The sequence below is a fragment of the Musa acuminata genome, chromosome BXJ1-7, assembly GCF_036884655.1.
Source record: "Musa acuminata AAA Group cultivar baxijiao chromosome BXJ1-7, Cavendish_Baxijiao_AAA, whole genome shotgun sequence".
Taxonomy (NCBI): Eukaryota; Viridiplantae; Streptophyta; class Magnoliopsida; order Zingiberales; family Musaceae; genus Musa; species Musa acuminata.
The window spans coordinates 36,346,846-36,404,152 of record NC_088333.1 but is presented as its reverse complement, the minus strand read 5'-3'; the positions used below and the strand labels follow the sequence as shown (position 1 = coordinate 36,404,152).

General features: G+C 36.1%; 4 protein-coding genes and 1 non-coding gene across 16 annotated transcripts; 3 read left to right on the top strand and 2 right to left on the bottom strand.

The window, feature by feature from the left end:
* Nucleotides 1-12,357: 12,357 nt before the first annotated feature.
* LOC103974970 (alpha-humulene synthase-like) lies at nucleotides 12,358-16,315 on the bottom strand. Of its 3 annotated transcripts, none has more exons than XM_065192661.1 (7): nucleotides 16,146-16,315; nucleotides 15,724-15,982; nucleotides 14,467-14,839; nucleotides 14,065-14,247; nucleotides 13,754-13,889; nucleotides 13,305-13,553; nucleotides 12,358-12,840 (listed from the first exon to the last, which is right to left on the bottom strand). In XM_065192661.1, exons 1-7 carry the CDS (start codon nucleotides 16,272-16,274, stop codon nucleotides 12,550-12,552), a joined length of 1,620 nt encoding a protein of 539 aa, XP_065048733.1. In that variant the 5' UTR covers nucleotides 16,275-16,315; the 3' UTR covers nucleotides 12,358-12,549. The 3 variants fall into 3 exon arrangements, with proteins under 3 accessions (XP_065048733.1, XP_065048732.1, XP_065048734.1); XM_065192660.1 differs by having other exon boundaries at nucleotides 14,065-14,283; nucleotides 16,146-16,313; XM_065192662.1 differs by having other exon boundaries at nucleotides 13,461-13,553; nucleotides 14,065-14,283; nucleotides 16,146-16,313.
* A 7,802-nt stretch (nucleotides 16,316-24,117) lies between these two features.
* Nucleotides 24,118-30,429, top strand: LOC135679181 (casein kinase 1-like). 2 transcript variants are annotated; one of them, XM_065192659.1, is made up of 14 exons: nucleotides 24,118-24,755; nucleotides 24,857-24,897; nucleotides 25,553-25,622; nucleotides 25,706-25,854; nucleotides 25,979-26,074; nucleotides 27,476-27,546; nucleotides 28,408-28,469; nucleotides 28,547-28,610; nucleotides 28,704-28,788; nucleotides 28,915-29,041; nucleotides 29,179-29,246; nucleotides 29,336-29,399; nucleotides 29,485-29,612; nucleotides 29,748-30,429. In XM_065192659.1, the coding sequence occupies exons 1-14, from the start codon at nucleotides 24,680-24,682 to the stop codon at nucleotides 30,033-30,035; spliced, it is 1,389 nt and encodes a 462-aa protein (XP_065048731.1). In that variant the 5' UTR covers nucleotides 24,118-24,679; the 3' UTR covers nucleotides 30,036-30,429. The 2 variants fall into 2 exon arrangements, with proteins under 2 accessions (XP_065048731.1, XP_065048730.1); XM_065192658.1 differs by having other exon boundaries at nucleotides 24,119-24,755; nucleotides 29,179-29,252.
* Nucleotides 30,430-31,514: 1,085 nt separating this feature from the next.
* TRNAW-CCA (transfer RNA tryptophan (anticodon CCA)) lies at nucleotides 31,515-31,586 on the top strand. Its single transcript has one exon. It is a non-coding gene; the product is annotated as a tRNA-Trp (tRNA).
* Nucleotides 31,587-32,022: 436 nt separating this feature from the next.
* Nucleotides 32,023-38,235, top strand: LOC103973933 (phosphopantothenate--cysteine ligase 2). Of its 7 annotated transcripts, none has more exons than XM_009388610.3 (10): nucleotides 32,025-32,489; nucleotides 34,343-34,485; nucleotides 34,638-34,761; nucleotides 34,848-34,892; nucleotides 34,975-35,060; nucleotides 35,607-35,659; nucleotides 35,782-35,841; nucleotides 36,843-36,944; nucleotides 37,204-37,323; nucleotides 37,851-38,235. In XM_009388610.3, exons 2-10 carry the CDS (start codon nucleotides 34,347-34,349, stop codon nucleotides 38,103-38,105), a joined length of 984 nt encoding a protein of 327 aa, XP_009386885.2. In that variant the 5' UTR covers nucleotides 32,025-32,489; nucleotides 34,343-34,346; the 3' UTR covers nucleotides 38,106-38,235. The 7 variants fall into 7 exon arrangements, with proteins under 7 accessions (XP_065048729.1, XP_009386885.2, XP_009386884.2 ...); XM_009388609.3 differs by having other exon boundaries at nucleotides 34,327-34,485; XM_009388605.3 differs by having other exon boundaries at nucleotides 32,025-32,538.
* A 381-nt stretch (nucleotides 38,236-38,616) lies between these two features.
* On the bottom strand, nucleotides 38,617-47,995 carry LOC103973934 (transcription factor TGA4). 3 transcript variants are annotated; one of them, XM_009388611.3, is made up of 10 exons: nucleotides 47,848-47,995; nucleotides 47,138-47,301; nucleotides 43,655-43,817; nucleotides 43,483-43,557; nucleotides 42,060-42,119; nucleotides 41,903-41,980; nucleotides 41,760-41,823; nucleotides 40,782-41,053; nucleotides 40,175-40,411; nucleotides 38,617-39,245 (listed from the first exon to the last, which is right to left on the bottom strand). In XM_009388611.3, the coding sequence occupies exons 2-10, from the start codon at nucleotides 47,224-47,226 to the stop codon at nucleotides 39,093-39,095; spliced, it is 1,191 nt and encodes a 396-aa protein (XP_009386886.2). In that variant the 5' UTR covers nucleotides 47,227-47,301; nucleotides 47,848-47,995; the 3' UTR covers nucleotides 38,617-39,092. The 3 variants fall into 3 exon arrangements, with proteins under 3 accessions (XP_009386886.2, XP_009386888.2, XP_065048727.1); XM_009388613.3 differs by lacking the exons at nucleotides 47,138-47,301; nucleotides 47,848-47,995 and adding an exon at nucleotides 45,554-45,748; XM_065192655.1 differs by lacking the exons at nucleotides 47,138-47,301; nucleotides 47,848-47,995 and adding an exon at nucleotides 45,381-45,531.
* Nucleotides 47,996-57,307: the final 9,312 nt, after the last annotated feature.

Genomic DNA, 57,307 nt, shown 5'->3' with positions numbered 1-57,307 from the left:
GGCCCCTAACCAGGATATAGGATTATCTCTTAATCCTAATCCTAATTACAAGTGGACTACATAACCAAAACACATCCTAAGCAAATTTTCAACCGCGAACGTCGAGTCTTGTTCTGGCGAGCTTTCCGACGAACTTTCTGCTGACGGGCTTCTAGCAAGCTCCCGAACTTGTGATGACTTTAATGAGTAGCCGAGCCTTCTCGGTGATCTCCGTGAACCTCCGACGATCTCTTCGGCGAACTTCCGAAAATTCCGACAAGTTCCCGATTTCTTCTCGGTTGGTTCTGGCAGCATCTCCGACGATTCTTCGGACTCTTAAACGTCCATCGAACTTGACTCCGGTATTCTCGCTTTGTGTTTTCTGGTTATCGTAGTTAATCCTGCACACACAAGCAAACACTCTACTCCGATCTAGACAATTATTATAACGCAAATTGACATTCTGTTGCCCGGCACGTCATTGGTTGGCGCTTCATCCGATTCTTCGGTGCATCGTCCTCTCTTGCGGCTTGTTGCCCAATCAGCGGTTGACCTCCGCAACCCCGATATCCTTGGCGCAATTTCGCTCTCCTTGGCCCGATGCCCGACGCCCGACGCCCGAAGCCTTCTGCCATCCAATATCCTGACGTGATCTCCTCCGACGCAACGTCAATTCCTCCTGCGTTAATTGTCTAATCCTGATCGAGTAGACCTGTATCACTCAAAATGTAGTCAAACATTTAAATACAATCAATTAGTTTCATCATCAAAATCCGAGATTCAACAATCTCCCCCTTTTTGATGATGACAACTAATTGATGACTAACGGAGTTAACCTTAACTCCCCGGAGTTTAACTAAACTCCCCCTATCAATATGCCATTGATAGAACACTTGGATTATCCCAAATCCAAGTAACATTCATCACATGTTATGAAAAACATTTAAACTATCATGCAAATATAAAATATTTAATTCAATGCATGAAGTCATCAATATACTTCTCCCCCTATGTCATCAACAAAAAGGAGAAGTAGCTCTAGCTATTTTAAAAGATATGCAAGTTTTTGCAACATAAAGCGAGATTTTCATCACAACATATAAGCACAAAAGTATAGCAAGATTCTTAAGTTCAATCATGGCAATTCAACACTTGCTTCTTGTGCACGATTGCACTTTGCTTTTCTTTGCAATGTGCATGATAGTATTTCTTTGTAATATTCAAAATAGCGAATTGTACATCATGCTAGCTAGCATATTAAAGATGTTCAAGACAGTAAGTTTTTCTTCTCTTTTGAGAAGTGTTATTTTTGCTTCCTTTACAAAGTGCAAGCTAGCAAAGTATTTGAAAAAGTGAGCAAGTTTTGTAACATACAAGCTAGTAAAAATGTCAAAAGCAAATACAAGATAGCTTTCTTGTTGAAGTGTGTAAGCTATCGATTCTTACTTCCTATTGCAATGTGCAGGTTGCAAGTCTTGCTTCTTGAGATGGGCAAGATAATGATGTTCAAGAAGACAACTTTTGCTTCTTGAAATAAGCAAGTTAGCAATCTTTGCTACTTAAGATAGGCAAGCAAGCAATCAAGTTTTTGCATCTTCTTGACTTGTGCAAGCAAGCTATCTCCCCCTTTGTCATTGTCAAAAAGAAGGGAAGACCCATTACATCAATTATGACAAAGGTAAGTATCAATCTTAATTGTGCATCATCATATTTTCAAATTAGAATATGCACATTTTCAAAAACCTTATATTCATTCATGCATGATATTGAATAAATCGATCAACATTATAAGGATATCATACATGATACTAAAATTTTTAACTATTTGTCAACATTTTGATCATGATACCAAATATTCATCATTTAGAGTATTCATGATACAAAACATTAAATCAATATTTATAATACATCATTTTAGCGACAACTCATAGTATTTTAAATCATGATTTACATCATATGTAATACATCACATCATAATTAGAAAGCACAAGTATTGCATATATCATTGCAAATCATAAATGTTTCATATCATGATGGTATCAATTTGTCAAATTATATCCTACCAAAAACTTATCCCCATTTGTATTTCATGCATAATTTCACTTCATCACATTAGGAGTATCAAGAGGAATTAATTGGGTGATGAGATTAATATTTCACGAATACATGGAATTGTATAAAAAATCATATCATAAGTGTTTCATATATTCATATCATCACATGAAGGAATATAAACAAAAATTAGTGATGAGATCTTACTTCATGAATACAATAAAATTCATATAGCATATCATGGTTTATTAGAATTAGTCTTCCTTTTGGTGAATAGCAAAAAGAGTGGTAGGAGAGCAAGATCTCAATTCATGCATATCAAATATTCAATCATCAAAATCATGAACCATCTAGAAAATTCTCCTCTTTAAATATTCAAAGAGAGAATCATGATGAACATTCTTGGTTTACATAAAGTTTCAAAACATAATTGTCAAGATTATGAATACTAAAAGACTATGAAACATTTCGACAAATCTCCTTTTAAATAGAAAAGAAAATGTTGATTCATAAAGGATTTCATGTTATGATTTTCAAGAGATCAAGATCATGATTTCAATAAAAAATTATTTAAATTTAAATCATCAAAATCATTATCAAAATCCAAGAGATTCACAAAGATGATACAAATGGATTCATCAAAATCAATAAGATTGAGCAAAATAATTTTCAAGAATGTTATCCTCTTTTCGATTATTTCAAAACATATGATTTTGTTTCATTTATACCAAATAAAAACATTTATCATGTTTAAAACCGAAAGAGTAAGATTTATTACAACAAAAATCAATAAGGTACTTTCATTATGGTAAAAATCAATGATCCATAAATCGTAAAAGATTCATCATCCATAATTTCGAAATTTATTAAGCATGATCATTAAGCATAACACTAAAACATGGTTTCAAAATGTTTAATATTTTCATGCATATCAAATATTTTCAAATTCGAACATGCAAAATTTCAAAACTATATCTTCCATTTTTCATAAATAACTCAATCATCATTATGAGCATATTGTACATGATATTCAAGTCATAAATTATCAAGATGTCAAATAGAGTAGGTTAATTTGAATGTATCATTTTTAGTGAATACCAAGAAGAATCACATCATGAAAGAATTTTGATTCATGGAAAAATTTCATGTATCGAATATCGAGAAATCAAGATGAAAATATAAATGTAAAAATATTACAAGTTGTATTCAAGAGAAAAATCATCATTTGTTTACAACTCATTCAATTTTGTCAAATCAATATCATGATTTTGATATAACTCATTTCTAATTCAAATCATCAAACCAAAATCATTTTCAAGGGATTCATATAAATCAACAAGATAGAGAAAAATAATTTTCAAGAACAATGCTTTTCTCTTTTTAGTTATTTAAATTCATGTCATTTATGCTAGATAAAAAAGTGCATCAACATTTAGGATCGAAAAATGAATTTTATCATAAAAACCATCAAGACCAATAAATCATAAAAATCATCATGTATAACTTTACAATCTCATGCATAAAATCATCAAATCATAGCATCAAAACTTTCAATGGTTTCATTACAACGTCAAGTAAGGTTTTATTGAACATAATTTTGAATGATTCTTATAAATATTTAAAATTTCTTTAGTTTTACTTTATATGATTGACTTTATATTAGCATGCTTCAAATTTTTGTTCTTATGTCAAAACTATACATCATGTTTGAAAACCAAAGATAAGGTTCATAAAAAATCATCAAGCCTTCCATTCAAAAGTCATGCATCGTCATTGAAAATCAATATGGAAATCGTCAAAATACAAATTCTTGCTTCTCAAGCACATATATAAGATTAATCTTACTAGGTGTATAAGCATTAGATTTATATTTAACATTTTACTGCATTAACATAACACATGCAATTTTCAAGAAAATTAATCCTAAACTAAATTAAAAATAACTCAAGAAAGTATTATGTAATTTCGAAATAAATTAGTGGGATTTTGATTACCTCATTGTTGTAAGAGGGTGAGGCATAGTTTGCCACCTCGCCTTTCTTGATTTTCTCCTCGTCTTCGGAAGAGCTCAATTCATCCCAACTTTTGTTCTTCTTGCGTTCAAAGCAAGTAGTTCCATTCTTTTTGCTTTTTAATTTTTGTTTCATTTGTAGTTTAAGTTCACCATCACTTGAGCTTATGCTCGAGTGGTCTTCATGTGTTCTATGTCCCAAATCCTTCCTATCATTTGGAAGGTTGTTCTCGAGTTTCTTTTTTGTCACATTGTTCATTTCGTAGGTCATTAGAGACCCAATAAGTTCTTCGAGAGGGAATGTTTTAAGGTCCTTGGCCTCTTGAATGGCCGTAACTTTTGGATCCCAACTTTTTGGAAGGGATCTTAAGATTTTAGTGACTAGTTCAAAATTAGAAAAACTTTTACCAAGAGCTTTGAGTCCATTGATGACATCCGTGAACCTGGTGTACATGTCTCCGATGGACTCACTTGGTTTCATCCGGAAAAGTTCGTAAGAATGCACAAGAATATTGATTTTGGACTCTTTCACTCGGCTAGTGCCTTCATGAGTGACCTCTAGAGTTCTCCAAATATCAAAAGCCGAGTCACACATCGAAACGCGATTAAATTCACTTTTGTCAAGTGCAAAATATAAGGCATTCATAGCCTTTGCATTTAAAGAAAACATCTTCTTCTCCAAATCATTCCAATGGTTCATTGGGAGAGAAGACATTTCAAATCCATTTTCGACTATGTCCCATAAATTCAAATCCAAAGAAAGTAAGAAAACTCTCATTCGAGTTTTCCAACAAGTGTAGTCCCATTGAAAAAGGGAGGACGAATGAGAGAGTGACCCTCTTGAAAGCCATAAAGAGCCATTTCTATTTGGGTGTTAAACCAAAGTAGAAAACCGTGGCTCTGATACCAATTGTTAGGATCGGAGTGGCACTAAGAGGGGGGGTGAATTAGTGCAACGGATTAAAACGTTGATTTCGACAAATTTTTCGTACGATAAGAACGGAACTTGAAAAGCTTAACTTGAAAGCGTATTCTTAAAGTTGCGCAGCAAAGGTAATGATGAAACAAAGCAAGTAAGAAGATTTGCAGTAATGTAAATGACAATAAGAAATGCAAACCAGAGATTACGCCGTTTTTAAAGTGGTTCGGTCAAGTGACCTACATCCACTTGCGAGGCCCCTCTTCGATGAGGCTTCCACCTTCCACTAGCAAATCTCTTGAAAGTGAAGGGTGAATACCCCTCTTACAACTTTTACAAGCGGTTCACTCTCTTACAGATTTTCAACAAGAAAGAAGGAGGTGAACTCTAGCAAATTGAAAACAAGACAAGCTAACACTTTTCTAAGGCTTTTCTCTCAAACACTTGTTGCTCAAAAAGTTGTTCTCTCAGCTGAGATTTTAGGGGTATTTATAGGCCTCAAGAGGATTCAAATTTGGGCTTCAAAATTTGAATTCTCTTTGGGTTCCCGCTGTTGGAGGTGCCACCGCCCAGCTAAGCGGTGCCACCGCCCAGGGCTCGGGTGCTGGGCGGTGCCACCGCCTACAGTGTTTTCAGCCCGACTACAGTGTTTTCAGCCACTAGTTGGGCTTCAATCTTGGCTCTCTAGTTCGCTGGTTTAGCTTAATTTTTAGCCTAAACCAACTCTGACTTTGGGCCCAGTTGGCCCATAACCAGGATATAGGATTATCTCTTAATCCTAATCCTAATTACAAGTGGACTACATAACCAAAACACATCCTAAGCAAATTTTCAACCGCGAACGTCGAGTCTTGTTCTGGCGAGCTTTCCGACGAACTTTCTGCTGACGGGCTTCTAGCAAGCTCCCGAACTTGTGATGACTTTAATGAGTAGCCGAGCCTTCTCGGTGATCTCCGTGAACCTCCGACGATCTCTTCGGCGAACTTCCGAAAATTCCGACAAGTTCCCGATTTCTTCTCGGTTGGTTCTGGCAGCATCTCCGACGATTCTTCGGACTCTTAAACGTCCATCGAACTTGACTCCGGTATTCTCGCTTTGTGTTTTCTGGTTATCGTAGTTAATCCTGCACACACAAGCAAACACTCTACTCCGATCTAGACAATTATTATAACGCAAATTGACATTCTGTTGCCCGGCACGTCATTGGTTGGCGCTTCATCCGATTCTTCGGTGCATCGTCCTCTCTTGCGGCTTGTTGCCCAATCGGCGGTTGACCTCCGCAACCCCGATATCCTTGGCGCAATTTCGCTCTCCTTGGCCCGATGCCCGACGCCCGACGCCCGAAGCCTTCTGCCATCCAATATCCTGACGTGATCTCCTCCGACGCAACGTCAATTCCTCCTGCGTTAATTGTCTAATCCTGATCGAGTAGACCTGTATCACTCAAAATGTAGTCAAACATTTAAATACAATCAATTAGTTTCATCATCAAAATCCGAGATTCAACATTTTCAACCGCTTCCTCAAAAGTTGTTGGATCTGAAATAAACAAAGCAAATTTTGAATTATAAATTTCTGTTAGTGATCTGAAATTTCTTAGAGGGATTTCATATGAGGAATTCGAATTTAAATTGCTATTGGGTGAGGTTGACAATTAACTTGTTGGAGTAGGATCTGTCATTTGATTGTACAGAGTGTTTAATTCTGTTGGAATCTGCATTTGTGTTCCACCTTTATTGACCTCCCAATTCCAACTTGCCCTTTTATCAAACATAATATTTTTGTTAATGATAACTTTACCACTAATAGGGTTATATAATTGATATGCTTTCGATTGTACAAAATAACCAATTAAGATACATTTTTCAGATTTTTCATGAAGCTTGTGATGATTTTGTGAATTCACCAAAGCATAAGCAATACAATAAAAAATTCTTAGATGTCTAACACTTGGTTTCATACCATACCATGTCTCAAAAGGAGTTTGATTCATAACAATTTTTATTGGTGAAATATTCAACAAATAAACTGCTGTTGCAACTGCTTCTGCCGAAAACTAATTTGGAAGATGTTTTCCTTTAAGCAAACTTCTTGACGTTTCAACGATAGTCTGATTCTTATGTTCAGCTACACCATTTTGCTCTGGTGTATATGGTGCTGTCAATTCTCTATTAATACCATTTTCTTCACAAAAATAACTAAAATCATTAGATAAAAATTCACCACCTTTATCTGTCCGAAGTGTCTTTATATATCTACCACTTTGTCTTTCTACAAGTGCCTTAAACTTTTGAAAATTATCAAATATTTTAGATTTCAGTTTCAGAAAATATACCCAACTCATGCGGCTATAATCATCAGTAAACAATAGAAAATATTGACTTCTACCAAATGATTTTATATTCATAGGTCCATATAAGTCAAACAATTAGATGCTCTCCATGCTTTTCCAATAGAAAATGGTTTTTTACTTTGTTTGCCATAAATGCATCCTTCACATACATCAAGTGTATTAATTTTAGGCAATCCAAAAATCATTACTTTTTGACTTAACAACCTTAAACCCTTAATGTTAAGATGTCCATATCTTAAATATCATAAACTAGACTCATTCTTTTAAGTTGCGACAAGCGCATGCCTCTCAATATTTGACACATCAAGTGAAAACATCTTGTTTTGCGTCATGCAAAAATTTACTATAATCAAACCAGATTTTTTATCTTTAATAGTGCATGAACCATCATCAAATATTACTAAATATTCATCATCTATCAATTGTCCAACACTCAACAAGTTATGTGATAAAGTAGGAACAAAGAAAACATTATCAAGGCATTTTATCTTCACTTGATTTGTCTTTACCTTAATTGTTCCTTTCCCTTCCACTTGGATTTGCTTGCTATCTCCAAGCAACTTACTATTTTCTTCTTTTTCCTCCACATAGCTTACTTGCTTTTCTCTTTTCCAACAATCTGCCTTCATATAACCAAACTTTTTATAATAGTGACATTAAATTCCACTCTTGTAATTTTTTTTATCATAATTTGATTGCATTTGTTCATCATGCCCATCAAAGTGTCATCTTCCTCTTATATTTCCTCTACCACGAAATCCTCCTCTGCCACGTCCTCTTCCTGCTGATTTTTTGTCTTCTTTTGAAGTAGAAGACTCTCTCTTAACCTAAATGCTTTTTCTTTACTTTTTTTAAGTGACTTGTTCAACCTTGCTTCATGTGCTTGTAAGGAACCTATTAGTTCATCAAATGAATATGTAGATAAATTTTTTGACTCCACAATTGCAGCAACAACATGATCAAATTTCTGAGTTAAACTTCTCAAAACTTTTACAACAATTATATAATCAGAAAGATGTTCATGAAAAGATTTTATTTGACTAACAATTTTAGTCATTCGAGAAAGAAAATCTTGCACTGATTCATTGATTTTCATAAATAAAATTTTAAAATCATGACGAAGGGTTTGAAGTTTTACCATAATCACCCTTGATGAGCCTTTAAATTACATAATCAAAACTTGGAGAACCGCCCAAAGCAATTCCCACAATTGCATAAAAGATCGACGGAGGGTTTGAAGTTTTAAACTTGCAGATTCTACAAGGGTATTAGAACCCTTGCAGATTCTAAACTTGGGGTTGATCTCTTTAGGGGATCGGCCTCCTTGGAACTCTATAGGGTTCCTCCTTTCAAGTTGCTGCTCAAAGGCTGCAGAAAAGATTCATCTATTGCTTATCAAAAGAGGAGGAATACATAGCTATTTATAGGGTTTCTAAACCCTAACTCCTAATAGGACTCCTACTTCTAACCAACTCCTAATAGGACTTCTACTCAAGACTCTTATTCCTTTACAACTCCTAATTCTTCTATAAGAAACAACCTCCTAACCGTAGCCAGCATCTTCACATCTTTAATAGGGGTCGGCTTAGGTAGGTTTTACATGAATATCCCTCTCAATTAGGACTCTCCTAGCTAGAGTCCTAACAGACCAGCCCTCTTCAAATCAGCCTTGTCCTCGAGGCTAACGATTCATGAATTTTGAGAATTTGATCTTCAAGTCGTCATAGTTCTCCCAAGTGGCATCTTCTGTTGGTAGGTTCACCCACTATATTAGCACTTTAGTAGTGGGTCATCGTCATCGAGTCACGATCCGTCGATTAATAATGGCACTTGGCTGGGTCTGGAGTTCTCCTTGGATAGTCATATTTGGTAGGTGGCTTTGGGCTGTCTCCAAGCACCTATTTACAACTTTTGTATGGCCGTCGATTTGTGGGTGATATGTCGTACTCCTTTTCAATTCAGTATCCTGCATATAGAATAACTTTGTCTAAAATTTGCTCGTGAAGATGCAAGTAGAATTTATTATAAGCATAATACGTCCCTTATAGTGTAATTCTTTTGAGTCCCAATTGTAATGAGCCATGGAGCTTGGTGCTTCCTCCAATTTTTTTATAATCTTACTAGTCTCTAAATCTTCTTGTCATTCCATCTTAATATTCTCAAGGAAGTCGTTGATCAAAAGTAAAACGGCCGAAACTTCAGCTTGCTCGGGGAGCTGCGTAAGCACATCTGCAAGAACATTCTCTTTCCCCTTTTTGTAAGTTATTTCATAATCAAATCCAAGAAGTTTTGTTACCCATTTTTAATGCTCAGGGGATGATATCTTTCGCTCCAAAAAGTACTTGAGGCTTTTATGGTCGGTTTTAATTTGAAATCGTCGATCAATCAAGTAGGGTCTCTACCTCGTTGCTGCACGCACAATAACGAGCATCTCCTTATCATATTTCTTTGGGTCTCTAGAAATAAAAGATTCTTTTTGACAAAAGTTGAAAAAGAAAAACTTCTTTCAAAATCTATCCAATTATGCTTAAATGAATAGGCAAAAACAACATGTTGGCGGATTTTCTTAATGTATATTAGAAGAAAATTATTGGAATTCATATCTATGATGGGATCTCCAAATATTAAAGACTGCTTATGGAATGTTCCGAACCCCACGGACATGATGGGACGTCTCGTGCCACAATCTATTTCATGGAGAGCTTTTCCATCAGTCGGCCGATGAGTCTGTCCTCGTGTTTCAAGCCTTCCGGCGAACATGTGGCTGTGCTTATTCCCTACTCTGTGGTGGACGATCAGCTCCACGACTTCAATACGGGAAGTCATCTGGAACTGCAGAAAGTGAGTTACAGCTGCTAGGCAGGGCTGTCACAAGTCTGAGTATATATTGGAACAAATATTACCCCTATCACATAGCATGACCACAAGATGCAGCTTAAGCAACTCTTGGATGGATAATGATATTTTGAATAATTTTATTAGCAATCCTAGATACTTTCTGGGTTGATTGTGGTTCTTCCATGGGTATGCACATTCTTTCAAGGGATTAGTATAGGGATATTCTTTCTAGATATGCTACGTCTTGGGACTGATAACCTTTCTTATGAAATATACACTTCAAGCTCAACAGAGACCAATATCTTTCCATCATTGATAGTATATGAGATAAAATGGTTAGAACTAAATATGCCGTGATTTTTCCTTGGAATATTCAAAATTATTATGGCAAAGCTAGAATCGGGTTTGTTTCTTCTCGCTCTTGAAAGTTTAAGAGGAGAGTTCACTAAATTTTTTGGTGATATTTCTATTGTTGATGTTTTCAAAGATAACTATATTTTAGATTCTCGTAGTCCATTCAAGCATGCTTTCAGCAATATACATGCTAGTGATAGATCTTTGGTGGTTCTAATCTCATTGTTAATCCATATATCACATGATCATTTTTAGTTTTAGAAGCTAGATAATAAGAGGGTTTGTTCTGCTAAGTCTGCCTATCATTTTCTTGCTTCTCAGTTGGAATGATTGATCCTAACATGGACTAGTTTTATTGTTTGTGGAAGCTTCCCGTGCTGCCTCAGGTTAAATTTTTTTGTTGGAAACTTTTGCACCGCCACCTCTCTTTGTCGATTGATCGTCTCAACTAAGAGTGTGCAGTAATGCTACTACTTGTCCCTTTTGTCAATCTAAAGCAGAAACCATTAATCACTTCTTTCTGTGCGTCTTTCCTATTAAATTATGGCAACTCTTTAAGTCTTAACTAGATATTCAATTTTTAATGAGGGGGTGCAGTGTCCCAATCCTGATGGCCAACCCTTGTGGGTTATAAATGATATTGGTCTTTGGTGAATATGGAGGGCTACGAATGATCTTGTTTTCAAACCCATTGCTTGTTCTGTTTACAAGATTTTTCATAAGATAGTAGAATTTGTTCTCTCTAATGACAAGGCCAAATCTTCTGATAGCATGGTGCATGAAATATGTCCATATCCTATTTGTTGGGTTAAATCTTTTGAAGGATGAGTGAAGATGAATCGTGATAGCTTTTCCAACAAGCTACATTGAGGGGATTAGAGTGATACTCGTGACCCATACTAGAAGTGATACTCAAGACCCAATTTTGGTTGGATGTAGGTACATTGCGGATCGTGATATCATATGTTGTGAAGCTGAGGCAATTCGGGTGGTTTTGATGGCTGCATCAGTGGATGTTCAAAAGATTTATAGTTAATTTGATTATATGTGTATTGTTTCTATGATACACTACAAACATAATATTTTCTGGATGAGGATTCTTGTGAATTGCATCATCAAAAGGGATGTGGATTTATGTAAATCTAATAGTGTGTATAAAGAATATCCTAATGAGCCACAAAAAAGCAATTAAAAATATTCTAGTACCCTTAATTTCATCTTATTCAATTTTGAACTTAACTAACAAATCGATCATCCCTCTTTGGGAGTATTCTATCTAAAGTTGTTTTGGCTTTGGAATCTTGATGATTAAGGTTTCATTTTGTGTAATTCTGCTTATTAATATTTGTATTGTCAGAAGGATGATTCTATGATGAATCCCCGGGGACAGTTGGCATAGGTTGTGAAAATTATCAATATTACCGAAGGTTAGTATACTTTTTTAGAGAGAAGTGTGGCCCTCTCAATTGGTCAATTTTTTGTGCTCTGATATGCACAACTCCTTTTGTAATTTTATGGTTTAGCTAATATAATTTTTTTTTTGGAGAAAAACAATCAGTCGTCCTAACTTATCCAAAATGTAGCTTGAATATATATGTTTCCGAATTGCAATTATCCCAAACTTAACTAATAAGTATCTTGATATCTGATGTAGGCATCTACAAACACACGTTGGCAAGACTGAAAAGAGTGAAAATTGCAAATAGCTAATATAATTTTGTAACACATACCAGCAACTTGCAAATTGCTTTGAACTACTGTTAAGCAAGGATTTCTGTTTTTGCATAGATAATACTGGCTTGAGCTTCCCAGGACTATTACAATACACGTTCATTTACAAAGGCTTACATATATTTCAGAATAAAGGATTCATAGAAGAAGCAAGCATAGTACAATACACGTTCATTTACAAAGGCTTACATATATTTCAAAATAAAGGATTCTTAGAAGAAGCAAGCATAGTACAACACACGTTCATTTACAAAGGCTTACATATATTTCAGAATAAAGGATTCATAGAAGAAGCAAGCAATCGTCATACAATCAAAGTGGAATAGGATGTACGAGTAACAAAGAGATATATTCCTTCGTCTTCGTAGAGGAGTTGGTGTATCCATCAATGTACTTATAAGTATTTTCTGATATTCGTGAATAATTAATAATCCTTTCAAGTAAAGCAATGGAGAATGTCGAATTGAGGCACTCTTCATTTATCTCCTTCCATGCATCGTCAACTAGACCTCGGAGTTTCTTACATGCCACATGCACATCTGTTCCGTACTCTTTCATGTAGCATTGGACTGTGGAGGCAACATGTTCCCTAGTTTGTTCCAACTGCAAATTTCATGAAAAAAGAGGACTAATGATCTACAAACTGAATTCTAAGGGATCCTTTCAGGATTTACATGTTCATATATTAAAACAAATTGATAGACTATTATCAATAATAAGGTGTAGATGAAGGGAATTTGGGAATCTACAGATGTGGAAGCTTACGAATGGGAATTTTTTTGTTTGTACTAGATTTCTTAATGTAAAATCTTATAAGTTCAGCGAAACTTTGATAATGCAATTGAGTGACACAAGAAATGCTTTATAGGTGATAAATACAAGGAATATTGAAGACAACCTTTGGAGATTACCTATTAAACCTCAATTATGGTCCATCTCATCTAATTGGAGAATGTATGTTTTTTTTTTATGTTATCATATTTCTACTATGAGAGATATCAGTGCAAAATTTACTATGAAAAATGTTTATATGATATCAAACACAGCAGATTATATTATGACTATACCTCATGTGAAGTAATGTCATTCATGATACGAACAATTATTGCAGAAGCTCGGACAATCTTTGGGAAACTAGTAATCCACTCAAATGCCTCCTTAGTTGCTATTTCTCCCATTCCAACAAAAGAAGCACATTCGAGCATAGGATATGCTGAACTTACGAGGGAAACATGTAGATGTTCTTCCAATGTTGGCACGTAATGTTGATCTCTCCATTTGGATTCCTCAAAATAAGCTTCAGATAAATCTTTCATCTGTACCCAAGTAAAACAAAACCATTCCTTAATATTTGTAATGCATGAGTAGCGTCTACAAATGGGACAATCTAAGTTCAATACTGTCGCATCTGAAATGCTTATTCTTTGTATTGGCCAATAGTGGATTCGTTTATTGCTTATGTAATGCTAATTAATAAAAGTGAAAATAAGAAGAACCTTATAATCTCATCACTCACCGCTTCCTTCAGATAGGTTATGCGATATTTTTCACCGGAAGCCAATAAATCTTCAAACTCTTCAAAGGTGTGGATTAGCTTTAGATAATAATCCTTCATATACTCTGGTAATTGATGAACAACCTTCGCATCCCACCTGCATATGTATTAGTTTCACCATCTTTAGAAAAATAAAACATAAACATACATGTTATTTTGCTATACACAATGACTAAAACTATTATGTGATATTATCAGTGGCACCATTTGTTATCATCTATTAAGCCATGATAGTAAAAGGTAATCTATCCATCGATATAAGATTTACGGACCTTTGAATTGCCTCAGTTAGTCGTTGACTCTCCTCCAATGTGCTATAGACATCATATATGTCGTCCAAAATTGAAATATGGGCAATCACCTTGGTCGTTATCACTCGTGCACGAGAATAATAGGGTTCAAAGTATATTGCCAGGATCCAGAAATAGCATTCCACCAATCGATCTCGAGCAAAACTGAGATTTTTTGAGGAGACTAAATCATTCCACCACCTTCAAGTCGTTCACAAATCAAAATGGCATTACATATCAATTAAAAGTTTGATGGGAGAAGGAACCAAGCTCAGCAATTAGCCTTCACTTGTTTACATTAGCAACATGATTGTATTTTTCTTTCTTTATAAAAATCCATAAGAAATATAGCTCCAGGGAATTCAAAAGTGAGGAAGAGCTTACATGGTGATGTTCTTAAGTTCCTCGCGATGAAGAGATTGCAGCAAATTGAAGTCCAACTTTGCAAGCTCCAGGATGGCATCATCTCGTGTGGCGTCCTCTTGGTATATAGATATGTAATCTCTTGCCAAGAGCCTTCTAATTCTCCTACAGAGAGGTGTCTCGAGGTCAAGAGACACTTGCGTTGTTAATGGTGGTTTAAGATCAGCTAATGCAGACACTAGGCTATTCCTCGTAAAAGAGATGGCTTCATCAAGAATGATCTCCCCATGAGTCCCAAGATAGGCTGCGTTGTACAAGCTTAACAGTCCTTTCACGTCACTCCCCAAGGTAGACATGAAACTCCCTCCCTCATCTTTGAACTTGTTAAAAACATCTACAGAAATACATAAGATTTTTTTGTTCTGAGGGGAAAACACATAAAGCCATATTATCAAAATTAATTTACCGTTTTAAGTGATTACGTGATAATCAATACAATGACTTTTGTGTGTGATTTTTATGTATATATATGTATGTATATATATATATATATACATATATATGTATGTATGTATATATATATATATACATATATATATATATATGTATATATATATATATATATGTATGTATGTATATATATATATATATATATATATATATGTATATATGTATGTATATATATATGTATGTATATATATATATGTATATATGTATATATATACATGTATATATGTACATACATATATACATGTATATACATATATATATACATATATATATATATATGTATATATGTATGTATATATATATATGTATATATGTATATATATACATATATATATACATATATATATGTATATATATACATATATGTATATATATATGTACATATATATATACATATATATACATATGTATATATACATATATATATATATACATATATGTATATATATATGTATATATATGTATATATATATATAGAACAAAGTACATCTTTTAATATAGTTGTTATAGGAGATCAAAACGTTTTGGGAAGTGTGAGGTCACCCATGTACAGAGAAGAAATTTCGTAGCAAAATGACCAGCTAATATTGTTAGAAGTCATCGGATTGATTGTTCAGTGACTTCTTTTTTGATGGGCTGATTAAGTTGTCTTCTTAAAACAAAAATCGTCCATCATTTCTAAATTACAAATTAAATTACTTTTGCAAACATAATTATAGATAAAACATACAAATACATCTACTCCAAGGAAACGTAAGAGCATATTACCAGGGGTCACATGATACCCTTCTTGTCTCAGCAGGCGAAACCGGAGAGCAGTATCGTAGAGACCATGATCGTTAAAATCGGCATCATGGACTCGTTTTAATGCTTCACTTATTTCTTTCTTGAAGTGATAACTCAAACCAAGAAGCTGAATTGAATCGACCAAGTCCATAGTTTGCAAGATGTCGGTAGTGTCTTTGAACATGCTTCTTACCTGCTCCATCAGTTCTTCGGCTCTCTCTTGCATCCTTGCATCGCACTCCTGCATCCACCATAGCATAGCAATTAATTGTTCAACCAACAAAACCGAAAGAAAGTAGCAAGCGCACATTTTTCATGTTAATGAAACATTAACACCATTCGTTCTCGGAGAGTTTCTTGCCTAAAACTTAGAACATAAGTGAGATATATGTGTATATACATGCCTGTGTACTGGGGGAGGACTCGGCCTGTAAGATAAAGTAATCACCCCAAACGGTGGGATGGTAGCTTGCAGACTTGCGAATCACCACTTCATCACCTGGAACGTGTGGCTGCGAAATCACGTTCTCCATTCTGATCTAGATGCAAGTGATGAGAGGATGGCGAGAGCCTGCAGCCTCGTGTAGCAATTTATAGAGTCTTGAATCTGGTTTGGTTTCGTAAGTGTCACGTTTCATGAGAAAGAAGATAACGAATGGGCCATCAGGGATTGTACGCTCCTTTTTGATTGGCTTATGTTTTAGCTTATCCATCATCTTTAATTGACGTCCGACAGACTATCTTGCAAGTGGTATGATTAGTTTTGAATCCAATAATATAGGAAAAAGACGAGATACAATTAGTTTTGCATCCATCATCCTTGCTCTCACTCTCATAAATCATGTATATAATCGTATATTAACTTAAGTTTTGTTACAAACTCTAAGTAGTGTCAAACTCATCATATCAGTCTACTCACTCTCAAACTATAAATAATATTATCTAAACTTTAGTTTAACTTTCAACATTTTTTCCATGTGTGTATTAATCGAACTCTTTTTTACTTTAAAGGGTTAAATTTCTTTCAAAACCTATCTACATATTCTTGTAGGAGCGATCCACTCATATGAGTTGGTTCATTTTGGGATGTTTCATCTTTATTCAATCATCAAACCTCCAGTTTGATTAATCGATGAAATAATTCTCGTTTTATAAAATAATTAATTAAAAAATAGCATGACATAACATAACGAAAAATTAAAACACAAAAGGGTTCATGCTAGAGAAGGTGTTTGGGACCAATTTTGAGCGTAAGACTGAGTGAGGAATTCAAAATCCTATCAAAGTAGATATTAAGTTCAATAGTTTCATTTTGATTTGTTGTTAAGATTAAGATATAACCGAGGAATCTATAGATTTTGTTGTTCGGAGTAATCAAGTTTCAGTAATAGAATTCTCAAATATTTTTCCCACATGTGGATGTGTGTGGTTGGTTGCACGGCATAGTACTAAAGCAGCAATTACTAATTTCAAAGAAGGCGCACGAGGGATCGTCTCTTTGATATAAATATGTCAACATACAAAAAAAAAGTTCACATGAGATTTTTAGATGAAAGGATTTGGAAGTTGATTGCCCACATGTCGATGCTCTCACGTGCTTGGCGAGGCCGACATGGGATAAACTTAAATCTATGAATTATTGGAATCTATAATGATATATTTATGCCATCATTACGAAACCCAAGGATGTATGACCTAAGCAATGCAGATTCAATAGGGTTTTTTTTCTTTCACCATTAGCAAACGGGATTTGATTTCATGGCCTTACTATTAATCGTCAGGTTTGTTATCAGCTAATCTGCTATGTACATATCATTCATTGCACGTTTTGGAGATTATCTAAATCTGGGTGTACGTACTATTAGATCATCTAAATCTGCTGCGTATATACTATTCATCGAATGTTTTGTTATCAGCTAATCTGATATCGTCAAGTGGTATAACATGATAAAGTAGTCTCCACACACGCTCGGATGAAAGGCTGCAGACTTGCGAACCACAACCTCCACACCTGGAGCAAGTGACTGCAATCCCATAGTCTCCATTTTTTACGTGGAAACTAAACCCGGGACGTGGCGAGAGCCTATTGCCATCTATAGGGTCAAGTTCTTTCATCGCAGAGTCTGAGGTCGTATTCCTCGTGGTGGTCCATGACTAACATATAAGGTTCTCTCTTGATGATGGTGGTCCATATGGTGGTCCATGACTAACTGTGATGGTTACGTGGAAGGGGACCGGTCTTGTGTTCCTCCTACTGGTCCATTAATAATGATGAAATAAATCTATCTCACTATATAACTCAATTGTGATTTAGCAATGAGATGGTAAGGAAAAAAGTGTTAGGGATGAAACTGAGCTTAACAACCTTCAGCCTTATGCGAAGGATAGCAATGCTAAAGACAATGCCATCTAGGAATCAGGGAGCGTATTTATAGCCGTTTACACAATTGACCATGTTAGCTGAAGCATTACAGTATTACAGTATCATGTGCTTTAATTGTAGTACAATAAATTTCTCAGCCACCCGTTTTCTTTAAAAACAATTACTATTCAGTATTAGAAATAAGAGTAAACATTTTACAAGAGTCTCAAGACATGTCGTATTTAAAAGAAGAAGATTGGGAATCAGTTCCCCCATATTAGAGTTGAGAAATTGGAAGTAATATTAGCATAAGATATAAAGCTAAACAAAACTGCAAGCAAAACATCACTGACAAATATAAGAAGTGAGATAATAATGCCTTTGATTTTGTATGTTTGCTCCGGGAAATAAAAGATCCAATAAAACTAGAGAACATTTGTTGTATAATGATGAAGAGATAGAAAGAAAGAGGCTCTCATTGTCTCACACCCCTCCTCCCTTTAAACCAAGGAGGGAAAATTTACCATTAATGAAGTAAGAGAAAGAAGGAGATAGGATACAAGCCTAGATCCAATCGCTGAATTTGGATGGAAATTTTCTTTTCCAAGGGGTAAGAATGATGCTTCCCAGGAGAATGTGTCAAAATCTTTTTTCCAAGTTAATCTTTAGGAGAACGAGAGGAGCCTTTCCTTAAGTCTATTGGCTAGAACTTAGATATTATTTTTGAATTATGATACAAAGGGTGAAGGGTCTATAATCTATGATCATGGTGGCATTGATACTTTTGGGAATGAGCAACATGTGGGTTTTCGGTAAAATGAAACAATCATTGTGAAAGCTACATAATACCTAATGAATCAGGACTTTTAATTCATTCTAGAACCCATGGTAAAATTAGACAATGAACCCGTTCGGTCCATTTGGTTGAGAGCAATAATAATCTCATCCAATGAGAATGGTTTAGCAAGGCTGATATTTGCTCCGTGATTATTTTGATGTAATAATGATGTCAACTATAATTGCTCCCTGATTATTTTGAGACATGATAAAGATATTTAATCGGACAACACATCATGTTCTTGATCAAAATATTATGGTTTGGTGACTAAAAAATAGCGTCATAACATTTTTGTGATGTCGCCGCTAAAAAATTTCCATTCTTTGATCATAAATTTCAAAATTTTTAAATCATTTTAGTATATATTAGACTATACAATCAATAATATTCTTTGTCTCAGAAGCTCGTGACAAGACTTAATTGGACCACTTTCAATGGATTGAACAGAGAATATTAAAAAAAAATAATCGAGAAATAACAAAGGAGAAAATTTAATTCATATTGAGGAATTAAATAAGGATTCGATTTTACTGATAAACTACCCCAAAGAGCCAATTCGAATGGATCCACCTCTTTTTAGTTCTTCAACAATGATCATCATAAAATTGCTAAAAGATTATGTTTTAAGAAAATTGTTTTAAAAAGCTTTGTCAAGAAACACACACATACATACAACTTTCAAGCCCTATAATAGTTTCTGTAATACCTCGGAAAATGCAAACGGCATGGCAGTATCTAACAACGTCAAAACTACCTTTAACCGGAGAGCAAGTAGATCTATCAGGTAAGCATTGTAACACTATCAAATCGGATAATGCATGTAGGCTTTTATTCATAAAGGCTTGATATCTAATCATATATAGGATTGACAGGAGTAATAAGTGTGGTAACACAATCAAATCGGAACAGGATGGACCAGCAACAATGAGATGTTTTCTTTCGTGCGTGTGTCGGAGTTGGTTTATGCATCAATGTTCTTGTATATACTTTTCATCATTCATGAAAAGTTGAGTATCCTTTCAAGTAAAGAAATGGGGAATGTGTTGGTTTTCTGTATAACTTTAAGAAAAAAAGGGAAAAAGATAGTAGAAGAAATGAAAATTGCTTTTGATTTATTCAAAAATATCTATTTATATTAATCAGTACAAAGGGTAGCATCAGTCAAGACAGCAGAATCAGTACAAAGGGTAGCATCAGTCAAGACAGCAGAATCAGAACATATCCAAATCTTGCTTAAGCCCTCCTGCTCTGTAAAATGTAGGGCTTCAAGAATTGCTAATCCTTACAATATTACAGTATTGTGTGCTTTACTTACAGCATAGTCAACTGCTCTAACCCATCTGTTGGTAGGTTGCTATCCAGTTAAAGAGTATTCCGGATATTAAAAAATATATTATTAACAAATTCTAGAAATTAAAAAAAAAATTTGAAAAAAGTTTTAAAAAGCAACTTCCTTGGAAAATTTGTCCAATTATACTTAAATAGTTAGGGAAAAAAAAATTGGATTTTACTTAATATATATTAGAAGAAAATTATTTGAATTCACATCTATCTCTCTCATAGTCACATATGAGATTGTGAGGAGGAGGTTTCATTTGATAGATCACATATCTATGATGGGACCTCCAAATATTAAAGAATGCTTGATGAAATGTCCCGACCACATGTATCTGATGGGACGTCTCGTACCACATCTATTTCATGGATAGCTTTCCATCAATCGGCCGACGAGTCTGTCCTCGTGTTTCCGGCGAACATGTGGCTGTGCTTATTCCCTTCTCTGTGGTGGATGATCAGCTCCACGACTTCAATACGGGAAGTCATCTGGAACTGCAGCCTCACATGAGACGCATTAGCACCTAAGAAAGTGAGTTCCAGCTGCTAGGCAGGGCTGTTGCAACAGCGTTCCAAAAGGAAGAGTACCTCGTGAGTTCTCCCCCGAAAAAAAAATGCAAGATGGTAAGGGAAAAAGTGTTAAAAGTTGTTAGGGATGAAGCTGAACTCGACAACCTTCAACCTCATACGAAGGATAGAAATGTTAAAAGATAATCCCATCTAGGAAACTGACCATGTTAGCATAATCATATTTAGGGCTTTTTTAATATCCTTCTACTATTACAGCATCGTATGCTTTAATTGTAGTACAATCAACTTCTCTCCTCTATTGACATTTTTTTTTCCAAAAAGAAATATCAGTAGACTTCAACCTTTTTTGTATAGAAAATATACCAATATTATCCTTGTGTAATCATATGTAAATAATAAAAAATATTTAAACTAATTTCATATTGCATGCTCAAGATACCTATCTTCTCCTAAAGTATGATGATATTGATCTACCTTTCTATCGGCCCCTAAGGTTAAGGTAAATGTTCTTGATGCCTTAAGCTGAACCTCTCAAGATGTCCCAATAAGTAAGTTTTTTAATTTACTCTTTCAAATTATAATAGTTCATCGTATCATAGTGATAATCATGGTGGAAGCAATAGTACTTGGATTTATTCGTCCTCTCCAACGATGTCTTCAACGGTTAAGAGGCTTTGGAGATCTTTTTTTTTTATTTGTAAAAGATTTTGGTTCTAGTCATATTCAAATGAGTTAACTCAAAACTCAAGTGAGACAACTTATCACAGCATATCAGGGTGTCTAAAATGTTGTACAGTGACATCTAGGCGCGGAAGGTGATAGTATGCTCTATCGAGTCAATATTATTGTCAAAGGCCTCTAGTGATAAGAGATAAAAGTTCCTCATGGATGTTATGAGTGAATGAGGATCGACTAGAGATGAGATCGATCAAACTTTCCCATCTCAATTGATGAAACTCTCATGGCATCTTTTATAAGTATTGATCCATTTGCTATAGTTCAATCCTCATATAGTCATATCCATCAAGCCTATTAGTATAGTCATATCCATCAAGCCTATTAGAAGTCATGGTGTAGTAAATTTCACAATTAGGGAGCACAGTACTGCCTTGGTCGACTATTCTAATTATATATATATATATATATATATATATAAACTTAACTGCATTTGCTATAGGATTGATATGAAAAAATAAACCCACATTATAAACAAAAAATAAGAGGAACGTTTTATTTGCCAAATTTTATTATATATCTATATTAATTGCAATTAATTTATATCGATCGTAATTACTTAAAAAATACAAATCATGGATATAATATCTAACTAAGTCAACTATCTTCATGTCGAGTTAGCGTGGTAACATGATCATTGATAAAGACTTAGACAAGTATATGCATCAATATTTTTTTAGAAAAGTAAATAATAAAAGCAGAATTTGAACATTAAATGTTATAATAATTTATTAAGATCTTTACCAATTAAACTATATAATATCAAAAAAATTGACTATATAGTTTCCAAAAATGGATTATCCTTTCAAGCGAAGAAATACTGCACGGAGTTGGATTGAACCACTCCTAATATATATCCTTCCATGCTTCTGCTACCAATCCTTGCAACCTCTAACATTCAACATGTCCATCTATTCCGTACTCTTTCATCGTAGCATTGGATTATAGAGGCAACATGCTACCCATTTTACTAATACGGTACACTAACTATTTTTCATTCATCAGAAGTTGATGATAGGAGAACTCTAAAAGTCCATCAAGCCTTTCTTTTGTTTTCTGTTAATTTTAACATAATATTTTTATTATCGTTTTGATATGACTAATTATTCAAGCAGCTTCGAAGATCTTTGGGAAACCAGTAATCCACACTAATGAGAAGGGAGAGAAAACAAAAAATCAAAAGAGAAATTAAAAATTAACAAGTAAAGAATATACCACAATGTCACTGCCAATTTAACATGGTTCCACAACTCCAGCTACTTCTACAAAAGAAATTAAATTTTCACTATGTATAAAAAATCAATACAAAGAATCACTCTCTCGCTAGTTCACCTAAACTCAAATTTAAAATTCTTTATACATATTCTTATATAAATCTAAAGAGCTCTTCTTCGGATCTAGTTAGATGCATTGAAGAGAAACCTTAGGAGAACTCAGAGTATCTTTCATATTACAAAATATATTTCTGAAAAAAAAATTTAATTCAACTATTCTAAATATTTTGATTTATAATATAAATCCAAATCCTACTTCGATAAGGAGTTTAAACTTAATTAAGATTACTCATAAGTAGTCTAAACTTAGGATTTCCTAAATCTTAAGAGTGATAGTGAAATATATGTGTATTTGATTAAGAAAAACAACGAATAGAAAATAAAATTTAAAGTTTAAAAAATAAATATGAAGCCACGTAATTATTATATTTGATCATTATAAACAGTAAATAGAAGGAACGTTTTATTTGCAAATTTTTCTTATTTATTCTTGTCTTGGTTTTGACATAACTAACGCCTCTCTTCCTAGAGATTTTGCATTTTACCTAAATATTGATGGCCCATAAGCCCGACATTGGTTGATGTTGCATTGGCCTTTTCTATGTGAACCATAGGTTCTGTACATATGGATCAATTAATTTAGGCCCATAACCATCGTACACGTTGAAATTAATGGATCTAATTATTCTAATGTGCTAACGAATCCCATTGATGTAGTTATGATTTGAATGAACTGCGAATTTATATGTCTTAGGCCCGATATTAACTACCGTTTATTACAATTAGAACGTAATTACCGCCCTGCAAACAGCATGTTAGCCTTCGATTCTGCGATCCGATTCCCACCACCGACATCTCTCCACCTCTCATCTCGCTGCGTCTTTGCATCAGAGGTAACAACGGTCTCTGTTGAAACCCACGTTCAAAAGCTACCCCCAATCTGCGAACTAATCGCCACCACCAGGCGTTCGCACCCTTCCATTTCGCTACGCTTCTGCATCAGAGATGACACTGGGCTTACAGTTGGACCCCACCTAAAAGCTACCTCCAATCATACAGCAGGTGGATTTCAGGATAAGGCCGGATGTGTTGGAGAAATTTGTGGCTCTTCCATTTCCATCATCAATCACCCGTACGCGGAGATCGTACAACACCGGCCCATCACAGCTGGCAACGACGATTAACGAGTTCCTGCTCCCTTTTAAACCATGCTTAGGTCACCTAATTAGCAAGTAATTAAATCCCGAAATAATAGCAACAAACTCTTTTTTTATCATAAATAAATAGATACTGTTGTGTCGCCGGCTTTATCGAGATCGGTACCGCTCGCTTCCCGTTCGCTCTCCGTCGGGACGGATTTGCTTGGAGATTTGGGCGATTTTTTTTTTACCTCCAGATCTTCGATCCGCCCATTCGTTTGCTGGAATCGCCGGCCGCCGATCGTGAGAACCGGTGCTTGGATCTCTCGTGTCGGTGAGATCTTCTAGGATTCCTATTTGGTGGTCGAAGGCTGGTGATTTGATTGTTTTCAATCGGAGTTGTGGGCGATTGGATATTTGCATCGATTTGGTGGGCTGTAGGGAATAGTGCTTTTTTGGTTGGATCCTTTGGTTAGAGGATTTGGTACCCGATGACTCGGATTCCTTGTAATGTAGGTTTTTGGGACCTGGAATAACGAATTCTGGGGTGTTTAGATTGGCGGATTAGATAGTTCTGGTTGTATTTCGTCGCGGAGGTGAGTTGTAGGGGGATTACTGGCGATTTCCGGAAAGAGAAGGAGGATTTTCTTTTATAACTTCAGTGATTAGGAGAATTCTTTTCTGAGTTTATTATTCTGGGTCAATTTGGCTTGGATCTTCAACTATGGAGCACTTGGTGGCCGGAAAATTTAAGCTTGGCAAAAAGATTGGTAGTGGTTCTTTTGGAGAGCTTTATCTCGGTATGTTATTTTCTTGGATATGTGTGCATCATTTATAAATTCCTTTCATGCCTTGCCTTCTACTTATGCTCACCCCATATTTCTTGGTTTATTTGATTCAGGTGTCAACATACAAAGCGGAGAGGAAGTGGCGGTAAAGCTTGTATGTATCATTGCTTAGCTTGAATTCAAAACATTCAAAATTTTAAATCTAGACATATGTGGCTATTTTTTTTTTTTAACTTGAATTTGAATCGATGATAACACTAATTTTTTTATGTGAGAAGTTACAAAGGTTTCCACGTATGACTTCTACCCTAGGTTTACATTGGCAAGTTTACCAGTTGAAACCATGTTACAGTCTATTAAATTAAGGTGTGAAGGTGGCACAATGCCTGCAACAAACGTATACATTGTTGCATAATATTTGAAACTTTTACATCCTCCATGATATTAAGCCCATTGATCTTGGATGTTACGTATTAGGTCCCATCTCCAAAAATCTAATGAGTGAAATGGTTGCTTGTTCAGTAATCAATGGAGATCAGTTTAATGTGAATTTTGTTCCTTGGTGTGTAATATGTGTTTGCAGGTTTAGCTTTTAGGAAGTTTTTAAACTTGCACCGACCACTCTGTTTTGTTTCTGAAAGTACATTAAAATTTTCTAGTTTGCTTCAGTACTGTATTCATTTGTGATTCTGATGATCTTGATCATAGTCTTGTACTTTAGTTTTGTCTTTATAGCAATCTACTTTTGCTATTCTATTTAATAGCACATGAGATCTGAAAATTTACCATTTATGCTTTAATATTGGCAGGAGTCTGTGAAGGCAAAGCATCCTCAACTTCATTATGAGTCAAAGTTGTATATTCATCTCCAAGGAGGAAGTAAGTTGTTAATCTATAATTATGATTCATCTTGTTTGATTGGACAATGCCATTGATGATTTTATTTTTGTGTTTTAATCAAGCTGGAATTCCCCATCTAAAGTGGTTTGGTGTGGAAGGAGAATACAATGTCATGGTCATTGATCTTCTTGGGCCTAGCCTTGAAGACTTGTTCAACTACTGTAACCGGAGGTTTTCACTGAAATCAGTGCTAATGCTTGCTGATCAATTAGTATGTGCACCACGTTGTTACCTGTCTGCTGTAGCTCTAACCTTTCTAACGTCTAATTTTTTATACTTTTCTTATGGGACTTTCTAGCAATGCCATAATACCTGTGTTTTTTATCTTGTTAAAGATTAACCGAGTTGAGTATATGCACTCAAAGGGGTTTCTGCACCGTGATATAAAGCCAGATAACTTTCTTATGGGCCTTGGTCGTAAAGCAAATCAGGTGTGTTATTGAATTACTGGAAACTTCAGTTACTAATTGCCCTTCAGACTGATAGATTGATGGCTTAGTTCTAGGAATATGTGATGATAGTTCTTTTGGACTTCAAATCATACTATGATGTTTTATTTTCTTGTTAGGTGTTGAATTTGTTCATGCAATATGGCAATGCAACTTGTGCTTACCTAAAAGTTATATTACACGCTTCTGAAGGTTAGGATAGAACATTTTTACCAAAGATATTGGCAATTGATTGACCAGTGGTTTCCTCACTATGCTCAATATGGTGCATACAAAAATATGGAATGTCAGTTATACCATACAATCCAACTTGATATTAGGCAAGTTATGAAGATCGAGGAAAACAATCTCCAATTACTGTACAGATTGTAGTTGTACCATCATCTTATATGGCATTTAACCATTCACTTGATTATTTATATCTAGTACTTCCCTAACCAGGTATACAGTCAGAACACACAGGTAAAGATTTTCTTAACAACTCACTTGGAGTGAATAGTTCTTTAGTTTTAGGTATCTGAATGACGAAGCACTTATTTAGCATATATAATTTGTTTTATTTAAAAAATCTTTAGCATATTCCATTGATCTGTGTCCTAATTTGCTGCAACCTGGATGTTCCTGATGAGCACATTTATTACTAATCTTTGGTTGGTTGTTTTTTCATCGGAGTCCAGGGGTTGGGTCTGTGATGGTTGGCAAAATGATGATGATGGATTTGATGATGAACACAGATGCTCAGTAGCATCATCCTCCATAGGATTGTATCCCTTAGTGTATTGCTCAACAGCAATTCCTTTCTTCTCACCTTGTTCTAGTGATCCACTGTGAATCGGAGAGGTCCTATATCATTTCCAACCAACAGGCTTGATTCCCAGACATTTATTCTCTTGCATCTACTAATGGATAGAGAAAAAGGAACTGCGATATAGTGGAGATCATTATTCCAATAAGCATCCATAGTCGATGCTGTAGTTGGTTATGTTTGTTAGGTGCTATGCTTATATATAGCTTCGCTATAAGGCAGATTATGTTTATAGTATCTGATATTTCAGGCTATTGGTTGTTCCTAAAACTGATCACAGTCTGGCAAGGCTTTGGTCAACAACAACACAAAAGGTCTGAGTAGTGGGTATTTGGACTTTGGCATGGGGGCATTATCAGGGATCTTTTAATGCCAGTGTGGCAATAGTATAGAGGTGCAGGGATCTGTTTTAGTTTGTCTCAAGTTGAAATTACAGCAACCACATCAATCATTTATGTAGAGATTGAGAAACCAGATTATGAAATAATGGCTTTAGTCATGTACTCCCAGCGTTTTATGCTGTGTTCTTTGTCTTCTTCATTCTGTTTTCTTGTTTGACATTTGTTATTTACTCTCAGGTTTATATCATTGACTATGGCCTTGCAAAGAAATATAGGGATCTTCAAACTCATAAGCACATACCGTACAGGTAATTATATCTTAGTCCTGACATGTTAATATAAAAGCTTTACCAGCCTGCAAAGAACTCATGCCTACTTATGGTAGTTTTTTAATTAACTGTTGCTGTAGTGAAAATAAGGCTAATTTCAGGATAGCATTTTAAATAAGAGAACCTTGAAAACTATTTTTTTTCCCTTTCGTAATTGATCTTTTTGTTACCACTTACTCATGAAATGAAAAGGATTTTATATGATCTAAAATATGCATCTCTCTTATCATTCAGTTTTTAACCTCAAGATGCAAACCCATAAAGGAAAGATAAAAGGGAAAATTGGAAAGAGAGTAATTAAGATTAGTTTAAATTCTTCTAAGTTTGTTACTGATCTTAAGTAAATACTGTGAACAAGAATGAAGTGCTGATGAGTCATGAATATGGGACTGCTGAATTATTTAAGTCAAGAGTCAGTGATGAATTTGGATCTGCATTTTGTATGGAATTTAATTTTGGAAGGAAACAATATGCTGTAGGAGACAATAGAAGTTGGAAAGCATAACACAGAGAAAATTTTGGCTATTAATAATTAAATTGACAGAATATTTTAAAGGCAGAGTAGTTCTTCAAAGTTCAGACCTTTGACGTTTCTATCTTTCTATAACCAATTTGCTAAGGTGGTTAATTTGGTTCTCTCTATCTTGCCCTTGTTTTATTTCTTGTTTTCTTCTGCCAAATGTGTTCGATATCATTTACAACTTCTAAAATGGGATTCTTATGCATATTCAGGAGTTGAGTTTTTGAGTCCTTGCGTTCCATATCTTTATGGACACATGTAATGTTCTTTAGCAATTGGTTATTGCTTATTAATTATGTAAGATGTTATGATCTTTACAGGGAGAATAAGAACCTAACGGGAACAGCACGTTATGCAAGTGTTAATACACATCTTGGGGTTGGTGAGTTTCTTCCACCTAATTTCACATATCATACATCTTGTGCTAACTCATATTGACATTTTCATTTCTACATGCAGAGCAAAGCCGACGAGATGATTTAGAATCTCTTGGCTATGTTCTTATGTATTTTTTAAGAGGAAGGTTAGCATCAATTTGTTGTGCTGTCAGTTACTTTCATTTATAGAATTTGATGACACTTAACATAATATGTCTGATGGTCATTCTTTGCCTCAGCCTTCCTTGGCAAGGGCTTAAAGCTGGCAATAAAAAGCAGAAGTATGATAGAATTAGTGAAAAGAAAATGCTTACTCCTGTAGAGGTAACTCGGAATCTTCTTTTTATCTGTTTGATGAAGAACTTGATTATCCAGCATCTTCTATATTTTATTCGCACAATAAGGAATACGAATGAGAAAACTTTTGGACCATCTTTTTTTGTGAATCAGGCACTTTGCAAGTCATATCCATCAGAATTTGTATCATACTTCCATTACTGTCGATCATTGCGATTTGAGGACAAGCCAGATTATTCATACTTGAAGAGACTTTTCCGTGACCTATTTATTCGAGAAGGTAGATCCAATATTATATTTTCTGGCCATTTTTACACATGTATATTTTTAGTTAAATTTTTACTAAGCATCTGGTTTAAGCTTTCAGCCACTTCAAGTCTTATCCACCTAATCCACCTCTCAATGTGTTATTCACAGGGTATCAGTTTGACTATGTTTTTGACTGGACCATATTGAAGTATCCTCAAATTGTTGCTAATCCTCGAGTACGAGTATGCATTCAAGAACCCATAATGCTGTAATTCTCTTTCATCATTTTCACTGTCTCCATATTCCAATTTGTGTTCTCCTGCAGCAATCGAGTGATAGAATAAGTGGAGCTATTGGTCCGTCTTTTGGTAGGTCAGAAAGAACTTCAGGTCTGTTTCTGTTCTGAAGGTCAAATGTAAGCATAAACATAGTCTGCCCTGCTCAATTATTTATGGTCTTAATTGGTTGGGCCAGAGATTCGCGATAGATTCTCAGGTGCAGTTGAAGCATTTGCCAGGAGAAATGCATCAGGTTCTGGCCATCATGGTGACCATTCCAAGCACAAAAGTCCTGACAATGCACTTATATCATCCAACAAAACTGTAATTCTCTCTCCCTGTTTATTTCTGAGGGGAACCTTCAATGTTGCAAGAAAGTTGTAATAGCCATCTCCCTTGTAGTTCTACTGTAAGCTGACATGTCGGCTGCCATAACAGTGTTTTTTCTTGTAATTTTAGGTTGATTCAGATAACAGCCGTCCGACATCTCACCATGGGAGTACATCAAAGAGAGCTGTCTTGTCAAGCAGCAGGCAAGGCTCTACCGAACATAGTGAGCCTCGGCCTAGCAGAACAAGCAGAATTTTATCCAGCAGCAGCCAGCCAGCCAGTGGTCAAAGAGTTAAGCAGCCTGTGGTAGATTCTAGGTCATCATCCATCTCCAGAGCTGCAGTTAGAGGAACCCATAGTGAATCCCTTCTTCGGAGTCTCGATCTCCTCTCTCTTGGTGCTGAGAAAAGGAAGTAAAGGAAAAAGCTAGAGATGCTGCTGGTCTTGGAGGGATAAAGTGTTGCTTAAACCCTCCTCAACTATCATTTCCTACGTTCATGATGCAGTGTCCATATTATCTTTTGTTTGATGGCCATAAGATGTAATATAAAGCCAAACCTTCCAATTGAGACATTCAATAATCATATCAAATCTCTGTGATACCTGCTTTGGGCAATAGACAGCCCCAGAGCAAGTCAGTTGTTTGTTGGTTCCCCGAGAAGATCACACATTCATTCATCTGAGACATTAGAAATCAACTTCAGTCTCTCTTCATGTTGTGATCACACAATATTCCTGTCTCCTCTCTGTTACATTCTGTACTAGAAGGTTAAAGCAACGAGGGGCAACTGTTATATCACCCCTTTCTTTATCATTGAAGTTTTGTCTCCAAACAATCTGCATGTTGTCCTGCACTATACCAATGTGTCTGCAATAGATGTACGGCTTTTGTGTGTTGATCTACATGCATCAAGAGAACATGGCACCGGATTTATGTGAAGCTCATATCTTGTGGCTTCATCCTTGTCCTCGGTTTGGCTCAAGGGTAACCTTCACTCACCTTATGTACCCAGAGAAGTTGAAACTATAAGAGACTAGTGAAAATTATATGTTATATCCGGAAAAACAATACACATCAAAATATATCCATAATTTAATGTGTCCACTAATGTACCAGCTATCATTCGCTCAAAAGGTTCAAGGTCAAATAATACGTTTTATCTTTTCCACATTAGTATACAAATTTGGAGAGCCATGTATATGGTGGAGAGAGAGAGAGAGAGAGAGAGAGAGAGAGAGAGAGACTCAGGCCAAAGTTCTCTACGTAACAAAAGATCTGAGAAAAAGAACCTCTTGTACAATCTTTTTCACAAGATAGTCCAACAATTGGTGTCCATTAAGAAACTAAAACTGATAGGAGCACATAGGTGTGTCAAGATGGGCATTGAATGAAGTGTGCAAGCAACCTCAAGCTCAGGATGCATTCTGTTTCTGGAGCTTGCAGGTTCCTGCACCGATAGTGCCACCTATCTGAACAAGGTCATACCATAAAAGGATCATCTGACTACATACTATGAATTAAATGACGACAGAGGAGCTTTCGATTTGTTTACCGGACACGTTTCGTGACCTACTGGTGAGAAGACGCATGAGAGGCCAAACACAGAGCAAGTCTGGCACATCCATGAAGAGTTTACAGATCTAAAGACCAGGTAACGGAGCTAATGACCAACCAGCTAAAAAAAGGAAGTAGAACCTCGAGCACCTTATAGACATAATTGAGGCAACTCAAATCGAGGAAACACTCGGAAAGCCAAGCCGCAGTCGGCAAAGAATTGCAGAAAGAAATAAAAACTTGATGCAGGATGTAATTTACAGCCATAAAAGGAACAAGATGCAGGATGTAATTTACAGCATTGGAATAAATATAGTTTACGATACATATATTAGCGAAGTGGATCCGTGGCGCAATGGTAGCGCGTCTGACTCCAGATCAGAAGGTTGCGTGTTCGATTCACGTCGGGTTCAATCCCCAAAAATTTTAGTTTTTCAGTGATAGTATTTTTGTTTTTTGGCCGTCCGATGCCAATCAAACGATAAAGATAACGCACTCCGATTAGCCACAAAGTAAGTGTGGGTCCCAACCGCCTCTCTCGATTAGAAAGATCTGAAGCCTGCAGACCTGTCTTGGCTCTGCAGCAGCATAGAGACCTACCTGTTAGAATCACACTGCTACTTCCTTAAATCTGTTTGCACGGCTAAGATTATTACTGTTATCTGTTCATATCTTCTGAGAACTCTATTAGAATCTCCCACCTCCTCCTCCTCCTCCGCTTTCCGCACCTTATCTCCATCCAAAAGTTTTCTTTCATCCGCTGAAGAAGAATACTCAGCGCCGGTGATATTGTTTTCTAAGGTGATAGATTACATGAATGGTTGCCGCATTTATCTTTGATCCCCTCCTTTCCTCGTCGTTGATGCCATTCTTTTAACATTGATCCCCTTAATTGCCTCGTCCTTCATCTTAGAGTGTCAACATCATCGTTGGATCTTTGGTTTTGTGGAGTTCCGAACCAAAGACATACTACTATTGATGTTGCTTAGCTTCTTGGAGTTTTAGCTTTGGAACTTTGATCCGATCCGATCTGATCTGTGGTCATACGGCCAGTATCGGATCGGGTCTGGTAGGTGGTACAGACCCGACCCGATCTTATGTCCTCGACGCCTCCATACTCCACACCCCCATCGGCGGCTGTTCTTCCTCGTGTTGATTTATCTCCCAACTGAGTCTCCACTTTTGAGCCTTCATCCATCTATTTACCTTTGCAGGAAGAAGAGGGAAGAGGAAGAATAAAGGCTGTGTCTTGCCTGTGATCCTTGGCCCCTGCTCCTTCAGCCCTTTGAATAGTTTCAGACATTTCTGGACGCTTAGTATGATCATTTTCTTGATAATTTCTTCGTAAAGCCTTCGATCATTCAGGTTCTCGCTATGATCATCGGGTTCCCTGTAATTGTTTCTCCTTCAGCACGATGTTGTTGGTGATTTATTTTTTCCCCGCTTTGTTGGCGTCTGGGATTCTCTGTTTTTCTCACCTCTGTATTGGAGATTATTTTATGCGGTTTTTCAGTTTGTCGATTTTTTGGTTGGAATATAGGAATTGATGGCGACTCATTAACGGATTCAGAAAAAGACAGCTTTTTTTAAGCAGGAGTAATCAATTTGGAAAATGGATTAGAAAGTCCAGGAGAGGAATCCGATGTGGAACCCTTGGCTACACCTCTCACAAGCTGTAATCAGATCAGATTCCTCGGAAGTTAAATGAGGATGTTTTAGATCGTCGGGCAAATGATCTTGTTCTTAATGAGACTGGCCGATTACAATAAAAGATTGCCTTTTTCTTTTTTGATTCTTGTTCCTGTTAAGATAAGCTCTCTTCTCCTCTTTAGAGTCTTTTATCGAGAGATGTTTCTGTCATTTAGAATGTTAACGATTGACAAAAATAAGAAAAACCTTGAGATCTTGAAATCAAATCATTAGTTACATATGCTGTATTTTGTTAAAATCATGACTCTGAAAGTTTATTTTTTAATATATATTCGTATGTTTAGCATTTTTTATGAAATATGTGGTCCGATCGATCTTGATCCAAACAAAATATGAAATACATTTCATATATTTGTTTTATTTGGGATTTTAGTTGGCTTTTTGGTAGAATTGGACCAGTTGGTAGCGTGCGATTTGGTCACCAAAATGGTCGCTTTTCAAGCAACCGGCAATGACCTTCATTTTTGAGTCGGGTCTTATTGGAAGAGGGTAAGTGGGGTTCCTTCTCGTCTCCCCTTCTAATGGCATAGGCACCCTTAGGGCTTTTCTTTCTGACGATTTACTGTCGGTTTTCGATTTATTTTTGGTTCTTGGCCTCTTTCTGTGCTGCTGCTACACTGATTATGGTCAAAATCTTGGAAAAGACAGCTTATTTGGAAATAAATCAGAAAAAGAATTTGGCTAAATCTTGGACTTGCATCTGATTTTGTCTTCTTTGTTCTTCCTTCTGAAATGAATCTTTGATTATCTCGGATTGTTAAAAAAATCTTTTATTTGTTTTCATTTCTTCTTGTTTTTATGCTTAGAATTGGGAGACGTGTGTTGACTGCCCATTTTTGGATACATCTGAGTTGTTCCGAACATCTTATTTTCAGGAAGATTTAACCTTGTACTGATGTATTCTCCTTGGTTTCGTTGGATCTTGGTTTGGTCCCATGCATGGCATTCTTGTTGTTGCCTTCTACCAGTGAGGTTGGTGGGATGCAGTTTTCCTGTCCATATTGGATCAAGTATTGGTAGATGGGAAGCAGAACCGATTTAATCCAATGTAATTCTCGGTTGAATGAGCTCTTCCGGTACTTATCAGATTGGGTCTAGGAAGTATGTGCAGACCTGATTTAATCCAATATCATCAGCACCTATGTATCTTGAGCGGCTGTTCTTCCAATTTTGTATATGAACTAATAGAAGATGAGGAAGAACAAAAACGAGATTGTGCTTATAATTCTCGGCCACGGTCCTGTTGAATTGTTTCAGACATACCACATGAAGTTGTTGCTACGGTCATAGTGGGCTACCTATTTTTCTGACCCTTTGGTCAAAGTATTTTTAGCTTCCATTTCCTTTTTCAAACTAACTATTTTGGTTTAAGTATGGTGGTGCTTTTGCTTTGTTTATTCAGAAATTGATGGTCACTCATATATCAATTCAAATTGGAAATAGTTTCTCTTTGACCTAGACTAATGGATTCGAAAAGTGGAACGGAAACTCCTCAGGAATCTGGTGTGGAATCCTTCTTCAACTCAGCTCCACCTCTCAAAGATCGTGATCAAATTTCTCAGAAGTTAGAAGACTTCATCACTAAGATTTCTATATCATCAGGCAAATGATCATGTTCTTATCATATCTATCTTCGTTATGATAAAAAATTGCTTTTCCTTTGGTGTTCTTGTTTTCTTTTTGGTTCTTGAGTATGTGTTAAACTGGAATTTTCTAAATTTTGGGGTTTCTCTTTTTCTTTTGGTATCTTTCAGAAAGTGGGAAACCTATTAGGGTTGTTTGTGTGACTTCTGGGGGAACAACTGTTCCTTTGGAGCAGCGATGTGTCCGTTACATTGATAATTTCAGTTCGGGTAACAGGGGAGCTGCATCTACAGAGTATGGTTGACTTTTTCTGTCTAATTGTATATGTTTTCTGAGCTTTTCTAGGAAAGTTATGTATTTGAACAGTTATCACGTTGTAGGTACTTTGTGAAGGCTAGATATGCAGTTATCTTTGTCCATCGTCGGTAAATATTCTTCTTTTCCTTATTGTATTCTGGATGATCTTTTCAATATTTGTTGCTAAACACTAGTTGTCTGTGATTTCAGGGGAAGCTGCCAACCATACTGCAGATATCTTCCACAGGATTCATTTCTTGATTTTTTTGATATAGCAGAGAACTCAACTATCAAAGGTTTGTGTATCTACTTCCCAACTGTTGCGTAAGCTGGATAACTTGACTCTTTGGCTTACATGTTGTTGCTGTCCTATGTGGCCATTGAGATTCATTCCTGTTAATTTTTGGAGTATGATAACAATGTGAACTGACTTGTGTATTGGGGCAACCCTATACCCGTAATTACAACTGAACTTTTCATGGTCCACAGAATTTTCAATAATTGCATGGAAGCTGAGAGTTGTGAAATTTAACTGGGACTTGGGAGTACAAGCATGGTTGTGGTATGATACTTGGGTATCATTTGGTTGTTGTCTGATACTGGGTTAACATAGTTTATTTGGAAAAGAAAAGAAGTTAGCAACTCTGCTTTTTTTCTTATTTTTTTTCTGGGCTGTTTGTCTCCACATCTTTGTGGGATACTCATTGATTAATTTAACATAATCCACTTTTATGCTTGATATAATATTGTTACTCTCTGTCCATATTTTTCTAAATTCTTCAAGATGCCCGTTCCATGTATAGATTCAATAGCACATATTTCTTACTAGATCTCATTGTCAGTGTGTGAGCCACATGGTACGGTGGTCAAGGGAGCAATTAGGGACTATCGAAAGGTATAGAGCTGGTCTGATCTGTATACTATGTATCAAAAACTATAAGCAAATTTAGTATCTCATAATTATACTAATCTGTCACCAAAGTAAATAATAACCAATGCAGAGTTTATCTTTTGCAGGCAGTTGAAGAAGGCTTCTTGCTGAAACTTCCATTCACCACAATTTTTGAATATCTTCAGGTTGTTGAGATCTTCACAGTGCTATATGTTTTCTGCAAAAGAAAGTGTGTATTACAAGTCTGTGATGCCCAGAATTTAGAATTCTGTAGATATATATTCTCTCCTAGTTATACCAAGTAAAGATACGAGCTAAATGATTTTTCCAAATTGGTTTTAGATACGTATCTTCTGCTGATGTCTGATTGTGCTCTCTCTCTATATATTGTTAAGCCAATTATTGCACTAGATATTGTCAAAACTAGATATCTTATTTGGTTGCAATAATATTGATTTTGTTAATTTATAAAATTCAGCTGTACTGTACCTCTCAACCAACTCTAGATGTCATTTTCTTTGTTACATTTTTTAATCTTGAACAAATAAATAACTTCAATGAATTATGCTGAAAATTTCTATGGTAGTTTGGAATTCAGGGAACATTTATATTTTAAACCTTATATTTTTCACATGATAAGTGAGAGGATCTTTTTTCCCTTGCATATTGTCAGAGCTGCTGTTCCCTTTTGCATGCAAATTAAAGAATAATCAGTAATTTGTACTCTGAATGTATACACACCAGTGTTTTATTTTAAGAATGAATTGTTGAATGCAATTCATCTTTGAGTGGCCTAACTCCACATACTTAAAGATCAACAAAGGTCATGGTGTTATTGGATGAAAATCAAAGTAATCTAGGTTTCAACAAATTGGTGGTCTTGGATGGAAGAGACAGTAGCAAGGCTGTCACTTCGATATGTATATCAAATATCCAGTCTATGTTGTTGCTTACATGGGTAAGAAAAAAGTTCCGGAGAACTAATTATCCAGCCATAGTCATCCTTTTATATTTCATGATTGCGTGCCGACTGATTCTGATATATTGGATCAGTTTAGTGTACATGTGTGAATAAATTTATTAATTTAGAAACATTATGGAATTTATGCATAATCTTTCTCTACAGTTGTTGAGTAGTCCTATTTGCATTTTATGAACAAATTACTAATGTCTTTTCTATGAACAGATTTTACAGATGGTGGCTACATCAATGAGATGTCTTAAGTCACATGGGATGTTTTATCTTGCTGCTGCAGTATCGGACTTTTATGTTCCTTGGGAAAACATGGTAAGAATATAAAAATACTTGATCTGCTCCAAGCTGATCAACTAGTTTAGTTAGTTTCACTAGGAAATAATTTGGTTCATACTTTAGAAGTCACATCAAATATTTGTTAAAATAAGGTCATATTGATATCTTTTAAGTAATAGTTCTGAATGTGACATCATAACCTACTCATGACGTCTTATGCAATTACCTCCAGGAAGACACATCTTGAATCAATCTTTGTGTGTATGCTTATATTTTTGTTATTATTATTCAACAGGCAAAACATAAGATCCAATCTGCAGAAGGTCCTCTGGATATGCGACTCAACCAGGTGCCTAAAATGCTTTTGGTGCTGCGAAAAGACTGGGCTCCTGCAGCATTTTGCATTTCATTCAAGGTTAGTCCATTTATTCATGCTACAACACAGAAACAACTCTGGCAACTTGAGTCCGACTTCTGTGAGTCCAATCTAGAATTTTCTTTGAGGTTAATAGAAGTAGAACATGCTTAAAAGAGACATCTGTTGTCTGCATGCTATACTGGCTAATGAACTTCATTAATTGACTAAGGTGGTGATAGACCCACATTGTTTCCTCTCATGCATATATGATCTGTTTCTGTTGAACTTTATGTTCTCTGTGATTTCCATGTTACCATAATTACTTAATGGAAGCAAATTCAGTGTATTTTCAGTGTCATTTCCAATTTGTACAGATTATGTGATTGAATGAAAGCGGCTTTATAGAAATAACAATTAGAGAGGATTTACATTATAGCTAGCCCTATAATGATGTTATTAGTTACTTTGGTCTGGACCATGATTTTGATTATAAGATACATTGGTTTGTTAAGTTGCACATCTTGTTTGATTTAGTGTACTCTTGTCATTTTTGTCACACAAGACTTACTTTTACCGGAAAACAGTTGGAGACAGATCCAGATATTCTGCTTCAGAAAGCTGACATGGCAATGCGGAAGTATGGCATGCACGTTGTTGTAGCAAATGAACTGGCGACTTACAAAAGGGAAGTCTCCGTAGTTACAAGTGGAGAAAAAACTAGAGTTTGTAGTCATGGACAGGATCATGACTTGGAGGAGGAACTCATCGATATCCTGGTGGCGAGGCATACTGAGCACATCAAGAAGTCCTCTGGAATAGATGTAAACGAAGCCCTGTAACATATCATTTAGTGATTACAAGGTGTCCATTGAGACCTTGTTAAGATCAATGCTCACAGATCAGCAAGACAGCTTTTTGAATGAGTGCCCTTTTTTATCTAACAAAGGCCCAATTTAATCCTCTTGATCATTCCGTGGTTTGTAACTTGTGTGAGTGCTTTGTTGAAGAACATGTTGTGGAGCAGTATTTGCTAATGACAGGAAGAGTTCTCTTTTGACATGAGATTCCTTTCTCTTCAAGCCATATGTTAGATCTCCAAATTTGTAAACCTATGACAATCTACATTTTAATAAATAAGCAACTTCCTTGCCCTTTTCGTTTCTTTTCTTCTTTCCCTGAAGCATAGGTTTAGATTTCCAGTTTTCGTGCTAAACCCTATTACAGCTCCAAGATTTTTGTTTGTAAGTCTCATCTAGATAAATGAACCAGAGAGGTATCACAAGTAACCAATGCAACTGCAAGACAAGAACCTAACATACAAATCCACTTTCCAGTTCTGCAGAGAAATAGTAGTGCAAAACTTGCAATAATTCTTGGTTGATTGTCTGCAAAGCTATATAAGACAACCTCATGCATAATATATAGACTTTACATCAGGCATTGCGGGTCATTGCCAAACTACATGACATGCAATTATCTGTCCATTTCTGGTGCTTCCTGGAAAGCAGCCTATGATTTTTCTGCATGGAATACATGACCCACATGTTGTCCTCATAAAGAACAGAGTTACAACAATAAGTGTATGACATACTCATAGACAAACTTCAGAGGCAGCTTCATTGTCCATAAAACATGGAGCTTCAATAGATATTTACATAACATCTACACTAGGGCACCTTTTCCAGTTTGCGTGCTGAATAAATTCCAGAAAGAAGTGCTCCAGGATGGTTGATGGTAACCAAATTGCAGATGTCAATTCCCTCGGCCAGCTGATTGGTGGCTGGTGCTGAAACATCAAGTTACCAAGGTGCTTGATCTCAAGATTGCTAAGTTGGATCATGAGGACGAGCAGCCCATAAGGAACTAAGCGCACGAAGGCGTTGGAAATAGTCACCCAAGGCAAGCAAGCCTCGTGCTGCTTGGTGGGTTGTGAGGATGCTGTACATCTGCCTCAAGGCCTGTTGCCGAAGGAGGTCTGCCTGTTTCAATATATAGCAAGAATGATTTCATGTTCAGGTTGAATACCCAGAAGCAAATTTCAAAACAATATAGAGTTAGTTGTCATATATTCACTTATGATTGCTGGTGTAAAAGGATGAACATTTTAACAAAAGCACATAATACAATAAGAATAATAACAAGAGACCAACTTTTAAACATTAGAAGTATTACTTTGTGTGGCAAGTTCATGTTCATCACTATTGATGCTATTAAACCATCCTGCAGAGAGGAAGAGGATGAAAGGTAGAGGAAAAGTTTGTGACATGAACATCAGGTCATGCAAACTCAGTTGGAAAACTCATCCTAATACTAAAGGCAAAGGCAATGCAGATTCAGAACCACAGAATAGGATCAGATGCTATCTAGATGAAAATAAATGGATGAATAGTTAAGAAGATTATGAACCTTAAAAATTTATAGAGGATTAAGAAGATATCTATCAGAAACTAGGAAGAAAACAGAAAAGGCAAGTAGTGGACAGTGCTGCAATTTAAAGAGGCCCTTTGTGTTATCAAACACAGAATCCTTTTTGTACATCTTATATTCTGAAAACATATGACATTTAGAAATTAAGATTTTGAAAATGCTATTTGATTATGACAATACCTATTGGTTTGTCATTCTCCAATTAATCATTAGGCATATTGTTTTGCGATCTCAAAGAAACAAGAGGAAAAGATAACATACGGCAGAAACTATGACATACATGTGCTCATATTCATGCCTACCCAGTAATTGTTCTATTCAGCTAATAAAATCTGGTTTTATTCACATATTCATAAGTCCTACACTGATGCAAATTATGGAAGTAAGGTTTAAGGGAACACAAACTACCAAAAATAATGACATCAGCAAAACAAGAGACAATGGTATCCATTACAGATTAATTTTAAAATTTGTATATTACCTGGTTCACAAAGCTTACAAGAGCCTCCAACTTTCCCATGGCATTTGCCATCTGTTCCATGTAATTTGTGACACCAGGTGTGCCTGAAGGGTCACATGTTAGTGTTTCAGAAAGAGTTTCCTGAAGTCTCTCCAATCCTTGCGAAAGAGCATCTTCAGCTTGTTGTGAAGATTGCCGCAGGCCTGACACAGCGCTCTTTTGTTGCTCTGTCATAGGGTCTAGTTGCGATGAGACTACCTGTGAACCAAGGATGGTAAAGTAACATTAGCAGTACTTTTTATCCATAGCTTACTCTAAGGCTCCCTAAGGACGGTGAAATGACTTTCTCAGTAACTTGAGGAAAATGAAAATGAAACTACAGATAAATAGCACGTGACATTAGCAAGAAACATAAGGTTTTTAGTTCAGCAACATGCCCCTGCATGGTGACATGCTAACATGGAGTATGCCGACCCAGTCTACATCTCCATAGGCTTCCTATAGTCCAATGTTGCGTTAGCATGTCCGTGCATGCCAGCATGTCACATACTGGCAGCACAGTCAGAGTGCTTGCATTTGCTGAAATCTTTACTAGATTCTAAAATTCCAAAAAATAACATTTAATCACCTTTAGAAGCTCTGATGGCCTAAATCCACCAATCCAGAGAAAAAACCTTTCTGTGGGCGTTCTCCACATGCCGGATATAAGATAGAAGACATCAGATTTTGCTGTGACTGCTTTTATTCGGAAAAGATTGTCATAGTGTCTTATTCCGCTCTCCACAAGCATTTCAAGCTCAACATCAGATGCATGTGCTTGTAGCGCAGTTCTTAAATCACTAGTTTGCCGATTCTGTTCTTCAACCCAGTGTCCATATTCCATTTCAAAAGCAGCAATCCCTGAAATACACCGCCAAGGAATGCCTTTAAGTACATGAGGAGCTGACATATTGATCTTACAATCTGATAATAATCTGTGGAAAGAATTGAAAGAGGCAAAACAGAAAAAGCCTACTTTATCATTCCAAATAGTGCTGCTACGAAAGAATCGCAAATTTTATCATCTTTTACTGAGTCAATATTAAAAAAAGACACATGATATAAGATACTGCAAGTGAAACATAAAATTCCCTTGCAAAATATTGTATATTATAGTCTATATATTTAGAATGGATTTAGGGACTTGAGGCACAAGTCCATGGAGGACTAGCAAATAATTCAAAGTTTGGAGAGTGAGGTTGAGGTATTTACATAGTAAAAGTGAGACCACATTGATGCTTCCAGACTTAAAAGATTCAAAATGAAAACTGAGAAAAAGAATACAAATTACCCGTCACCTGCACTAGTAGTAGAAAGCTGTACAAGTTTTAATTAGAGCTTATAATACAACCATATAATCAGAGTAGCTTTTATCAAACATCAAAAAGATCTAGTGAAACTTTAGAAGTACAGGTCCGACATTAACAAAATATTGCAGCTGAAAAACGATAGCCTTTCAAGATAGATGTAGCTGAGTCTTCTAATTCTTGATATTTTAACATTGAAGTCGTTAACATATAGTTCAGAATATATTAAGAAAAAGATACGAAAGAAATGAACACTATACCCGAATTAACACTTCCTGACAACCCAATATTCGTCTCTCGTAAATGCCCACCAATGTACACAGCCTGGAATTCATCAATAACTTCTTGCTTAGCTCATATAAACACAGAATTCCTTGTTCATCATGATTAGTGCCACTTATACCTGCTGTCTAGCCTGCTCAAGCTCCCGCTCTAGCTGGGCCAGTTTTAGACGACTTGACTCTAGTTGTTGAACATAAGCCTACAAAACAAGTATCAGATGATCAGCATATTAAGAATCAAATCAGTCACCTAATTGTACCTTTACCATTCTAAGATACCTTTTTCCGCAGACGACTTTTCTTAGCAGCCTCTCGATTCTGTGCAAGCCGTCTTAATACCTATGATAAGTCATCCATACATCATCAAATTGGCAACACCATATGGACAAACCAATTACATTCGGAGTTCACAGCATTTGAGAAACATATCAAGAAAATGCAATTCATTCTCTAACAATATATATTAAGAAAATGTAATTCATTCTCTGACAATATATAATAAGAAAATGTAATTCATTCTCTGACAATATACTGAATAAGTAGACTTGAACTTGGCTCATTGATATTATTGCAGATACATATAAGAACAAGAAACTCTTTTCTAACATTAGGATTGGTTTTGCAACTTGGGTTAATGGTTGATTAAAGAACAAGCAATGTTAAGCACGGACAAAGAAATTCGAAACCATAATTGGGACTAAGCCATCAACTGAACTGAACTGAAATTGATATAAACCAATAAATTTTAAATGAGCAGAACTGAAATAGTTATAACTAAAATTATTGTAAATACATATCCCTCAGAGCATCCAAACCCTGTTGTAATATCATAAACTAACACGAAAGAATTTTTAAAATTATCATAAACAGATGATACTCCACAAAGATAATTCGTTAGAGGTAAAATTTTCTTGACTGATTTAAACTAAACCGTCAGATAAATTCATTGTGATTTAAATGCCAAAGTACATCATTCCAGTGGTCCAGTACAGGATTAATCCACATAAATGAACAGGCAATATTTTGTTGACCATTTAAGAAAATAAACTGACAAGATTCAAATAATCTCAAAGTTTATGTACTATTTTTGTTGTCACCAAGAGATCCATCACTTCTGTAATCACAGAATTGTCTAATTAGTTAGTTTCAGACTAAGGTGGGACTAAATTCAAGCAGACATATCTTCTGATTACTACCTTGATCAAAAGTTTCTTGTTCTCCACAAGTTCACATGATTTCTTTCAATCTGTATTAAAAAAGTCCATAAACCTATATTGCTAAAAAATACTCAAAGCACAAAAGATAGCAAGAATGCCAACAATTTTTGGAAAGAAAACCTTTACATGGAAAGCCCATCAATAATTCCACAAAAACCAACCAATGAAGGTATTCCAAAATATGAGAACATACTAATTGAAATCATAGTCAAAATAGGATTTGTTTTAGCTAGAGTGTCAAAGTATGCCCTATTGACTTCTTCGCTTTCAAGTAGATGCCAAGGTCAAAATTCTCCTTCCCCTACCAGAAGTTGAAGGAATCACCTATTATTTGTCTGAGTGAAAGAAGTGAGGGGTTTATCCCGAAATAAATAAAACAAGTCAGGGTTGTTTTTCTCTCTTCTTCAAAGAAATTTAGAGTACCATGAACAAAAAAATTTCTTCAGCAAAGCAGGTGGTAAAAATGTCACAAGCATTTTACATACCTTGTCTGAAGAATGGCTTGTTTCCTGACCATACTTCTTTGGTTGTCCTAGTTCCTTGCAAGGAATATCCTCCAGCTACAAATTATTTCAAATTTAAAATATAACGTATATCCAAGTAACAGATCTGATGCGATTGATGACATAATGTTGCCAAACAACACATGCCACATACCTCTGCCATATAATCAAGTTTCGTGTCTGTTTCCACAATTGTTGATGCACATGTATTTTGACTGCTATCAGCTTTAAACGAGTCTTCCCACATGCCAATTTGGTGGTTCGGTTCATATATACCCATCCTTCTGGAGGTTGCAAATGAAGATGTAGAGCTTCTACTGTTTAGGCCAAAAGGAGAAAATTACTTCTATGAAAGACAAAAGGATAAGAAGTAAACAAATTTACTGATTCAAAAAGAGAGTCCTTCAGACAATTGTAAGGTGCAATTGCTTTTAGTATATAATAGAGCCCGTAACAGTATATAGTAGGAGTTTCAAATGGACCTTGATTACCTGGCTACTTAAACATACCTCAATGTATCAGTATCAAATTTTGGTCAAGGACTTTAAAAATAAGAAGCTTGGTTATGTAAGGATTAGATCAAAGTTTTTCCTAGATCTGGCTTAGCAACTAGCTGGATAGAAACCCCAAGACCAACTTAATATTTTAGGCAACCACATTCCACTATAGGTTATAGCCAAACTTAATCTGATAATCAAATGTTTCAGCCCATTTTGTTATGTCAAAATAGCGGAGTCACACTTCCTAGAGAATTCTGATAGAGCTCTTCACAACGGGTTTACTTGTACAAATGCTTGCAACCGCACCCAGTGATTTAAAAGTTACTGCTACCTGATCAGGTGTGTACCTACTATCTAAAGTCCATAGAGAGTATGTATAACTTTTTAAATAAATTAATAAAAAATAAAGTCAAAATATCTTAAAAGACCTATAGCACTATATCTGACATCACATAAAGAAACTCTCTCAAATCTGCTTTTGATTTTACAAATTATTCCACTTCCAAACCCCAATAATTTTCTTCCCTTCCATGTACTATGGAATTGCCTCAAAATCATGGGATGCCTTCGTAAGTTTATCAGACATGCCAGAAAAATGGGTTGTAAAAGATATTAGAGCTGAAGGGCATTTATTGTGCCCACAATATTAATCTCAAAAACACAAATAAGCAAACAAATTAACAGAATAGAACCCTACTAAACAACACAGGAAACTAATCTATTCTCTTTTGCTTCTCGAGGTTCATGATTAGAGCTGGTGGCCAGCTATGATGTCAAACTACTTCCCAACTACACAGGAAACTAATCTAAGCAAACTCAATCCATCTCATCTCCTGCTTAACTTTGGGAAAAGCTGACAATCTATCAACCTGCTAGAACCTAGTAGTTCTCTGTGCTACCAACTTGCAAAAGTGAAACAGATCCCTATCAAAATACTTCCAACTTTTTCTAAATATAACAGCGGTTTGTATAATTACCCCAAAAGATCTTTCTGTTTCATTTTTCTTCTCTATTTTGTAAACGCTCTTTCCTAAAAAAATGCAGGCAAATAAAGCATCATTTCCTATCCTTTGGAAGGCCAACTTTTTCTACAATACTTCAAAGGTCACGAAACCACAACAAATGTTCTGAAAGCTTGTGGACAATATTTGTCGCGTAATTTTGCGACTACTCTTTATCAATATTCAAAAAGCCATTTCGGGGGAAGGGAAGATATCGTCGTTTCTTGAATTATGTGGGTCGTATTAAGCTGAAGTTCTAATTGTTTCCGAGACTCACGAAGACCAAAAGATCCCGCTCGAACTCAGAGCACACAAAATTCCAACCTTCAAGCAGAATCCAAAACCGGCAACTCGAAACAATAAAAAGAGAATATCCCACCGTTTTGCCGCAATCTTCACCGAATCAAGTAAAATCCATGTAAAAGAGGTACTAAAGAACAGTTTCCCCGTTCAAAGGAAGAACTCTTAGGTTCCCACAGCACGAAGCACGGTGACAAGTTCATCAGCCGAAGAATCTGAACAACCTCGGTGATAGAAGAGCAGCGCTCTAACCTGGACATCACTCGAAAAGCTGCCGTCGGGCCCCGCGAAACGCAAAACCTTAAGCCCAATACCGAGGTGGGAAACCCCCGCTGTCGCCATTTCCTCTCTCCCTCTCTCTCGCTGCTCCCTAATCCGAGAGAGAGGAGAGAGATGAAGGGAGCAGTGGAAGCAAACCACGAGACGCAAGTCCACCACCGTCCCCTTGTCGTCCACCGTTATTTTAATGGAACGTCGCGTGTGAGCGGAGAGAAATTCGCCGCGGGTGGACGCTACGTTATCCTGCTCCGTCGGCGCCGGTTAGCACCGTGCGCCGATGACGTCATCGGCCGCTGTTGTGCACTGTCGGTACACTTACCCCCCAAAAACTGCATTTTGATTGATAGATTCGGATGAACTTTACTGGATTAACGAGTAATAGTTTTGAAGATATGAAGTTTATTGAAATCATCTGTAGCCCTTCACAACCCTATTGACCATTACTTATTTTTCCATCAGCCAATGACTATGGAGACTTGTTGAGTGAGCTTTTTTTTTTTTCTGAAAAATAAATAAATTATTAAATTAAATGGGTAAAGAATATATATATACATATATATATATATATATATATATATATGTATATGTATAATTTATTTTTGGTGAAACACATTGAGGTTTTATTGGGGACAATCAAGATAAATTGTAATATTAATTCTTTTGTTCTACCATTAGTTATTCCAAAATTATGAACGACTCTTAAAGTGGTTTGCGATCGAAAGGTTTTTATCATAATATTTGTATAGATGTAATTGAGGTGGTTCATGATTTTCATATATGTATTAGTTTTATTATCATATCAATATTAGTTTCTCTGGTAAAAATAATAATTTTTAAAATGGACTAAGAAATCAATGGCAAGAGAAGGAACCTCTATATCTATAAAAAATATATATTCTCTATTGATTATATATGATGGGAACTTAGCATGTTATAGGATGGGGGTAATGGTACTAACATGAATGTTAGTAAATTAAAAAAAAGATAAGCCTAAAGACATATTTTGGTTTATGTATAGCACATAAGATGTACAGGGATATATAATTCTACCTAAATTTTAGAGTATATAAAAATCTTGATTTTAGAAGGAAAAGAAAGAGAAAGGTTCTCAATGAAAAGGGAAATATACATAATAAACCAACCCCATTGATATTTATCCTAGAGAACCATGTGGGCATAACATGGCAACATAAAATCTAGAAATCTAGAATTTTGGCACATAAAGAAATTGCATGACCTATTGACTCACTATTTTACTGATGATCACTTGCAATTATGCAAATAATATAATATATAAACATTTATCTGTTTCTTGAATCTTTAAAATTCTGTATTTGTGCATAATTTATAACAAAAGGGAAAGTATTCATTTATCACTTTTACTAGCTATTATCAGTATAATTAAGAACAGGTGTACCCTATGTAGAAAGAAGTGTCTTCTGAGTTGGATTTGCTTCAATAGTTTGAAAACTCCTATCCATAATCAGAACACATTTACAGTGCATTCAGCAGTGTTATAATTCAAAGGAAAAAAAAGTGACAAATCAAAATGCTTACCTATGTTCAAGATGAGGTATGTTATTTTCCAGATAGCCAACATAAAGCTCCATCATATCCTGTTGCAGTTGATCCTTGCCAAAGTTCATGGTTTCCTCACATTCTTGTTGATATGGCTTGGAGTATCTCGACTAAGTTGCATGGCTTAGAAGTACTTCAGTGCTCTAGATAATGAGCAATAAAAAATATTAATTGTATACACATGATGGTTGAAGATTAATTATGGCATACAGATGATTGGGTTTTAACATAAAGAGAATCATTCTGAAGTAGAGGAGAAATTTTATTGTATAAATATTTGCATTAGGAATGAATTCATTTCTTTTGATGATACATGCATACTTTCATGGCGATTACATGCCAGTAGATTAAAGAAAATAAGGCACTTATGTTTCTAGCAATATTCCGTAAGGGGTGAAAACATCTGCAGTAACCAAACTTTTCTATCTCAAAATATGTAGATTTGTGCATAATTAAGCTTGCACATACTACTCTTCTATTTCATTTGCAAAGATATCTCACCACTACACTCTTTGGACAAACTCCTGTTGCATTCTATACTCGATTTGTTGTAGAAATCATCAGTCTACCGAAACTTCAACACGATCCAAAATATAATTGTAGTACCATATGTGTAAGGATTATAAGAACATCATAAAAGAACTTTGAAGAAGAAAAAAAGACCACAATAAAGGAAAAGAGAGTCATACCTCTCTGCCATGTTTAGGAAAGCTGAGTCTGATCTCAAGTGAGATGGAGAGAAGACAGTAGCAATCAAAGCTGGGAGTTGGGAAGGAGACGTTAAATGGAAAATGAAGAGAGAAGCTCCTCTATATGCACCTCCTACTAAGATACACATAGTGGATAACCCTTTATACTAAGTTGCCAGCCGTTTAAGCTTTATGCATCAAACATTAACAAAAGCCTAAAAGAGCATGATGCATCAAGCATACACTAAATGACCCTAAAAGCAGATGCAACTTGGCTGGTTAGGGGTTCAAATCGAACTACATAACCAAACACATGTTTTAACCTAGTTGAGATAAAAGGTTGATTGGTTTACCTTCTGAACTTAGAGCTAAGCACTTCACATTTACCAGTTCAGGTCTGGTGCTAGCTAACAAAATCCAAAAAAAAAAAGATGTTTATTGAATTTATGGTATAGATCCAAGCTGAAATACTAAATTTCACTTAATCCTAAACTAAATAGATCTACTATCAAGTATCAACAACTCAATTGTGTTCTAAGTTACTCGGTTAATGGTCCTATCAGGAATCAGATCTTGATAATTGGACTGATCTATCGAAGGTCAGATTATGATAATTGATATTATAATGAATCTATTTCTAGGATGTCAAACCGTTTGAGTAACACCTTGTTAATCCATCCATCATTGATATTGTCCCGTTAACAGTTTACAATATTACTCTCTCGAAAGTAATACGGAGTTTTCTTCATAGAAAAAGAAGGAAAAAAGAACTATAAAATTGTGGGAACAATTCCTTTTGTGTAGGAAAAAGAAACTGTAGGGACATTGTTGTCATGTACCTTTAACAAAATGTTCTGCAATCTCTATGATTGTTTACACCAAATTTATTACTTCAGTTTATAGCAAAAGACTAGCTGCTCTCTAGATTTGATTTTCTATGCCATTTATCATGGAAAAGCACATTTGTAAGACCTGAACAATCAAGGTGAATTATCAGTTTAGTTGGCAGGTCTGCAGTGTGTTGTTATTGGAACATCTTGTACTAATAACGCAAGGAAATGTAGTTGACTTGTTAATAATCAGGAAATAATTCTGTGAAGTTTAGGCTTAACATTTCTACAAGCTGATGCCCTGGAACACATCACAGGATCCAACTTACTTTAATGCGTAGCAAGATCTCAAGCATTGATGAATTCATGGACCTGTTCAGAAGCTTTCCATATAGGTGACACTCCTATGAACTTAAGCTAGTGGGATGGCCAACTTCACACTGCTTTCTTCATTCTATCCTTAAAGGCCTTTTGTCTTGATCATCTTTGGCTTTTTTGGGTGGCGTTACCGCTGCCGTCTCTTCCAACTCTTGATCAATTGCGTAAGACATAAGTGTGGTTTGTTGTTCTTTCGAAACAAAAGCTCACAGCCTTAAATATGCTGCACAGGCTCACCTAAAGAAAGATAAGCCTGAAGCAACAGTTTCTTTGCCCACCATGCACTGGAAGCAAATCCTAGTGCGCCTATGTGGGGTATTGATTCAATTGAAAAGGCGGTCTCTGCCCCCACTGTCCCTTAATTTTGCGAAACCCAACAAAAATGGTGCTCTTTGATTGATCAAATGAGCTTTTTCTTGGCTCAGGGTGTATTTTCCATGCTTTTGACACATATCTATCTGTCTTGTATCAGATTAGGTTTGTTTACTTACCAGGTGGGAAGGTTATGGACGCATGAGCTGAGGCAAAGTGCACAGCCACTTGGAAAAGCAAACTGGCCAGGTAAAGAGGTGTCCAAGGATAATATTAGAAATGGTGAATGACTAAGATTCTTGCATGGGTGGTGCTTGACTACTGCATTCTCCTTTTTGAGATGCTTTGGTGTAGATCTGCAAAATGGACAGTAATCTGAATAGCAGACTCTGAACATTGTTGACTGAGACAAAAGACACCATAACCAGAGAGCCTAAAGAATCATCAGGTCTTGTTGCACCCAGGAGTTTGATACGCATGTCAAAGTTCAATAGAATCATGGGCTAAACTATGCAGTATTTTCTTTCACTAAAATACAGTCATCAGAAAATGAGGAAGAAAGCAACTCGATGTAATGCGTATGATAGGATTCAAATAATACTATATACACATGTACACCCATATTTGGATACGTAGATACACAGAGAGGCAGTCACTGGTTCAAGCAACAGAAGCTCATTCTTTCTAATTTGATTTGAGCATCACAAATAGTATATATGATAGAAAAGGCTTGAGCTGAGGTGATAATTAAGCTCGACTTCCTAAACCAGTTTAAACCTTTACATCTGCAAAAGCAAGGAAACAATCAAGCTGGCAAAGAGAGAATAAGGCTTTGCTTCTGCTGATCCTAACACTCATTTGGATCGTACTGTGGCTGACGGATTCCCCCTTTCTTTTCCTTTTTCTTTCTTTGTGAGGTCACCATATTGCATGAGTATTAGGTGCAATGGAGCAAACCATTCATCTGAAATGAGGTTTCCTAGCTAGGTTGTTGCGACTGTAGAGGAAAGAGACCAACATGAGCTAAGGGCTGATACAGTGGCCTCTCCTTTGCGGGTCAAGAAACACTTCCCCTCTGGTTTCATTTGCCTTCGTAGGCCATCGAATCCACTACTGATGGAGGTCCTTTCCCTTTAGAATTTTGGATGCGCATTAAAGCGCAACACAAAGTTGGAAGCTGTAAACAGTTCTCGCACTTTATATCAATTATTAAAAATAAAGTGAACGGAATCTAACGCATTATTTGGATTCAAAAGCTGATTCCTCTCTCTCTCTCTCTCTCTCTCTCGCAGATAAAAAATTAAAGCTTGTTCATCAAAGCTACAGAAGAACTCAACTGTTTTTCATGCTGAGAGGAACTGTTTTCGGGGATCAAAACCTATCAGTTCAAAATGTAAGAATCCTCATTAATATAATATATATATATATATATATATATACATATATACATGTATATATACATGTATATGTATACATATATACATGAATATATGTACAGATTTCCTTTTATATTATCTTGAGGTAAGCGTAAACATACTGCCTCACTGCATTTGGGCTGGTTCATGATGATGCTTGGTGCTTCTGCCACTGAAAAGTTGCAATCCACAGTCATCTGCAAATTGTTCTAATTTATTAGAATTTTGATCACGGGAAAGCATCTGATGTTAATCTTTTTGTGTTCCTCCAATGAAACAATGCCAGATTCCTTCTAACGTATGTATTTAGTCTTTTCAGGTGAATAAAGTTGCAATTCAACCCGAGTGTCTCAGATATATTATCCATGGAGGAAGAAGCTTTGAAGGCTTGTGCTTCGTTTCACTTTATAATTCCATGAATGCATGAAATGCTGACTTTTTAATCCGATGTCGTATGAATTCATATACATAAAATTATCCAAAGTGATTTCGAGCAAAGTGATTTCGAGCCTAAAGTATTATACTCTCAATGTAGCACCTACGTGAAAATTAGAATCGAGAGAGGTTTTTTTACTTGGTCCCCCAACGCTGAAGTTAGTAATTCAAGATTCCTAAATATGAGCTCGAGTAATTCGATAAAAGAGAGGATCCTCCCTATTTCCCTATATAAGATTATTTTTATTCCTTCAAGGAAAAGAAAGTTTGTGATGTCTTTTATAAAGGAAGAGAAGAGAGTATAATATTGTCTTTCATGTGAGTAAGAAGAAAGTTTGTGATTGTCATCCTTGTTATAAAGAATACGAAGAAAACTTATGATTACCTTTTTTTTATTATAATGGATAAGAAGAAAGCTTATTCTTTGAATCATAGGCAGATAGGTGAAGGATGACTTGATCTTATATCTGACAGTCACATGTCAGTTAATAGTAGATTTTCTATCATTTGTCCCTCCCGAAGGCATGTTATAGTGCACTTGTGAGAGGGGTTCAAAGTGTATCATTTAGTTCGTCCGACATGGAAGCGTTTGGGTTCTCATCTTGCGAGTCAAGTTTTCCCAATTCAGGTATTTCGGGCATGTTGAGCATATTTTTCTACCATAATAGGTTTATCTTGACGCAAGTTGGATTTTCTCGACTCACGTATCTCGAGCATATTTGGCCTTGCGCTTATGTCATAGCGGAGTTCTCTTTATGTGGGTCAAGTTTTCATAACTTATATATCTCAAGCGCATTTGGCTTTGTACATTCGACATAGCGAATTTATCTTAGCACAGGTCAAGTTTTCCCGACTTACGCATTTCAGACACATTTGGCCTAACACCTATGTCCTAATAGATTTCTCTTAGCGTTGGTTGGGTTTTCCCGACTTAGATGTCTCTAGCGCATTTGGCCTTGCACCTCCGTCATAGCAAATTTATCTTGGTATAGGTCGGGTTTTTCCAACTTACACGTCTTGGGCACATTTAGCTTTGTGCCTCCATCATAGCAAATTTATCTTGATGTGAGTCAAGTTTTCCCAACTTACGCATCTTAGGTGCATTTGGCCTTGCCATCATAGTGGATTTATCTTAGCATGGGTTGAGTTTTTCCAACTTATGCATCTCGAGTGTATTTGGCTTTATGCATCTTAGTGCATGTCAGATTTTTTTGCCATAACAGATTTCTCTTGGCATGCGTTGGATTTTCCCAACTTACACGTTTTAGGTCCTTTTGGTCTTGGCATCATCGTGAGGGTCAGGTTTTACCCACTCATGCATCTCGAGTATATTTGGTCTTGTGTCTCTGTTATAGCGAATCAGGTTTTCTTAACTCACTCGTCTCATGCGTATTTGGCCTAACGCCTATGTCATAGCTTATTTCTCTTTATGCGGGTCGAGTTTTCCTGACTTACGCGTCTCAAGCACATTTGGATTTGTACCTCTGCCATAGTAGATTTATCTTTGCACTAGTTGAGCTTTCCCAACTTACGCATATCAAGCACATTTGGCCTTTGCCTTCATCGTAGTAGATTTTCTTAATGTGGGTCGGGTTTTCCCGACTTATATGTCTCTGGTGCATTTGGCCTTGCATCTCCACCATAATGGTTTTGTCTTTGTGTGGGTCGAGTTTTTTTGACTTATGTATCTCGGGCGCATTTAGCCTTGCACCTCCATCGTAGGAGATTTATCTTAGCATGGGTCAAGTTTTCTCAACTTTTGTGACTCAGGCGTATTTGGCCTTATGCCTCCATCGTAGCAGATTTATCTTGGCATGGGTCAAGTTTTTTCAACTTACACATCTTGGGTGCATTTGGCCTTATACCTTTGTTGTAACAAATTTATCTTGGTATAGGTTAGGTCTTCTTGACTTATGCATCTCGAGCGCATTTGGTCTTGCATACCATAGTGGATTTATCTTGGCGTGGATCAAGTCTTCCAAACTTACGCATCTTGGGTTCATTTGGTATTATACCTCCACCGTAGTAGATTTATCTTAACGCTAGTTGAGTTTTCTCGACTTACACATCTTGAACACATTTGACTTTGTGTCTATATCGGAACGGATTTATTTTGGCACAGGCCAGATTTTCTTGACTCATGCATTTTGGGCACATGTGACCTTACACCTCCGCCATAGTGGATTCATCTTAGGATGAGTCAAGTTTTCCTGACTTATGTATCTTTGGCGCATTTGGCCTCGCCCTCTATCATAGTAGATTTATAATCTTCCTACCATGGTGGATTTCAAGTTCCTTCTCTACCATAGTAGATTTTAGATTTTTTTCACCATAGCGGGTTTCAAATCTTCTCTCTATCATGATGGATTTTAAGTCCATTCTCCACCATAGTGGATCTCAGATCTTCTCGTCATGGTAGCTGTAAATCTTCTTTCCACCATAGTAGATTTCAAGTTCCTTCTCCACCATAGTAGATCTCAAATTTTTCCACCATGGCGAGCTTCAAATCATCTTTTTACCATGGCAAATTTCATATTCCTTCTCCACCATAGTGAATCTCAGGTCTTCCCACCATAGCGGGCTTCAAATATTATTTCTATCATGGCAGATTTCATGTTCCTTCTCTATCGTAGCAAATCTCAAGTCTTCCCGCTATGGCGGGTTTTAAATCTTCTTTCTGCTATAGCGAATTTCATGTCTATTCTCCACTATAATGGATCTCAAATTTTTCTACTATGGTGGGCTTCAAATTTTCTTTCCATGGTAGTAGATTTTATATCCTTTCTCCAACGTAGTGGATCTTGAGACTTCCCCCTGTGGTAAGCTTTAAATCTTCTTTTCATCGTGATGGATTTCATGTCCCTTCTCTGCCATAGCAGATCTCGGGTTTTCTTCTATAGCGGGCTTCAAATCTTTCCTCCACCATAATAGATTTCATGTCCCTTCTTTGTTGTAGTGGATCTCGGGTTTTTCTTCTATAGCGGGCTTCAAATCTTCCCTCCACCATAATAGATTTCATGTCCCTTCTTCGTCATAGTGGATCTCGGGTCTTCCCATCGTGGTGGGCTTTAAATCTTCATTTCATCGTAGCAGATTTCATGTCTCTTCTCTATCATAGTGGATCTCGAGTCTTCCCTCTATAGTAGATTTTGGGACCTCTCTCGTCGGAGCAGATTTTGAGTCCTTCCATCATGGTGGGCCTTAAATTTTTTCTCTGTTGTGGCCATAATCATAGTAGTTGCAATAGTATTTGGATTTGTTCCACCTCACTAGAGATGTCTTCATCGATCGAGAGTCTTTCGAGAATCCTTTTTCTTTTCTCTATAAAAAGACTCTAGTTTTAGTTATGTATAAGGAATTCGACTTGAACCTTGGGCGAGATAGCTCGGGTCGGTCATTTCTTCTTTGTCTCATGTTCTTCATTGGATCGATTATATTTTTCTTTGTTGTAGTAACCTCGGGGTCAAGATAAGAGTGGGATCGATATTGACAGTAGTCACTCTATTCTCGACCTTTTGTTCATCTCCTCATGGTTACCTAAGATCATCACCTTGACGGTTATAAATTGATTGGCCCTTTGGAGGACCTTAAGTATGATCACTAGTAGCCTCTCCATTAATGACCAAAAAAAGATAATAGGACATAAGTCCCATCATGATGATATAGGCCTTGTATTTTGTTCATAAATTGGGTGACAAAGTTAGAGAGTGTTTCTTCCTTCCCTTGCCTGAGTCCAAGCGATATTGTCGTTGATAGCTTTGAACATATAATCCCGAGGAAGTAGAGTTTGAACTCCTTTGCAAGCTAAGCGAAGGAATTGATTGTGAGTAGCTTCAAACAAGTGTATCACTCATATGCCCAGCCTCTTAGTGTCATTGGGAACGTGCAATACATCAAAGCGCGTGAGGCATAATAGAGCGACATATGAGCATGGAAGGCAACAGTGTGTTTAACCAAGTCGGTACTATCGTCAAAGGCTTCGAGTGATGGAAGGTAGAAGTTAGTCGGGATTGGTTCCTCTTGGATGTTTTGAGTGAATAGGGATCAATTGGATTATCCTCCTAGACCGTTGGAACTCTTATAGCATCTCATCTAGGCATTGATCCATTTGCTAGTCATATGTGTCCTACAAGCCAATCACGTGAGTGATGACACATGTGACATGACATACAATATTTTTACTTATTATTATTATGATATTTTATCACTTTATATTGTTTGACGTATAAATATATTGTGATGTCCATGGATCTGTGCAATGGGAATCAGATCATACTGAGATCACGATAATGAGACTGATTCACCTCTAAACAAAAATTCTAAATAATTCTAATCATAGGTTATTCGAGAGAGACATCGAGATAACTGAACAGACTAATGTTTTGTATAACCATCTATATGATAGAGGCAGTTGGTCTCATAGTTGCTCGTGTGGAAACACTAGAGCTACAGTGAAGATGCTCATTGGAGAATGAGTTCATTGATTGATCCGTTCATAGAATATTGGATGGTTGATGATATCTCATTGTTAGAGAGCGATTCTGTCATCCTAGTGATGTACCTGGTCCTTAGACTTGAGACACCAAGGATGTCCTATATGAGTACTTCGCCCTTTGATACCAGACTTATAGGTTTGGAAGTTTCAGATCTAGCAAAACCGGTCATCGGGAGTGATAGACAACCTTACGAGGGATATTAAGTGTCAATAGAGGATCATCCGCTCTTAGTATCATAAGAGAAATATCATATATGTTCTTGCTTAGACAAATCCCTGGTCATGTTCATTCGGATTAAGAGAAAAAGAGTTCTTCGGGAGAATATAATTAGAGCGAGACTTGAGTAGAAACCATATGGGCCTGACAGTACTATGCCCGATATACGGTCTTGAAGGTATTAGATAGATGAGGGACTAAAGGTATATGATAACTGAGGATAGATAGGTCTAATGGATTGGATTCCCCTGTATTGTCTAGGGACTACGGCGTAGTTGTCTAGTACATCCATAGTCGATAAGTCAAGTGAATTATTATGAAAATAATAATTTACTAAGCTAAAATGAGTTTTGATAGGTATGACTAGTGGCCAGCTCGATATTGGGCATAGAGGGTCACACATATATGATAGGTGTTGCAACGAGTATAGGTTCGGATATGAGATATCCACTAGAGACCCTATCTTATTGGATATCCAATAAGCCCATGAATTATTGGATATCCAATAAGCCCATGAATTATTGGATCATATAGATGAGATCCAATAAGAGCCAATAAGATATTATTGGATAGAAATTCACTAATGTAAGAGGCTTGAATAGTTGGATGGGCTAGTCAAAGGTGCCTTGTAAGCCAATCATGTGAGTGATGACACGTATGACATGACATACACTCTTTTTTCTTATTATATTTGATATTTTATCACTTTATATTGCTTGTTGTATATATATATATATATATATATATATATATATATATATATATATATATATATATATATATATATATATATATATATATATATAGTGATGTCTATGGATCTGTGTAATAGGAATTATGATAAGTTCATGATAATCAAATCGATTCACCTTTAAACATAAACCTTAAATAATCTTGGTCATAGGTTACTCAAAATGGATATCGAGATAACCGGACAGACTAGTATATTGTATACCTATCCATATGAGGTAGCTGGTCTCATAACTACTTGTGTGGGGACACTAGGGCTACAGTGCAGGTGCTCATTGGAAAATGAGTTCACTCATTGATATGCTCACGGAATACTGGATGGTTAATGATACATTATTGTCAGATAACGATTTCGTTGTCCCAATAGTATACCAAGTCCTTAGACTTGAAACACCAAGGATGTCATGTTTGAGTACTTCATTCTTTGATACCAGACTTATAGGCCTGGAAATTCTAAATCTAATGCAATCGATCATCATGAGTGACAGCTAATCTTACAAGGATTATTGAGTATCGATAGAGGATCATCCACTCTCAGTGTCATGAGAGGAATATTCTATGTATTCTTACTCAAACAAATATCTGGCCAGAGTCATTCAGATTGAGAGAGAAAGAGTTATCCGGGAGA

Excerpts from the sequence above, each read along its gene's own strand:
- LOC103974970 (XM_065192660.1), bottom strand. The coding sequence starts at position 16,274 with ATGGAGAACGTGATTTCGCAGCCACACGTTCCAGGTGATGAAGTGGTG. Across the intron at positions 14,284-14,466 it reads GAACTTAAGAACATCACCAT|GTGGTGGAATGATTTAGTCT; the intron begins GTAAGCTCTTCC and ends AACGACTTGAAG. Across the intron at positions 13,554-13,753 it reads TAACCTATCTGAAGGAAGCG|ATGAAAGATTTATCTGAAGC; the intron begins GTGAGTGATGAG and ends ACTTGGGTACAG.
- LOC135679181 (XM_065192658.1), top strand. The coding sequence starts at position 24,680 with ATGGAGCACTTGGTGGCCGGAAAATTTAAGCTTGGCAAAAAGATTGGT. Across the intron at positions 25,623-25,705 it reads TATTCATCTCCAAGGAGGAA|CTGGAATTCCCCATCTAAAG; the intron begins GTAAGTTGTTAA and ends GTTTTAATCAAG. Across the intron at positions 29,253-29,335 it reads TTGCTAATCCTCGAGTACGA|CAATCGAGTGATAGAATAAG; the intron begins GTATGCATTCAA and ends GTTCTCCTGCAG.
- LOC103973933 (XM_009388610.3), top strand. The coding sequence starts at position 34,347 with ATGGATTCGAAAAGTGGAACGGAAACTCCTCAGGAATCTGGTGTGGAA. Across the intron at positions 34,486-34,637 it reads TAAGATTTCTATATCATCAG|AAAGTGGGAAACCTATTAGG; the intron begins GCAAATGATCAT and ends GGTATCTTTCAG. Across the intron at positions 35,660-35,781 it reads CAATTAGGGACTATCGAAAG|GCAGTTGAAGAAGGCTTCTT; the intron begins GTATAGAGCTGG and ends TATCTTTTGCAG.
- LOC103973934 (XM_009388611.3), bottom strand. The coding sequence starts at position 47,226 with ATGAACTTTGGCAAGGATCAACTGCAACAGGATATGATGGAGCTTTAT. Across the intron at positions 43,818-47,137 it reads ATACCTCATCTTGAACATAG|TAGAAGCTCTACATCTTCAT; the intron begins GTAAGCATTTTG and ends TGGCCTAAACAG. Across the intron at positions 41,824-41,902 it reads TTGAGCAGGCTAGACAGCAG|GCTGTGTACATTGGTGGGCA; the intron begins GTATAAGTGGCA and ends GATGAATTCCAG.